Genomic DNA, 72,089 nt, shown 5'->3' on the forward strand with positions numbered 1-72,089 from the left:
CCTTAGGGAAAGAGTAATATAAAATTTATGTGAACAGTTAGGAATACAAACATAGAAAATGCATGGCAATTACATGGTTATTTCATTCCTTCTTTTTTTTTTAAATTTAATACGCAAGGTAAACATGGTAGATTTGATTTCAAAGTGTATTAGTAACATGATTTTTAAAAATCAGCATTATTTTGTGTAACTCATGAGTTGTCTAAAAGGATAAAAAGAAATTCAAATCTCTTCAAAGGGAACTCTGAGAACAAAAAGAGAGACAGTATCAAATATCACAGGTACAATCCTGAGAAAAATGATATAGAATAGTAATTAAGAGGGGGATATATAAAAATACCTGCCTTTAAGTTTTTGTTCAGAATTTTTTCCAGCTCTTCATTTATGTGGGCCAGTGTGCTGGATTTCTTCTCTTTATTTCTCCAGGACCATTCTATACTCTACCCTGGAGGAATCACACGTATGTACTGCACTGGTAGCATCCTTTGCACCTTGGCATCTGGTTGGGTTCAGAAAATAGAAAGCAGCAGCAAGAGAGTGAGTGGGAAGGGAGGAAGGTCAGGGTATTTATTCTGGTTTGCACATCCTCTCTCCTTGCAAGGTGACCTGAAGGTCATCATGGGCTGGGCAAGTCCCTCAAAATAAATCCCAACTCCTGCCAGGTAGATTTCTACACAATGTCTCTGAGTCTCAAGGTTCCAGGAACCACTTTTCTTCAGGCCAAGGAGTTGTAAATATTTGTCATGTCTGCTATACCTGCTGTTTCTTGTGGTTTTCCTACGCTGTGCCTATAGTTTGCCATAGAATAAGGGCTCCGGCTTGAGTTTGTAAATATTTTTTTCCAGAACTCTGATTAACACAACCAATAAGCTAGCTGCCTTATTTTTCACTGCAGACTTATCTATTTAAACTTACTTTTACTTTATGTAATAAAATACCATGCATAATATATAATATATGCATATATATATTTTATGGGTCTTACTTTTAACATAAGCAGTTTTATCTTTGAGCTCCAATTTCTCAAAGGCTTTTGAAATACACTCTAATATTGTATCAAAGTAACTAAGTTTGTAGTTACTGGAAAAGACTAATACACACTTCACAAATGAAGGTTTAAAAATGGCCAATAAGTGCTGAAAGTACAATTAATGTTTCTAGTCATCAGGGAAATGAAAACCAAATCTACAATAAGATACTGATTCTCACTAGAGTAGCTAAAATTCAGAAGACAGTACCCCTCCCCAATAATGGTGAGAATGTGGAATGCTTGGGACTCTCATACTTGTTGATAGGAATGTAAAATCATGAAACCACTTTGGAAGGCTGTTGATAATTTTTTCCGAAATTTCCAGGTTAGCATCTGAAAACTGGAAGTTTCTGAAAGCACCTGGAATTTTCCAAGTTTTTTTCCCTTAGGCCAGGATAATATCAACACTCTGACTAAATATTATGAATTATGGATAGATAAACCAAATGAGTGGATCACCATTGGAACAGATTTGAGGAAATACTGTATCGGGATTAAATGTTGTGAAAGTCTTCTTCTTTAAGTCAGACTGAGTTTTGTCTGCTCCAATATGCTGGTGAATAATACAAAATTTGATAGAAACAGCACTGATATTTGCTGAGCTAGACTGGTTTCTGTACTCTGTAAAGTACTCTGGGATGCATAAATGGTTCCCCTAGAGAAGGAGTATCTGGGAAAGTAAGAGAGGCTTATGGGAAATGGCATTGTTTTGGAACATTTAATCCAATAGAATATAATTAAATCTGGAGTTACCTTATTTTTCTCGTCACCATTTCCTCAATTATTTTTATGTTTTGTATTTTTTTCCTCTTATCATATCATATACGCTTGCTATTAAGCCTGTGTATAAATGTACTTAATATTCAGACACTAGCAAATTCATGCCATATATGACACAAACACAAGAATGTGTGCTCAGATACACTAGCTTTGTGCACAAATCAATAGTAAAACTGCGCACATATTATTCCCATAACATTGGGATCTTGCTCCAGGTCCAGGGCAGTATTACTTTGACACAGATCACAAGAAGGAAATGGGAAGTTAGAAATCGGGCACACCGAGGCTGAATGTACAAATGTATGCAGGACCTGCCCTATCTCTGTATGTGGTGCCCCAGGCAGATATTTTTTCTGGGGTCTCTCAATATACAAACAATTTGACTAAAAATGTATTACAAAATTCATGGACCTATGTGATATATAGTAATTTGTCAATGAAGATTTAACTGAGAGGAGAATTAATTATATTTTTGGTTAGTATGCAGTCAGTACTCATAAAGATTCTTTGTAGTTTCCAGGTACTTTCTTTTTTCTGTTCAGTTCGATGAACTATCTACTCATCTTTTTAACTTGTGAAAACAGGTGGGATGACCACTCTGGGTAGCAGTGCTAAGGTGACGAAGGAAATAAGGTATCTGTCACTCCCACTGCCCGCTTTGGGTGCTGTAGCTAGGAGGCAGCATGAGAGTTTGAACATAAATGGCTGAGAGTCAGTGAACAGCTCTAACACATAGCTCAAGCCCAAAGTTCAGTAGGGGACCATTAGTAAACCAGAACCCTAAGTTCACCCTTTTTCTGAGATGAGTAATGCGTAAGAGTCACCTCCAGTCAGCATGTCAGTGTGCTTCTGGTGGTTTCACTGCATCTGATTTCTTGGAAGAAAATCTATGCTATCTAGAAAGTCTTATCTGCTTATCAAACTGCTTTGTTGAAATGAGGTCCCAGCCATGAGATCCTTAAGACAACCCTATAGACATGGGTCACAGAGCTCCTTAGGGCAAATGGCTGGCTCCACAAGGTAGTGGGTATTGGAAAAAGAGAAATCTTAGAGTCCTCTGAAGAGGAGAATTGAGGATTGGGCCCACATGTCTTTGTTCCAGGTTCAGGGCAACCTGCACAGTGTTGTTTTCCCCATCTGACCGCAAGCACCAGAAATGGACTTAGAAAGTTTTGATATGTGCCAAAGGCCATTTCATATCATTGACAGTAGAAAACATTGTCTTTATTTAGTCTGCTTATATATGGTGCAGATGGGGATGACCAGGGAGTTGGTCACTTCTCACCACTAGGAATTTATGGATCATAGTGAGGAATAGATACCATTTTAGTCACTCTTTGCTACTATTCTGCTTGCACCTGCAGTCAGGGTTTCTGTAGTCGTCTTTTTCTCCTTACCAACACCAATTCTACTTGTTCTGTCTCCCGCTTTCCTAGCTATCTCTACGTGGAGCTAATGGTGGCTCTTCACTTATACACATAAAATATTTTCTATCCAAAAAGAATTAAGAGTTTGTGGTTAAAAGGATTTATCTGAGTGATTTCTTGTTACAGCGAAATGATGCTAAATACAGGTACATTTTATGCACACAAATTCCTGCCTTTCTTTGAATCTTGTTTTTTTTTTTTTAATTTGTAAAATGCAGGGGGTAAGTTAGATCTTTCCATCTTTAAAAGTCTAGGTTCCCATAAAATTTTAAGGGCATGAGACAGAGGTCTAAAAAAACAAAACCAAAAACAATTTATAACTCTTGCAGACAGGCTTAAGGAAGTTCTGTAAGTTGTTACAGGATGCGAGAATTGTGCTTAGCCAGTGTTAAATTTTAGAGCAAGAGTTGCCAGATTTATAGAAATTGCAACAGATTTTGTTGCTTTCCTTGCCTTATTGGCTGTATCTCTCCTGATTTCCTGATACCTTACTCTGGTATGTTTGGAGCACTTTGTTTACTGTCATCCTACCTAGAGAGGGTTTCTAAAACATAGGATATGATGGAGACTTCTCCAGATTTCTACTCAAGAGTGCCCTGGTCAGTCACAAATTTCAATTCAGTGCTCCTTTCACCTAGTTTAACTAAACCGCATTTTCCAGCTATATCTAGAGTTTGGAAATGAGACTATATATGTGAAATCTACCAGACTGATAAATTATAGTGAGATTATTCTGAGCTTGATATCAAGACTGGTCTTATTCTTAAACCATAGAATGATCATGATTCTTTTTCTAAGTTTTCTGAAGTCCATATATTTGAAAGTAAATGGTGTAGCAAACAAGGAATATTTTAAATAGATCTCAATTAGAATTAGACACAGGACACACAATTATTCAAATCTAAAATGACTTTGCTTCAAAGGGGAAAACGATATCATGTATTCTTAATGCTCACAGTGTAGATTCTCATATTCTTCATTTCACAAAAGCTTGGTTTATTGGAGAAAGAGCAAGAAAGAGAGAAAAGAAAAGAATCATAAAGACAAAAAGAAACAAAGTGACAAGACTGACAGATCATTAAAATGAAAAATGAGTTCGTGATTCTAGAGAAGGGAGACAAAATTTGAGGATGACTATAAGGAATATAGTTATACGGAACAGGATATTCTAATTCAGACATCTCTACTAACCCATGGCTTGAACTTTATTTTCTTGATTTCTAAAATGAGGTCAGTGTTACAAAGGTTCTAAACTTACCTAAAGAGAAGACATGGAGAAATGGGGGAGTTCTTGCCCTTTTCCCCCAACCATTCCACTCCAAAACCACTGCTGCCTCCAGTATACCTTTATTTTCTTTTAGTCCTTTTCCTTTGTCCAGTTACATGGGGTAGGTGAGCAGAGTGGGCAGAAATAATAGCTTTGCTTAATCTGTTAATCCTAACCCATTTCAAACAAAAATGAAAAATCTGACAAGTACTATCTACACAACAAAAGACTTGAGAGTTCAGATTATTAAAATTTGAGTAGTATGTGGATATGTTCCCAGTCATTTCACAGAATTATTATTTTTGTACAAATATCTTTATAACCTGCTCTCGTATTTGCTTGGTCCTGACTCCACAGATGACTGGGTTAAGGGCAGGTGGGACAACCATGTATAGATTAGCGAAAAGAATGTGGATATATCGGGGAATGTTAACGACCAAAGCGGTGTGTCATGAAAGAAAAAAGGGCTGGTGTGTAAAAGCACAGCATGACACAGACATGAGAACCACAAGTACTGAGAGCCTTCAGTCAGGCATCCTGAGAGGGAAGACAGAAAACAGCTTGGAGGATCAGCACGAAAGAAGAGGCAATTAGAATCACATCTACAATGATATTAGATATCACCATGAGCCCATAGATAACGTTGACCTTGATGGGTGCACAGGCCAAGTGGGCAAGACTCATGTGCTTACAGTATGTATGAGGAATGATGTAATGCCCACAGAAGGGCAGGCTCAGAATGAGAAACACAAATGGAGTCACAAGAATTAAATTTCTTCCAACAACAGAGGCTAAAATGCTGATGGTTTTATTGGTGAGGATCATGGTGTACTGGAGAGGGTTGCAGATGGCAACAAAGCAGTCATAAGCCATGGCCACCAGTAGAACAGTCTCCATGCCTGTAAACATGTGGGTAAAGAACATCTGAGCCAAGCAGCCCCCAAAGCTGATCTCTTGGAGGTTGAACCAGAAGATGCCTAGCATTTTGGGGATGGTGGAGGTGGACAGGCCCAGATCAATCATAGACAACATGACCAGGAAGTAGAACATGGGCTGGTGGAGACGATGTTCAGTCCTGATCACGTAGAGAATGTTGATGTTCCCCACCAGGGCAACCAGATACACAATACAGAATGGAAAAGCAATCCAGATATGCACAGTTTCCAGTACTGTATTCCTAGCAGGTGAAAGAAGGGTGGATGGAACTGGGTGTCATTGATAGACATTCTCCTGGAGGTGTCATTGAATTCCTATTAAGAAGTAGGATCTTAACTCTTTCTTATCAGAGTCCTAGAAATCAGTACACTGGAGGTAATGGTAGTAGTTAATTTAGAAATATTAGAGAGTCTCCTCTTTCCAGAAAGTAATTGAGCAACTTTCTCAACACAAGTTATTGTTCTGAGATTCATCACAAGCAATACTGTTTGTGGCTTTTATTTTGTGTAATGTGAGATCTTTGAAGAACTGTCAATTTTCACAAAGGAGTATATACTTAACATTTTATCTCATTCCCTTCCATCCCTTTTCCAAGTGGCTCTTTAGTTAATTTTTTTTTTTTTTTTTGAAATTTACAATGCCCAATGGTTCTCAAAGTGTGCTCTGGTTTTAAAGAGTCCTAAGTCAAAATGAGAACTGCTGATTTATACCACTGTTTGTGTTTTGATATAAATGTAGGGATTTGCCTCATGGATCTGGTGCAGTCACTAGGTAAAAGGGAACTTAAACAGATAGTCTCAGAATTTTCCTTATTCTATTTATACTAAAACACCATTGCTATTTTTGAGGCTTGCTAATCTTATGGAAAGGCATGGTTTCCAATCCCATACCTCCAGGCTCCTGTGTATTCTGTGATTCCCCTGAAGTTCTTACAGTAAATTGCCTTTTGCTTATCAGCTAAATCATGTTCATCATCCTTACAACTTATAAAATTACTAATTAACATGCAAAATTACACCCCTATCCTGAAATGATGCCTAGCTTCAGGTAGAAATAGATCAAATATCTAGCAATTTTAAGTGGCGCTAAAATTAAAGTGTAGTAAATGAATCTTCCCTGATCCCTTAAAGTAATAAAGAAGAAAAATTTTTTTCTGTTAGCTTTTGGTGTCCTCTAGGACATTGTACAGTTTTGCAGCATCTAATATAACATGCCTTTATTTATCTATCTATTCTCTACCAACAGAAATGCTGCTACTGGGGGTAAAGAACCAGGGGATATGCCTTTTAATATCCTTAACATTGCCATATGAAGATATGGTTCCCAGTTTTTAAGAATTTAGCTGTTGAACAGAGCCATAATTTGTATATGTGAATGTTTTAAGTATTTTCATGTGTGTGTGAGAGTGTGTGTGAGAGTGTGTGTGTGTGTGTGTGTGTGTGAGAGAGAGAGAGAGAGAGAAAGAAATTCTGCATGTCACTCATTGACATATCACTGTTTTCTCACCTGCAGTTGTCTGCTCCAATCCCATATCCTCTGTTGTGTTCTTTTGTGGATAGAATGGAGAATAGTACTTTGGATAACTTTTCAGTAAAGTGGAGGCTACTTACCCCTTCTCTCCTCATTTACCTCTTTTCCTCCTCTCTGTAGTATTTCATTTCCTCTGTCTGTGTATCCTTACCTTTCTAATATTTTCTCTCCCAGTCCTAACTTTGAACAATATCACAGTATAAGCCTTTTTGCTAAAGATGGTGATTGGAGCCCCTTCAAGCCCCTGGGACACAAGTCTGTTCTGTCACATGGAAGAAAACTTTATAGTGAGTGAGGGCTTTTCTAAGTCTAGGCATATCCCAGAATCCCTGAGCTTAGCCTTCAAAATCCTCTGGGCATAAACATGGGGTCATGGGTCATTAAATCCATCTAACTCTGTTCTTCTCTACTACATCTGCAGAGAAACATCACCACATCAAATATACCTCCTTAGCTCAAGGGAGAGGATGTCTCATGAGCCACTAGGAAGGAAAATATTAAAGAGTGAGAGGAGTCTTTAATATATAGGAGATAATATTGACTTTGCTCCCTTCAGAAGGCTTGAAAGTATTTAGGTTTATTTTAGACCATTAAGTCTTCAAAGTGTGACTTCTTAACTATCCTTAGCAACTCTTCTACTGTTTTTAATATAAATATGTGCATCCTGATGCAGTATGGCATTGTTACAAATGTGGCTTCTAAAGATGAAGAAGATCCTTGAAACAGACACATTATAATCTGTGGCACCAACTCTGTTTTTTGGCAGTGTTCATACCTGTAGATAATAGTATCAAGTTTCTTCCAACCCAGTAAGACTCTCCTTCCCAGATCATAACTAGTGGTAAACAGATAAATATTTGGAGAGGGGTTTTCCTGTGTTTCAGCTCTTTGGGAAGAGGGTGAAAGAAACTCCACAATCTCCCTCCTGAGAAAACAGAATCCAATTAGACCTCAAAGTCTAATTTTTCATAGTCTTCTCTCCTGCATGATTATGGAGTTGACCTGAGAGTACCAGGACATGTCATAGGACGTGGCTTTCCTGAGTGCAAAGAGAAAAATACTGAGGGAAAATTGAATACATTAGACAATAAGTTTTTATTTTTTATCTTCTAAGTTCAGAAAATTTTGAGTTATTATGATAGTGGTGATAATGTTGTCTGTGGTCCAAAAGAGATTCTGGTTATATCTACTATGTTCTTGTTTTCATTACTTCTCTTTTTGATCAGCAAGAAGCTTACACCCTATTCTCCCATCACTTTCTCATGGTATCCATCCTTACCACTGTATCAACATTTACCTTCCCAAATCAAGTCTGACTCTGTCCAATCTCTTGTTAAATAAAATTCCTTCCTCTGACTTCCATTTCTTCATTGTATTCTATAGACTTTATATAATAAAGCACAAACACCCATTGTTGCCAAGTCCTTCAGTCAATAACTAATCAATACTTTAAATTTTAATTCTACTCCATGACCCTTCACATTGCACTGTTTTTGGTGATCCAGAGTCCTTCTTATGAAACCATTCATTTCTACTTTTTTCAGCTCTTCCCCATTTACCATGTCTTCTATGATAGTTTTCTTTACAAAACAAATGTGATCTCTCTGTCTCCTATATCAGTTTGTGCTGCTAGTATAACATGTACATTTTTTTCCCCTTTGGCTTAGTGTCTCCTACCTTTCCCATTTTTCCTAATATTTTATTGTGATAGAATACATGTTACATAAAATTTACTGTCTTAACCATTTTTAAGTACAGTTCAGTAGTACTAAGTACATTCATGTTGTTGAACAACCATAAACACTATCCATATCCAGAAAATTTTCACTTTGGTAAAACAAACTCTGTACCCATTAAACAATAACTCCCAGTGACCCACTACCCCCATTTCCTGACAACTACCATTCACTTTTTATTTTTTTAGAGCCCCTTTTCTCCTATGCCCCAGCATGTGGTAACCATCGCTCTACTCTCTATTACTGTAAGTTTGGCTTTAAAAAGAAAAAAAGATCTCACATAAAACCAAAATCATGCAATATTTGTCTATGTGATTGGCTTATTTCATTTAGCATAATGTCTTCAGTTCTATCCATGTTGTTGCAATGGCAGAATTTCCTTCTTTTTTAAGGCTGCATAATATTCCATTGTACATATAAACCACATTTAAAAAATTTCTTGAATTTTTCACTTCAGTCATTATATTCTTCAGCTCCAGTACTTCTGTTTAGTTCATTTCTTATAGTATCTATTTCTTTGTTAGACTTTTCATTTTGCTTATGTATTGTTTTCCTGATTGCATGAGGGTGTATGATTTCTCTTGTAGTGTATTGAGCTTCTTTATGATCATTATTTTGATTTTTTTTTTGTTAAACAGTTCGTAGATCTCAGTTTCTTTAGGAACAGTTATTGGAGTTTTATTATTTGCCTTTGTTGGTGTTGTGTCTGATTCTTTGTGATTTATGTAGCCTTGAGTTGGTATGTGCATTTCAAAGAACAGACATACCTTCCAAGGTTTAGACTGGTTTTGGCAGGTAGCATTCTTGTTCTGCCAGGACCATGGACTCATGGGACTACCCCTGAGATCATGGTTGAGTAGAACTGGAGCTGGGTCTTATGGCTATTATCTGGTCAATAGTCAGGTCTGCAGTTGACAGGACTGTTACCAGGGTTGCAAATGGATATGACTTCCACTGGGTCCCTGAAAGTCCTCCCATTGGGTCACTGGGCTGGTGTCTATTTGGGCAGAACCGCATCTGATCTTTGGTAGAGTGGGACTAAAATCAGGTCATGGGACCGCTTCAGGGTCATGATTAAGTATGAGGCTGGCTTGTCTATTACAGAGAGCATAGATGGGTTTGGCTCTTCCTGGGACCCTTAGCAGAAGTAGCTAGTGTTAGAACTGTTTCTCTCTTCTCCTTCTGCAAAAGTTATTCTTCTTAATGTTGTCCCTAGGTCCTTTAACGTATCCTCACTTTTTAAAAAGGAGATAAGTAATTGACCAGAAAAAAGAGTTCAAAATAAGGCTCATAAACATGCTTACTGAACTTGGGAGCTAAATGAATAAATACAGTGAGATCTTTAACAAAGATATGGAAAACATAAGACAATACCAGATAAAAGTCACATAGCAGAATACAATAACTAGACTAGGAAATACACTAGTGAGGTTCAACTGCAGACTAGATGAAACAGAAGAACAGATCGAGAGCAGGAAGATGAAACACTGGAACTCACTTAGAGCAGCAAAAAGGAAAAGTAATTTTTAAAAAATGAAGATACCTTAAGGGACTTAAGAGTCTTTTTGTCTTGTTTTTTCATCTGGAACATATTCCTCTGTATCCTCATTTTACCCCTTTGTGTTTGTTTCTATGTGTTAGGTGAAACAGCTACCTCTCCCAGTCTTGACACAGTGGCCTTGGGACCCAAAAGTGCAACCTGGCTTGGCCATCAGAGCCAGACATTCACGGGATGTTCCCTGTGTGACTACATGTGTGGGTCACAGCAATAGCAAAGGGGGCAGGGTGCTTCCTGTGTTTTGGTGTAGCTGTGGTTTAGTGGGGCAGGGCCCTCCCCCAGCTGGCTTGTTGAATGGCTGCTGTGCAGGGTCTGGGGCAGGCACACTGGCTGATACTATGAAGTTAGAGGGACACTTCCATAATGGCACCCACCAGTGCTGGTACTAGCAAGATAGATGAGATTGCAAAAATGGTGCGCACCATCACCCCTGACCCCAGAGACATTCCCAGCAGATTCCTGCCTCTCTGGCAGATGCTTTAAGATTAGTAAGTGGGTCTTCTTCACACATGGTCTAGGTGCTTTTCAGACTGCTACTTTTGGTCCAGGTACTGAGGTAAATCTGTGTGCAAGCCCTTTAAGAGCAGGTGTTTTGTTTCCTACAGTTCTGTGGTTCTCCTGGACATAATATCGATTTGTTTTCAAAGCCAGATATCTTGAGGACTCATCTCTACAGTGCTGAACTCAAGGGTTGGGGTGCTTAATGTGGGCACAGACCCCTTGTTCCTCAGGGAAAAGGTTTTTTTTTTTTTGTCTTTCATTATCTTATACTGATTCCTGAAATTCTTCATCTTCTCATGCTATTTGTTTTGTATAATAATTATAGTTATTTTCCAATCCAACTATCTGACTCTCTTTTGAAAACTTTTTTTGTTTGCTTCTTTGTTTTGTTAAATTTTGCTTATTTTATATGTGGTTATTTATTTATTTTTCTTGAAGGCTGGGCTTTATGAAGGACACCTTGTCAGGGTGCTTTTAGGCCATCAATATTATTAGCCTCACCATGAAGAGTTTCACTTTAGTTCTGATAGGTGGTTAAAGTAAGAATACCTTACCTCATTTTAATTAGAAATTGAGCTAATTCTAAGACAGACCACATACTTTATGATGACTGGTTTATTTCTGATTTACCTTTACTCTCGGCATTCCTTTGGTGGTCTGTTTCTGCTATTCCTTGGTAAACTCTGAGCTCCAATGCTCAATCCTACCCAATGCCATAAATACTGCTAAAGCTCTCTTCATATTACTAGCCTTTCTGGGAGCTTTTCTAAATTAAAAAAATGCAAAAAACATGCTGAGGAAAAAAGCCACCAAAGGCAAGCTTTATCTCTTTTAGCTTTTTCAGATTTTCTGAAATCCTGACCCATTTATCTTTGCTAATTTGTTAGTAATCCAATGCCTTAAAACATATGTTTTAAATATTTTGTCCATTTTTCCTAGTTTTTTTCCCCCTTGGAAAAAGCATTAATTGGAAACACCTACCTTATCATTACTGAAAGTAAAAATCCACCAAATATTGTCTTAAAATTTATGTTATCATAATCAAGTTATCAATAATTATTTGACTAAACTATAGCTTTTGTTGATTTCCTTTGCACACTAATTATGGTTTTATACCACAAAATACTATTTTTTAATGTTTCCTTTAAAAATTGCTGCAGTATATTTTTTAAAAGTTTCCCCTTTGAAAAAAGTTTCAATTAAAATCTTAGTTATGTTTTTGAAAATGTCTTTATTTTGCCCTTGAATATGTATAATGGGTTAAATGAGCACTGACTTCTAAGTGCAAAATTATTTTCCATCAGGACATTAAGATTTTTTCTTAGTATCCACGTTTGCATTTGAGATTCTACATCAATCAGGTGATGTTTTTCTTTTATTTGTGTTATTTTTTTCTACTTGTTTCAGTTGAACTTTCCTTCTCTTTTTCTTGTCATTTTTTCCCCCTGGGGAATGTTTTAAGATTTTCTCTTTATCCATTGTGTTTACAGCTTTCACCAAATAGTATCTAAGTCTCCCTTGGCCCTAATAGAAACTCTCTTAAGTCTTGAATAATTTTTCAGCTCTGAAAACTTTATTATTTCCCCTTCTTTATTTTTATTTCACTTTCTAAAACTATTATATAGATATTGGATTTTCTGGATTAATTGTCTATGTCCGTTTACTTTTATGTTCTAGTGTCTGCTTCTGTCTTTTTATAGTATTTTGGTTACAACTGTTTTGTTTATATCTCACAGATAAAATCACTTCCAAACAAAGTCCATTATATTACTGTTATTTTATTGTTTTAAAATATGGTGGTATATTTTCAGAACTCTTTACTGATCTGGAATGGCAATTTTTGCCGGTAAACTACTTGCATTTCAATAATTTAATATGTTTCTATGTAAATCACACCATGACTCTCCCAGGAGTGAGAGGGCAGTCTGTTATTGCTGCTGTGTGTACCAGGATTTTCAGCAAGCAACCATTGCCTTAGCATGTGCAAAAATTTGGGAATACTATGATATTTTGGGAACTCCAAATTCCAAAATGAAGGAAGCATTATTTGTAAAGGAGGATACTTTAATTTAATATATAGGGACACCTGGGAGATATTGGGGATTTGGATCCAGACCATCACAATAAAATGAATATTGCAATAAAACGAGTCACACAAACTTTTTGATTTCTGAGGGCATATAAAAATTATTTTTACACTATACTATTTAGTGTGCAATAGCATCATATCTAAAATATTAATGTACATACCTTAATTAAAAAGTGATTTGTAAAAAAAAAAAAAGAATATGAAAAAAAAAAGTGATTTGTAGCTAAAAAATGCCAAAGCAATTATAGTAGTAACATCACAGATCACTGATCCCAGATAACCATAAAAAATATAATAATAATATGTTTGAAATATTGCAGGAATTACCAAAATGTGACACATAGACATGAAGTGAGCAAATGCTGTTGGAAAAATGGCACTTATAGACTTGCTTTGTGCAGAATTGCCACAAATCTTCAATTAAAAAAATGCAGTATCTGCAAAGCACGATAAAGCAAAGAGCAATAAAATAAAATATGTCTGTACTCTGGGAGAGGAGTCTCTTTAATTTTCTTCCTTTTGTTATGGATTCTAATTTGTTATTCATTATGACTTTACCAGTCTTGTCAATGTACTCCCCTTAAATAGTGATTGGCACAAAATAATACTTGTATTTTGAGTGAATGAATGAATTTCTAAACCTTCTTTTTGGTTGATCTTCTTGCTTGTACCTAATTAGTGTGCATATTGAAAAGTAAGTGTTTCTAGAGGAAGACAAATATGGTTTCAAGATGTCTGGAATCTCAAAAAAATTTAAAATAAATTGAAGATATTTAGAATTGGAAAGATTATATGGAATAGCTGCAAGTAATTGTCTTTTGTATACATTTACCCACACTAAGTACATAATATATGGTGAAAGGAAAAGTTATAGAAAATTAGATTTGGGGTCAAATAATGTATTTATTCATGCATATAGAAATCTTTAGTAACATAATAGGATAATTGTCATTAGATGTATTCAAGCAAAGGGAGAATGACGTGTGTCATAAATGCTGCTGTCTGGAAATTGGGCTACATGGTCACTGAATTCCTTCCAACTCTTCTTTTAAATGAAATATAGTTCTTTTACTATTTTATATTATATTAGTTTCAGGTGTATAGCATAGTCATTCAGTATTTTTGTAGAATATACTGCATTAAATGTGTTACAAGATGATGGCTATAATTCCTTCTGCTATACAATATATACATTGGTAGAAGTCTTACTATTTCCTGAGGAAGACTCCTACATCACTTAGAACAGAAAAGTTTTTCTACTATTGTACAGAGGTGTGCTTGCCTGTAATATTATCTTTGGTCCTTGTCATGTCAGCATCATGCAGTCTTCTTCCTCTATTGCCTAAATTACATTTATTTTTTCCCCCGCTGCCCTTCTTCCTTTTCATGACAGTTTGCAAATCTCTTTGGTTTCAGAAGTCTAAAGAGTGAGATAATTCAATCTTCCTTATTCAACCACCCTCCTATCGTGTAGCATCTGTGCATTTTATATATATATATTTTTTCTGAATCACCCAAACTCACTCTGATGCTCAATGTTTTAAAATCTCTATCCATAACTGATCTTGCTCAGAATTACTGTACTGCATTGGTTAGTGAATTCTTTGGGGATTTTCCAAGCAAAGGAGAAAATTTCTTTGGGGCTTTCCAGATAGATACCCCAAAGGTCTCTGATGAGAGAAGAGGTAAATTTAGCTTTGTTGAAACTAGATCTATATTTAGAATATATTTGAGAAGGGGGAGAAAACCTTAATAATTATCTTCGAATTTTAACAACTTTTCTCTACTGGGACATAGGAACTGTGTCTGGTATTCATTGAAGTATAGACCTCCATTTATATCTGACTTCCCGGAGTGCTTCAATTCCAGCCTCATAACTTTTGTCATAGCTTTAACTACATGCCATGTAAGGGGCCCAAAGCTTTCTCAAAAACATTGAGTGAACAATTTCAGGATCTTCTGCGCCAGAGGCTCATTAAAATACATTTTATGTACTAAGGAAGGTTGTATGTTTATTTGAAATATTGCACTCTTAAGTGCATTGCTTTTCATTCCTGTTCCCCTCTACCTCACTAGAAGTACAGCATTCTTCAAAGTTGTAATTCCATTTAGTAGATCTTGATCAAATCTAAGGAAACCTAGAAGACTGGATGAAATATCATCCCTGGGGTTTGTAGAAGTGAGTGCAGACTAATGGAGGTTGAAAACAGCAAGAAGTGATCTGGTATAATGGTTCATCTTTCTTCCAGAATAGGCAGTGACAAGGGGCAGACACCCAGCAAATCAAGACTTTTCATTGGCAATGGATGAACCCCATTTCCAAAGCACATAAAACAAAATAAAACAAAACAAACTCCAATCAGAAATCTTCTGCCCCAGAGTGAGAGTTTTCAATTATTAGAAATCTGGTGAAGTACATCTTCATTCCTGAGCAGAGAGCTACATTAAATGAAAAGCCTAGAGGCAAAACTTCCTCTTGAAATATGCTGAGTTACATTATTGATAGCATTAGGTAAAATGATTTCAATAAAATAAATAGTAAACTAGCAGATGGTAGATGTGCTTCAAGTCCTAGGCTCTGCTGAATCGTTCCTCAAGGTAGAAAATCTTTGAATGTCAATATACCTACTTAAAGTCTTTTTTTTTTTTTTTGGCTTTTTGTCTGTTTTACTAGTTAAAGACTATATCAAGGAAGTATATGTGGTTATAAATATAATGAATATATTAATTTCTTATATTCTTATGATGTAAATGATGCATAGTATGAAACTTTAAGCAAAGTCTGTTTATCCACATATGATTTATAATATGTACATTAGCAGGAAGGATTTGACAGTATGTACCAAGATGTCTAGTAAAGATGATTCTTCTATGTTTAAGAGTGGATTTAGAAGGAAAGAAATGGATAGGAGTTCCAATTGATAAGAGGAAACCAGAAAATTCTTTGTTTTTTTCTCATCATATAACTGAACACAGGTTTAATATTAGGTAAATGAGATGAAATTCCTAGAAGAAAACATAGGGAAAATGCACCTTGACATTACTTGCCAGTAATACTTTGAATATGGCATCAAAAACTCGTTCACGTTCTAAATGTATATGAAATCACCGAATTATATGCTTTAAAATGTACACTTTTATTTGTCAATTATACATCAATAAATCTGGAAAAAATAAACAGTAAAATAAATAACTGATAATATAATTTACTTTGAAATACAACAGAGCACCAAAAGCCTGCACAATACTTTTAGAGCAGTAAAAGCAAATGAACAAATGGCTGCAGAGCACACAACTGTAGGAAGAACACCATAATTTAGTCATTCTCTTGTTGATGAAACAGTATGTGCTTTGTATTTTTGTAGTTTTGGTTTTTTGAGTGTGTAAATTTTCATGTTGCTTTTTGAAGAGGGAGAATATAAGTTGATTACTTTATCTACAGAATATCAAGGTACATAGTAAAATTATAGCAATAAAGACTGTGTAGACCTGAAACAAAATAAACCCTCTGAATGGGAAGGAGTGTCTAGAAACTAATCCACACGTGTGATTCATATTACACAACCAAAATAAACTGTATTGTAATTTGTAATTAGAATGATGAAACAATATTTTTAGGAGATAGCATATATTGGTAAGTTAGAAACCTTTAGACCCTAAAACTTTTCTTAAAAATGACACAAAAGGTGAAAATATCTAATTTAAAAGATTGTTTCCTTGTTTTTACATTAACAAATTGGTATGATTTTTTGAAAAACATTTTGTAATCTTGAATACACGCGCTACTTTTCCTACAAATTCTTCTGTCTCTGTAGTGTACAGGAATACTTGTTTTAAGTTCACCAGAAATGTTTATAGGAATGTCTCTATAGAAATTTTTTTGTATAATCAAAAAAGTAACAAAAACATAAAATACAATAAAGTTAAGAAATTTTGTTCATCAAAATACAACATTTTAAGTTAAGAAAAGTGGAAACCACAGATTAGAGGAAAATACATACCAATATATGTAACTGACAAAAGGATTCCAAAATGTATAAAGGAATCCTATATACCAATAATAAAAATAAAATTCTAAGGAGATATTGGCAAAAGTCTTTAGCTGTTACCCATTGCCTCAAAAACAAGGTATTCAATAGCCAAGAACTTACGAAAATGTTTTCCATCTTTTTCATCATTGGGAAAATGCAAATTAAAATCCTGATGAGATACCACAAGTCTGACACTACCATGTGTTGGGAAGAATGTGGAATAGCTACAATTCTCACACTGTTGGTAAGAGTTTAAGCTGGTGCAACCACCTTGGAATACAACTGATACCATATACCAAAAGTGAAGCTAAAAATACTGTATGATCTAGAAATAGCATTCTTGGTTATTAAACCAAAAAATGTGCAAATATTTGCTCCAAAAGACATATACAAGAATGTTTATAGCAGTATTATTCACAGGAGTTTACCAAACAAGTCTTCAAGAGTACAATCAATAATTAATTGTTGTCTATTCACAAATCAGAATATTATACAGGAATGAAAATGATCCAAGTAATGCTTCATACATCAACATGGATAATTTTAAAAATAATCATTGCCATTTTTAAAGCTCAGAACAAAGCACACTCTTCTGAAATTTGGCATTGCAGCATATAAATCTACATTTCTTTTTTATTTTACCTTCTCCCATTTCCTTCCCTTCCCCTCCTTTCTCTTCTCTGGCCTCTCCTCTTGTTTCTTTCTTTCTTTTTCTTTCTTTCTTTTTTTTTTTTTTTTTACCATTCTTATCTTCTCTTTTATTTTCTTTACATGTAACCTGCTATTTCCTGTTTATACCTGAACTGAATTTGCATTTTGATCATTATTGTAATTCAAATATTTTAAAACTGCTTATTGTCACGAGTCTCTTGAAGTGTTTTTTTCTCTGTGTGTGGCATGCTCTTTAAACTTGCGTACATGCATCAATATTAACTTTAGATAGATTATTTTCTATATGGCTTTCAGTATTTTTGTGTTCCAGTCATTCCAATCTCTGCTTTTATTATCACCAGGGATATTTATTTTGCTTCTTCACTCTCTGTCTTTTATCTTCTCTCAAAATTGTCTCCTCATCTTACTTGTCCACTGTATTCTATAACAGCTTGCATTATTTACTAATTACTAATTTATAATAATTGCTAATTGAAAAACATAAATTATTTTATTTGCTCCTTAATCATAGCCTTTGATTTTTACTGTTTTTCTTTTCCTAATTAAACTTTCTTTTACTCATTTATTGTTGTTTGATACTACCCTGTTACTTTATTATTTCATTCTCTAATGTGGCCATGCATGGTATCTCTGTCCTATGATTTTCTTCCTCCCTTTTCATAGATTATATGAAATTATGCCCATTTGAAACCTTTTTAAAAATAGTCTTTTTAATGTAACAGAGAATATTTTATATTCCTGCAATAATCTTTTCATTTTCCTGTGTGTTATTTCTTCTCTCTTCTTTATCGGGATATTATTATAGGTTCCATATAATTATTATTGTTTGTGGTAATATTGCTTTTCCTTTGTCTTCACCTCTGACCAGAGTTACATCTGTCTCTTCTGAGTGTTTTTCAGCAAACATGGAACATTCATATATGTGTTTTTTTTCACTCTCATCCCTGCCATACTTAGACATGGAGGGCAGAAAAATATGTAGGTTCCTACACCAATGTCAGTTTCTTAGCAAAGTTTGATCAGTGTCCCTCTTCTCCTTGAGGGATTGTTCTTCTCCCAACATGGCTGTTAGTGTACAATGTATAATTCCGAGAAGTTTCTTAAATCAAAGTTTATCCTACCCATACCCCCACCTATGGTAATTATTAGTAAAGACTTATGGACTAAATGTATTAATATACACTTATATATTTCTTTCTCCCTTTCAGTGCCTACTTCTTGTCTAATTGTTTTCTATATTTGCAATCTTCCCCAGTATGATGAAAGCAGGAGTATATGTTTATCTGTGTAGGGTAGGGAATTAAGAGAAATGCATAAAATGTCAAGATAGGCACTTCTACTACTATGTAAAGAAAATAACTGAATGTATATAGAGAGATAACTGCCAGAAAATGTCTTTGTATGTTTCTATCTTCGTGGATCCATCTATAGTGATATGTATTGCACTAGTGTTTCCTTGAATTATCATAGTAATAACCTTTTTTCTGTGTCTTTGGGCTGGTGGTCACAGATATCTTAGTTCTCAAAGACAGTATGGTGATTCCAGATTCTAGGCTGCATGCTTGTCCCTCCTTTACACATAGGCAATAGGTCTCCAACCCTGCAGAATTAATTTGAATAAAGATTTTGTGTAGGCTGCAAATTCGCATCTCCTGCTTGCCTCTGTGATCTCCCTTTTATGTTTTTTATTTTTATATTTTTTTGTAATCTCCCTATTAATTTCTGAAATCTTTATTTTTTTCTTTTAGTTTTACTCTCTATAATTTCAGGCATATATTTATTTAATCTAGTATTTTTGCCTGTGTTTGGAGTGTTGAGGAAATTGTATGCTTCTGTTTATATTTATGCCACACCCTTGCTAGAAACTCTCAAAATATCAACTAAGTCTGATCTAATAATACCTATACTAGCATTTTTAGTGCAGTATAAGTTCATAAATCTCTATATCACATGTCATACTATTCAAAATTTCTAGCAGAGATATAGTGTACTTGTCTAATTACTTTCAATGATGCAATTCAATATTAATAAAATGTGCATTAAAATGCACATTTCACAAATACCAGTAGTGATATAAGGTTTGGATTGACAATAAAATTTATAAGTCTCAGAAAGCTTTCATCCAGAACTAGATTTCCCTAGTGTACAGAAGTGTATAGGGAATAGAAATTAGTATACAGTGTATCCTCAGGCTTGTTAATTGCCCAGCAATGACCCAAGTGTACATTCCTAGCTTTCCATATTTTACTGCATGGGAACAGGGCCTGATTACAGGAGACAAAGGCAATCAATGTTTGGGAATGACTTAGTCATTATGTAAACTTTCTTTGAGTGATCAACTTCACTTTGGAGTCAAATTCTAGAAGAAGATTTTCAACTGTGGAGACTGAGCTTAAGAAAAAAATTTTTTTTTTCTATGAATCCAGCCAAAGCCAGATGTTCATAGATCTTGCTAGTGAATCTCTTCTATTTTCTATTAGTTTACGATTATTTCAAATACTTGCTCCATGTCTTGTCCTTAGGAAATTGTTCTAAGTTTTTATGGCTCTATTCCCTTGCTTATCTTCCCATTTTTCATTTAGATCATATTGATACAAACATATGAATATTATTCTCCTTAATAGTGGAAATTCAATACTACTTGGATAGATGTGATATAGTTTACATAACTGCACCAAGTTGTACAAAATCATGCGGTGAAAGGAACAGTGGGGGCAAATGAAGTCACTAAAACATACGAAGGACCTCATGAAACAGAGCCTGAGATTTCTTTTTCTATGAATTTCTCCCAAGAAGAGGTGAATCTCCAACAAAGGATCAGGAAATCTTTTTTTTTTTAAAATAGTGTGCACCCCATGTGAGATTTGTTCAACGTACAAAACACACTAGAACTTTAAGCAACACAGTTATTTAAAACAGCTTTGAAATTACTGTGGAACTCCTTTTAAGAAAAGAATCCTCAAATTCAGGAGGCATGTTTCTTATTTATTTAATGAATTTCTGTCATTGATGAGTCCTACAAAATAGTCAGCTAATATTATAGCAGATATTTAATGAATATTGCTTTCTGCAATGAAACCAGTTGGTTTAAAATTTACACTCAAGAGTCTCACCTAAAACATTCCTTGGTTTTCCTTGCTTTTAAATATTAATGCATTAATCTGTTTCATAGCAAAGACATCTTTTTCTTTAAAAAATAACTTGATGACTCCTTCCCAGATCTGCTTAGTCTTGACTCCATAAACAATTGGATTCAGGGTAGGAGGTAACATCAAATAGAGGTTAGCAATAATGATATGGACATGGTCGGGAATGTTTTTTTCCCTAAAACGGTGAGTAAAAATGGTGAATAAGGCTGGAACATACGTGATAACAATAGCACATATGTGAGAAGTACAGGTGCTGAAGGCTTTGTGACGAGCATCTGCAGATGACAGGCTCACCACTGCCCGCAGGATCATAGTATAAGACACAGAAATACAAAAGATATCAAAGCCTCCAATCAGGAGGGCTGCCAAGAGACCATAGATAGCATTGACCTTGAAATTGCCACAGGACACTTTGGCCACAGACATGTGGTCACAGTAGGTGTGGGGAATGAGGTTGCCTCGACAGTAGGGCAGACGCTTGGTAAGGAACGTGAATGGGATGATGAGTATCGCACCCCTCAGGAAAGTGGCAAGACCAGCTTTGGCAATGACAGGGCTGGTGAGGATGGTGGCATAGCGTAAGGGGTAGCAGATGGCCACGTAGCGGTCCAGGACCATGAGCATGAGCACCCCTGACTCCATCCCAGTCAACATGTGGACAAAAAACATCTGAGCCAGGCAGGCATTGAAGTCAATCTCCTTGAGGCTGAACCAGAATATGCACAGCATATTGGGTACAGTGGTGGTGCACAGGGTGACATCTGTGAAGGAGAGCAGGGCCAGAAAGTAGTACATGGGCCGGTGCAGGGCCTCCTCCTGGCTGATAAGGTAGATGAGCCCACAGTTCCCCACAATAACAATGATGTACGTGAAGGAGAATGGCAGGGAGATCCAGATGTGTGCAGCTTCCAGCCCAGGAACACCATTCAAGATAAAGAATTCTGGGTTCAGGCTGGAGATATTGGCCCCGGACATGATGGCTGACAAGAAGAGGGCATTTTACATTCTTTGTCAGCAATTGCTTTCTGCAGAGGAGAGAAAGAGGTGGGGTTAGAGACCAAATAAAAGAGACTGGTTTGGACAATGATACCCACAAAAGTTACAACCATTCATCTTTTTAGGATAATGAGGATAGTTTTTTGTTCTTTTGTTTTTTCCCCTCAGCTTTAGCAAAAGAATCTTTGATCTACATTATCTAAAAAGAATTAAACAGGGCAGTTTTACTTTACTCCATGTCCCATGGCATACTTTCTAAGTAACTATCCTTACTTTCTACACCTTTTCCAGCACACCTTTTGCACTCTACCACATTTGGATAAAAAGCTGTAAACTGGGCTATAATGGTTTTCTTCCTTCAATAAGCCGTGTCTTCTCTCTTTACTCAGATTCTTCACATGCTAGTTGTACCTGAGTCTTGCCATTAAAATCACGTTGATATATTTAGAGGATTGCTGTAATTTGATGAGTTCTTTTCAGCAGGACTTTTGTCCTGCCTTGAAGATTATGAAGAAAGGTAGTAATCCATGTAAAATTTTCCAATAATGTTCCATATATATTGCTTAAGATTATACATTGTAGTTACTTAATAAAAGATATGTAAATAAGTAAGTGTTTGAATTAGAAAGGATTCAATATGGCTGGCATTCAAACTGTTTGATGTCAATATCACACTTTTCCACACTTTGAAATTTCAAAGGGAGTTCTTGAGAAGAAAAAAAAAAGTACTTACATTTCTAAATCTTTAGCAAGTTTTATAGAATTTTAGTAAAAATTTTAATTCATTCTGATACAAGCATCTTTTCTTTCTTAACTTCTCTACTTTCTACTTAAAAAAATAGTTCCCTATTTATTTCAATAGAAATGTACACTCCGGACGCCCTTGCAGTTCTAAGGATTACTGATTGTCCACTGCATCAATTTAAACAATATTTCTTTTTGTTTTAACTAGACAAGTATAATCAGTACAAAAGAAAACCATATCTTTGGATTGCTATTTCTTGTAGGGCAGTAGAAAGGATTCAATAATATTTGAAGAAATTTATAGGCTCAGAGATATTTGAGTCAAGTTGAAGTTTCCAAATGGTTAAATTTGAAAAAACTAAAATGGTGCTTAAGCTCTGGCATAAACCTGAGCCTTCAGGCAGCAAAGTCAGTGTTAAACACCCCCACCATTTAGCAGAACAATAGATATGAGCAGTGTGAGGGCATGAATTACATGGCTGCAAAGCCACAAGATGTAGATTCCTGTCACCTAAATATCCTAGAAATCACTGTTGTGTCTACTCTTACTGGTCAGAGTACGTAGAAGCCACCATGGACAAAAGAAATACAAATGAATACAAGTTTCAGAGACACATGGTCTCTGATCCCAAAGCTGACTGCATCTCACGTAAACAATCTCTTCCTATGAAAGAGTTCTCCCAAATCTCCCCAGAAATGTCATCACGTGGAGAAACTATCATCTCACAGTCCTAGACCATGGAAGTTTAAAATAAAAATCCCCAGTGTCCACCATCTTTTATATGTACACTGTGATGAAATGAATGAAGTAGAAAATGAGACTAAGTCTAGAGGAAGCCACCCAGAAAGAAAAAGAGCCATTAACTTTTAAGACGTGAAAGGGAAAGAGAAATCCATTGCCTCTTGCTAATTCAATCTTTTATTATTTGTGCCCATATTCTAGGCCATCGTTTCCTCAGCTAGCAATGTCCCTGCTTTTTTCAAAATGGCTATTTTTGAAAATTGTCTGAACTCACCTCAGCGTTAGGCACAAGCAAATCCCTGTTCATGGCTGAGAATCTTCAGGAGTTCTTCAACATCTGGGCTGGCATCTTCTTACATAGGTTTTGTGGTTTCCCTGGAGAATCTTCAGCAAGATGCCCCAGGCTGATTGACTCTCCACAATTAGATCTCTCAGAGAAATCTGTTTAAAAGGGAATAAACTTTGGGTCTGGTGGTAATAGATCGGCATTTAGAAGCTTTTAAGTAGAAAAAGAAACAACAAAGACAAAAACACATTAAGTTTAATGCTTTTCCCAAGTGAGAAATATGACCACCAAGCTTGGTGGAGATGAACATCATTTAAAATTTATTACAAAATAAATACATTTTTAATATAGAAAATCTAAAACTATAGTATAATAAAAACTTGGAAAAATCACCAGTAATTGCAATGAAGCTCTCTAAAAAGTTTTCTCTATTGGTCCTATCATTTTATAATTATTATGTATAATATTCTGTTTTTATATAAACTTCAGACTATATTAAGTTTTGCACACTGTTTTCCCTACTTAACACTATTTTATGTACATTTTCTCGTGTTCTATATGCCCTGAAATTGAAATTTTCAAGAGTTAAACTTTCTTTCCACCCAATAGCTGCAACAAAATTAATCAAGCATTTCGTTGTCCTTGAATATTTAAATTGTTTCTAATTTTTACTATCAAAGACAATTCTGCTATGGATATCCTAATCAACTCTACTCGTACTACGAATTTTTCCTCTCTTAAGATAATTAGAAATAGAATTGAAGTTTGTGGGATCAAAAGGCATGAACAACTCAATTATGTTGATAAATGTTGGAAAAAATCATCTCCATAAAACTTGTACTGACTTTCCCTGCCACACACATTTAGTGGACTGTCCCCCTATGAGTACTAGTTAGTGTATGTTTACTCTCTTTTCCCCAGCTGAACTGGTGAGAATACTATCTCTTTGGTATGTTAGCCTGACTTAAAACTAACTTCACTGTAGTGATTTTGAACATTTTAAAAGTGCTTTTAGTTAGTTGTTTTTCTCATACTGTGATTATTCATTCACCTTTTAATCCATCTCTGTGGAAGTGTTAGCTTTAGCTTGACTGTTTGTAGGCATTTTCAGTACTAAAATACAAACACATTTTCTGTCAAAGTGTGCAGTCTTTTTCAAAGGTAGTCTTGTCACTGAACTGAACTGGGATCTTCTTGCCGATGTGCAGCAAAGCCAATCTACTGACACTTCACCACAAGGTGAAGAAGAGTACAGCATTTACTGCAGGTCCAAGGAATGTGGGGAGCTCATGCTCAAAGACCTGAACTTCCCAGTGACCCATCGACCACTTTCCAAATGATGGACTGTATTTTAACAATACTGATTCTCCTACCTCCTCATATAATTTCCCTTCTTCCAAGAAGCCCTACCAGATGTGTCCACTGGATTATAGTCGATTAAATTAAATTATGTGAGATAATAAATGCTGTTGAGGCTGTGGAGAAAAGTGAACCCTGGTGCACCGGTATTGGTAGGAATGTAAATTGATACAGCCAGTATGGAAGATGATATAGATGTTTCTCAAAAAATTAAAAATATAATATCGTATGATCTAGCAATCTTAAGTTTGGGTACATATCAAAAGACGATGAAATCACCTCTTGAAGAGATGTATTTGCTACCATGTTCATTGCAGCATTTTTCACAATAGGCCATGACATGGAAACAACTAAAGATGTCCATAGATGGATTAATAGATAAAGAAAAAAAAAAAAATATATATATATATATATATATATATATACAATGAAATATTATTCATCTTTATAAAAGAAGGAAATCTTACAATTTGTGACAACACTGATGGCCCTTGAGGTCATTAGGCTAATGAAATAAGTCAAAGAGAAAAAAACAAATACTGTGTGATTTCACTTATATGTGGCATCAAAAACATCAAACTCATAGAAATGGGGAGTAGAGTGGTGTTTTCCAGGGTCAGAATGGTGGGGAAAATTGCGAGATGTTGGTTAAATGGTACAAACTTATAATTATAAGATGAATAAATTCTTGGGCCTCTAATGTACAGCATGGTGACTATAGTTAATGCTGCATTGTGTACTCAAAGGTTGCTATGAGAGTAGAGCTATAAAGTCCTCACTGTAGAAACAACAAAATGGTAATTATGTGGAGTGAAAGATGCATTAACTAACTTATTGTGATACCCATTTTGCAGTATATACATCAAACCATCCCACTGAACACATTAAACTTACATAGTGTTATATGTCAATTAGATCTTAAGAGAGCTGGAAAAAAGCATCTGTAAAAATCTAGAGCCAATATCTTACACAGTAGTGAGTTATTTGATGCTAACCCAGGATTATTTTCTCAGCAGTGAATTACACTTTCCTGAACATCTCAAACCATCATTTCAGGGTGTACCTCCTGTTAAACATTGGGCAGGAGGGATATTCTAGCCAAGACAATGAGAATAAAAAAAAAAGGCAAAGGAAGAAGCAAAAAATTCTTCATTTACAATGAGATGGCATATATTTAGATAATCCAAAACAATCTATACAAAAATTACTTAATAAGTAAATTTATTATGAACACTAAATACAAGGTCACATATAAAAGTTAATTGTTTGCATACCAACATTATTTAATTTTTCTTCAAAAAATTTTTTTCAGTTTCAATTTTGTGCATGACATTGCACTAAGTTTTGAAAAAGGTAGAAGACAGGTCTGTCTCCCCAAGGGATTTAATTCTGAAAGTTCAAAAGTTTTGAGAGCTACGTAGTCTTTATTTTATCTATAAAAAATCACACTGTCAGGAGTCCTAGACTGTGATTTGGGATAAAATAATTCCTAGAGCAATTCCCAATTGCTGAGCCAGGTTCCTTAGGACCCAGATATACCAGATGCCCAAGTCTTCTTTTTTTCACAATATAAATGCACGTACATGGAAAATCACTTTTCCTCTGAGACTATGGTAGGAAGAGATAGTTAACAACTGAGTATTCCCAGCTCTCCAGTTTTAGAAAATATCATACACACACGCACCACACACAGAATAGAAATGTTCCCCCCTCCATCTGCCTCCTTGTGGTCTCAATATTGGACTTACATTTCTCCTGCTGGGCCGAGGCCATCGCATAGATGTGAATATGACTTAATACGTGGGTACGCCTTTAGTTTCTTGAAGAACTCCGGTAACTTTCAGATTAAGCAGATTTCTAAATTAGGGGTGCATTTTTTTTTATTATAAAAGGAGTCGGTTCTGATTATGATAGCTGAGAGGGGAAGAGAAAGGAGACTTGTCAAATAGGGTTATTCTCTTAACTTTTGAAAAGGCACAATGTACCCTATTATAAGGCTGCTTTTACGTACTGGCTTGTATACCCCATTTTCACTTTGGAGAAAACATCCATGTTTCAACTCTTGAAACCTGATCCTCGTGGGGAGTATTCTGAAGAGAGATAATACATCCCCCTGGCTGTGAAAGCTAGAAATAGCATTTCTGAGAGAGAACAGTTTACACCATGGTGGGAGAAGAGAAAAGAGCAATGAAAGCCTTATTCTGTATTTTTCCTGTTCCTCATCAACTTTTCCTTTCAGGAAATTACCTCTATTTCATATCATAGTTATGATATTTGAATTGTTTCTCAACTCAAAGGGGCCCTAGATTTCATCTACGCAGACTTCATGTTTTAAAAACTAAGGATGCAAAATTTAAAAAAAAGACACATATAAAGAAAGGAGAACCGGTTTTTCACAGCCTTAAATTTTCAGTGGAAACACCTTTGAGGTGACAGATGGGTTACCTCTCATGTGTTCAGGAAGTGCTATAAATTTCATTATTGATATTTTTATATTCAGAGAGATTATTTTTTTAATCCAACAACTCCCTCTACTGGATTGTCCCCCACATCACACTACATATACATTTTCCCCCCTAAATCAGCACATTCCAGCCCAGTGTAGCCTACTTCCTCAGACCTGTGCATCCAATTTGCGTACATCCTATGGTCAAAACTTTTTTCTTATTTCCTCACAATATACTATCACACTAAATATTCTCCTCCTTACTACTTGTAAGTATTTTGTCAGTCCTTGTTCTCCCACAGCTTCTTTCTCTATGGACTTTAAAAATGTATTGAGCATCTCCTTTATGCTACAAGAACTTAGCTTTGGAGATAACATAGCTTGAGAGATATTTGATTCTATGCTTCTCTGAAGTTGTGATCTGGATAGAAAATAAAGTACTGTGTCCTAAAGGAAATATCAATCATTTTCGTTTGAAATGATGAGTATCCTCTTCTCATTGGATTAAACTCTAGAGTCCATTATAAGAAACTTTAATCTTAGAAAAATATCAATTTCTGATAAGTTGTTCTATTTCCGGTGATTCTTCACCATCTGTTTACTTTGGTAGTGATTGAGGGAACCAAAGGTGGCCTTCTGATGAGATTAGGAAGGGGATTTTTATTATTTTTTACCTTTAGGATCATCCTGTGATTTTGCTTAAAGAAAGCTTTTGGCATAAGTGGCTGATTTATAGTTTTCTATATTTAAGTTTCTTGCAAAAAAAAAATGGAGGATTTGGGCTAAAACCAGGTTGAAATCATTGTCAGTATGTCCACTAGATAAAGCATAGAACCATTGAGGATTGCTAACATTTCAGAATGGAATAGGCATCTCTGATTATGATGGTGACCACCTAGAATACAGCAAATATTTAATCAATCCTTGATCATCCAATTGGTCAGTTGCTGATCAACTTCAGTCTTAAGAATGGACTATATGATTTTAAAGAAGACATCCAGATCCAGCAAGTCTACTAGACTCAGTCAGTTCATCTTGTCAATGTCTAATGCTCACAGCATGGACCCAGATAGAGGGTAACGTCACATATTCCACATAAAAGACCACATACGGTGATTGATCTAAAAGAAAGACAAATGATCAGTTATGGGAAAGAAAAGCCTACTTGTCAGTTACTCTCTGAACTTACTTTTTTTCTGCCTGTAGAAACCTTTTTTCTATAACTGCTGGATCATGAACTTCCAACAGTTGCTATGTCATTTCTGAATGGCACTAGCCTAACTCCGGCCACGTTCATCCTCAATGGCATCCCTGGGCTGGAAGAAGTGCATATGTGGATCTCCTTCCCTCTGTGCACTATGTACAGCATTGCCATCACAGGGAACTTTGGCCTTATGTACCTCATCTACTCTGAAGAGGCCTTGCACAGACCAATGTACATCTTCCTAGCCCTTCTTTCCTTCACAGACGTGCTCATGTGCACCAGCACTCTCCCCAGCACCCTCTGCATTTTGTGGTTCAACCTCAAGGAGATTGATTTTAAGGCCTGCCTGGCCCAGATGTTCTTTGTGCACGCTTTCACAGGGATGGAGTCTGGGGTGCTCATGCTCATGGCCATCTGCTGCCCTCTGCGCTATGCTGCTCTCCTCACCAATTCAGTCATTGCCAAGGCCGGGCTCCTCACGTTTCTTAGAGGTGTAGTGCTTGTTATCCCTTTCACTTTCCTTACCAGGCGCCTGCCATACTGCAGGGGCAATGTCATACAGCACACCTACTGTGACCACATGTCTGTCGCCAAGATACCTTGTGGCAATGTTAAGGTCAACGCTGTTTATGGTCTAATGGTTGCCCTCCTGATTGGGGGTTTTGACATCTTGTGCATCACAGTCTCTTACACCATGATTCTTCGAGCGGTTGTGAGTCTGTCATCAGTGGATGCTCGGCAGAAGGCCTTCAGCACCTGCACTGCCCACATCTGTGCCATTGTCATCACCTATGTTCCAGCCTTCTTCACCTTCTTTACACACCGTTTTGGGGGACACTCCATTCCTCCACACATACACATTATTATGGCTAATCTCTATCTACTTATGCCTCCCACCATGAATCCTATTGTGTATGGGGTAAAAACCAAGCAGATACAAGAAAGTGTCACTAGGTTCTTGCTTAAGGGAAAGGACAGTTCTTCTCAAACATTTACATAGAGTCTTCTGAGAAGTTATTCTCTTAGCCAGCCTGAGATCATCAAATCAACAGGGGTCCCTCCAAATGAAAGTAGATATCTGGCCATAGGAAACATTTGCTTGTGGCCTTAATTTTTCTACCTCTTTTGAAAGGATATCACTATATGCATGTAGGTAGAGACCCTGTCTTCTGAAATTCCAAAGAGATTCTCTAAAGCCTCTTTACTCGTAGGGGACTGCAAAGTTCAATGCATTTAATCTTTATAGACAGATCTCTCTCAAAGAAGAAGAAGAACAATCCACAAAATTTTGAGGCACAGTGGTCAGAACTCTAGGACCGGAATTGAACTTTGAAGATTTTTAAATCTTTCACAAAATGATGAGCTGTGTTCATCATTGTCTGTGCTAATTATTTATCTCAGCATTCTCCTGCCAAAACTATTTGGCATTCATTCTTATTTCACAAGTTCTTGACTGCTGTTTTCTTTCCCAAGTTTGCCAACTGTGTATCCAGCAATGTACATATGTGCTCACCAGAAAACTTGTCAAGGTGTAAGGTGCAGCATACTCATAAGACCCAGAAGCTATGTCCATCAACATGAAGCCGAATAAACAAATACCTGTGGTCAATTCAAATATGTCAGATGAAAGATACCAAGTAATACATATTGTATGATTTTATTTTTATGAAGCTCACAAGCAGACATAATTAATTCATGGTGTTAGAAATCTTTAAGAATGAGAGTTCAGTTAATGATTAGACAGGATATGAGGGATGCTTCTGAGGTGCTGCCAATGATTTAGTTCTTGACCCGAATGACAATTACGAGGTATATCTACTTGGTGACGTTTCATGAACCTGTAAATTTATGATGTATGCTCTTTTTTTGCGTGCATATTATAATTCAATAAAATATTTATTTAAAATAACATGTCTTGGCTTAGTAAACAATCTTATGGTTACGGGGGAAAGGGGATGGGAGGGGATAAACTTGGGAGTTTGAGATTTACAAATATTAGCTACTATATATAAAAATAGGTTAAAAAAGTTTCTTTTGTATAGCATGGGTAACTGTGATCAATATCTTGTAATAGCCTTTAATGGAAAAAACTTGGAAATGAATATATATATATAGTGTATATGCAAGACTGGGATGTTGTGCTGTACTCCAGAGATTGACACATTGTAATTGACTGTAATTCAATTAAAAAAAAATAGTGTATAATAATATGTCTTGGGCACACTCTCTGACCTCCCTAAACTGTGAAACATTTTCTTCCTTGCCTCCTATGCAATCTGTCTTTGGCTTACAAAATACGTATGCTTTCTTTTCTTTCAGAAGTATGCTGAGTTTAGTGCAAATAATATGTGCTTTTATAAAAATTATAATCAAACAACATAGACAAGATAATCATAAGAGAAAATTCAAAACCTTCGTCTTGAAAATCTCTTCCATCTCATTCTTTTGCAGAGGTAGATTTTAAAATATTGTATGTGTGCATGGATGCTACTGTTGTTCTTTGTTTGGTGGTCACTTCTTTTATTCCAAACTATGTATGAACTTTAGTTTGATTACCAGCTACTCTGTTATAGACAATGAAAATTTTAACTCAATTCCAATATGTCATCTGTGTGTGACTTATATGTGTGTGTCTGTGTGTATGTGTATACATTTATGCATATATACACAAGTGTTATACATGTATACACATGTGTACACACATATATGTAAATCACACACAAATATACATATATATATGTATGTGTATTCTTCTTTCCAGTCTACTTCCAACCTCAATGTTAGTTATGTCTTTAGTTATCTGTTCTTAAGATCATTACCATTTGCTATGATTCTGACAGTCTTCCCAGATGTGTGTATTATTTGATTATAATAGTTGAAAACTAATAAGCAGTATTTGAATTACTGTAATTATATGAATATTCACATGAATATTGGGTATAAATGTATATAATAAAATCATATACCTGTTGGCCATTTGTATATCTTCTCTAGGGAACTATATATTCATAGCTCTTTTTTAAAAACTGGGTTATTAACGTTTTTTGTAATTGAGTTGTTGTAAGAGTTCCTTGTATATTTTGGATATTAATCTTTTATTAGACGTATAATTTCAAAACATTTTCCCCCATTCCATAGATCGCCTTTCACTCTGTTGATTGCATTCTCATAAAAGAAACGCCATCTCATATTATTTCTTCCAAGAATTTGTTGAAGTCTTTTTCATTCATTGCTAATCACTTCCCTTACTACTTTTATTAACTATATTTTGCTATCTGTCTCCATGCAGTTTGGTACTTTTTAATGCTAGGAGAAACACAGCACTCTCCTCTATTTTAACTCGTAACTGCGTATTTATTTTCATTTTCTTGACAAGGATAACCTTTTATAAATAATTTTAAAAAGTGATTTGAATAAGGAACTTATTTGAATTAGTGTATAGTGTATAGTATAATAATAAACTGATAATTTATTCATCCTTTTTAAAAATTTTATTTTTATGCGATATAATTGACATATAACATGGTATGAGTTTAAGGTGTACAACATGTGTTATTTGATACATTTGCATATTGCTGTATGATTACCACCATAGCTAATGCCCCTATTATGCCATGCAGTTATCATTTCCTTTTTGTGGTGAGAACAATTAAGATCTAATCTCTTAGCAACTTTGAAGTTTATCGTATAATGTTGTCGTCTTTAGTCACTATGCTGCTTATTATAACCTCCAGGATTTATTTATCGAATGATTCCAAATTTGTACCCTTAAACAACATTTACCCAATTTCCCACCCCCAGCCTCTTTGTAACCACCATTCTACTCTCTGTTTTTATGAATTGGCTTTTTCAGATGCTACATATAAATGATATCATACAGTATTTGTCTTTCTTTATCTGACTTATCTCACATATCATGAATTGTTCAAGATTCATCCATGTTATCACAAATGGTGGGATTTTTTCTTTCTTATGGCTGAATAATATTTCATTGCATATATAAATTGGAGCAATCAGTGAGAAATACCTTGTGACCCTGATTTCTTAAAATTATGTATGCATGGAAATAAAGAGACACAAAATCCTAATAGCATGTATTTCTTACTGTTGAAAATGTGTTCTTTAAAAATGTTTTTATTGCTGTATTTTTCTCTTTTTTAATTAGTGAATATAATATTTTAGAATTCATAATGAAAGAACAACTAAATACATCACACAATCACACACACAGATATTTTGCTTTATTTGTAATTGCCCTAGATAAGAGTTTCCAACTTGTAATCCTAATGGTGGGATATCTGTACCATGGGAATCACTTTCTGGACTTCTCTTATTTGGAGACCTGTTATGGTTGGGGGTTTTAATTTTTCCCAAGTATCTAAAGCTTTGTATCATGCTTTCCCTTAGGGATCCATGGTCTCTGGGAGCTCTTAAGCCCTGTTTCACACTGAAGCTTGGGATTCCTGAGGATATGAAATTATGTCTGCTTCCTGGGGGGAAGCCTTCTAGACTAAATGCTTGAGATGTAAGGACTATAAGGTGGTACCAGGGCGCTACCCTCGTGTACATTCTCTCTCTCTGGGATGAGCACCTTTCATATTCCTTCTTGTCTGGAGATACGTGTGGATAAGGAAATGACTTCTAGGCATTTGATTCTGGGCTTATTTTATGACAAAACCTAGCCTTGTGCCAGTCTGCCTGTGTCATTACAAGGATCAAGAGCATTGCCGTACAGAGGATGTTGCTTGGTGAATTCTTAGCCTGGGAAAATTTAGGAAGAACATGATTATATCATCTTCAAAGTGGAGATAGTACTAGTAAGGGATGTGTGCTCTTTTGTGGGCAAGAAAGAAGCTAGATATTCCCAGAATCTCCTTTAGAGTATAAGAGAGTTCTTCTCTTTCTATTATTCATTTTTATAACTATGTGACATTATGAAAGACACAGAGAATTAGACAATAATAACTCTAAGATGCCTTAAATCAGGAAAAGATGAATAGGTACTTTCTTTTCCCTTGAAGTCACTAGCCCACCCTTTCCCACTGCCTTTTCTTTCTTCAGTTCAGTTATACAATGTGCAGTCAGCCAATCTAATTCCAATTTACTTCTTTTTTTTAATCCAGATACTATCTTCATTCGTGGGATAAAACAGGTAGCAGATTTGGCTTATGTACCAAAATAGCTCACAAGTCGGTAGAGGGATGTGATAAATACACAAATAGTTCTGGTATAGGTCTCCAGGTTATTATCATCATTATGAAAAAGTGGGGAAAACATGAGGGTAGCAGAGTGGGAGAAAGGTAACTTTCAAGTAGAGAAACTGATTTGGATTAAGAAAGAAGGGGATATGTTTCATTAGTATCTAGTGTAGAGAGCACAAAATTCTTTATTTTTTGGCAAGCTATTGAACATGTTGCATTTTGGTTAGATAAAATAAGTATGATAATATTAAACTGGTATACTCATTATAGGGATTTAATTAAGTTCATAAATTAATTAAATAATAAATAAGTAAATATTTAAATAGTTAAACAAGCAAAGAGTACTGCTACTGTTTTTTTTCTGTAGACATGTGGGTAAATATTTAAGTTGTATGCAAGTTGGCTGTTTATACACAAGGTAAACCTAGAAGAACCAAAGTGGAGGCGCAGAAAAGCCTTATGCTAAATGCCAAAGGGTACATTGTCTGGCACTTGGTGGATGCTTCGTGGAATTTAAAAAAAAATTAACAAATGAAACTGTTTAATTTAGAGTCCATACACTTGAAATATTCAGTCTTAGTGATAGCACCATGTGAAACTAAAATTGAATTTAACATTTCAGGAAAAAAATTTTAGAACAACAATAATAAAAGATGAAACAAGTCTCAGAGAATCTAGAGCTCTCTTTTCTGAATCCAGCTTTTTTTCTGATAGTCCTCTCCAGAGGACCATGGACAGGATTCTTCAGATGCCTGATAGGATCTGATTCCTGTGTCCCAGAGCCTAAATTCCTCTTTAAAAATGCTGACCTAGGCCATCTTTAGAGAAGCACAACATGAAAGTGAAAAGAAAGTGAAAAAGCAAGCTTTGTTGGCCTTCCTGGGTCCTAAGCAGTTACCTGATTCATCCTGATTTTTCTGAGGGCTGTGATCAAGTGATATTCTAAAGAAGCCTATTTTCTCTTTAAGAGCCAGAGTCAACAATGGGCACAGCACAAGCTTTACATCAAATGGCTGCCCAACATGGGATGAGGAAACAGCAGAAGCCGCAGTGATATCCTGCAGGTTTAGACACCTGGATCAGGTAATAGAACCTACTGTTTTGAAGGAGGGAAGAGAAATTGTGACTGATATGAGGTGGTAAGGTGAAGCACATCTCCATGTGGTATGTGTTTTGTAGTACAGTGTATTGTTTTGTCTCTTTCATTGAAAAAGGCTCAATGCAAGACTGAAAAAAGACCTGGAGGTGGACTTCTCTTCCTGTGCCTTTGTCGTTGTACTCCCAACACTTCTCTATATTCTGTCTCCTTTTTACTTCTCCAGAACCACAGGCAAAAATCAAGAAGTAAGAGAGGTTCAGGGTAAGTCTGAATGGTACTTGTAACCAGATTACCTTCCCCTTTGAAATAGAAAGTATCAGTCACCCCACACAATCCTCTTATTCTTTACTTGGAAGATGGCTGGAGTACTGGGCAAGGAGAAGTCATAAGAAGTGGGAGATTTAGATGTCCCAGATTATAAAGATTCCTCAGAGAAAACAAGCAAGCAAAGAAACACAAAAACAAACAAGTGAGAAATCACTGACCAATTGCTTGTTCACCTTTATCAAGGATTTGGTTCTGTGAAGCAGATGTAAAGTCTAAGCTAGACAGACCTAGATTTTATTCTGAATTGGTCACTAATAGCTTTGGGCAAGCAAATTTAAACATCCTGTACTTGGGCCAAGGAATTAGTGACAGTAGCTTATCCTGGACTCTGAAATGCACCCTCCTCTTTAAAGGAAGTGACATTTTATCTCTCAGTGGCAAAGGTGTTTTCAAATAAGAGAAATAAATTGAGCAAAACAACATAGGCTTGAAGTTATATGTAGTATTTTGGGATTTGCAAGTAGTCAGCAAAGTTTAAGCATGAAATGCTAGGATACAATGACCATGTAATTCATCATCCAGACCAGGACACTTTTGGGTGCTTAGGGAATGGAAAGAAATGACATGGGAAAGAGAAACTAAAAACTAAATTTTACTTTATTTAATGCCATGCCAAGAAATCTGAGCTCTACACTCAAATTGATGAGAAGACATTAAAGTAATAGATTAAAATGCCTTCAAAATTATGCCAAAGGACAAATTCAATTTGAAAAATACAAGAGGCAAAACAAAGGAATAGTGCATGTAGGTGGGTGGTCTTTAAAATACAGTGAGTAGTAATAGAAAGGAAGGGCTGATATTAAAAATACTTCTGGATTGAAAATTTATTCCTTTCCTTGTCTGAGAGGTTGGAGCACAGGTAATACACATGATGAGGTGACCTGGACAGAGTAAGAACTCAGGTGCCCTGAGAAAATATACCCAAGATGAGGTAGAGGTGCACCTGAGAAGGTCACAGAGACATTGGTAGATCATGTGGTAGGTGATGACACCATTATCTGAAAGACAGAGCTCAGAAATGGAGCTTATTTTGACATGGGATAGAGGTTGAAGTACTGATTTAGTCTTGGACATGATGGATTTAAACTGTCTGTGGACATTTAAGATGGCAATATCCAGTATGCATTTAGAAGGGAGACTGAACAATTGTGACATAGCTTTCTTATAAAATTAATTATCTGAAAATTATCTTCATGTTGGCTATGCTTGAGGTCATGAGAGTGGAAATGTTTCCAAGAGAGACGATAAAGGGAGAGTCCAAAGAATATGCTTCTCAGGAATTATGTGAAAACAGAAGACATAGAAAGGAAATAGATTACCTTAATGATCTTGAAGGATTATAGGGTATTTGAGAAAGGGAGATTTTTTCTTTTTCTTTTTCATGGAACAATCAAGTTAGATTGACCCTCGTGGCCACTATCCTTATATCTCATATCCATTTAACATCCACACTTGCATTTTGAATTAGTGTATTCAATCCGCCAGATACTAGTCGAGGAGTAAAATACATTTCTGATTATTTTTTCAGAACTCCTTGAGGTAGGTGTCACTAACCTTGCATTATAGATGGACACTGAAAGTTGAAGAGTGAAGTCATACAATTGGTATAGAAAGAGCTGAAATTTGAATAAGATCTTATTTTGTGTAAATAACCATACTTTTGCATTATATTTTGCCACACAAAATTAATGTAATAAATAAATTCTGTGCTATTTCTTTCATACAATTGTAACTTGCTGTCATAAGCTATGTACTCTGTCAAACCAGGATGCAGAGTAAAGACATTGCATGAATTTTAGAGTCATATATGATTATCATTCCTGTCTCTGAATCTAGCTTTGTGACATTCAACATTATTCAGTCTTCCTGTGCCTCAGTTTCTTCTTCTATTTGATGACAAAACAAAAACTACAACTTTGTAATTATGGCTTTAAAATTATATTTAGATTGTTTATAAAATTTAAAAAAAATTACCTATAATATACTATTATTCAATAAGCTGTGCATTTTCCTAGTCTCTATTATTAACAATTGTTGGTTCTATTATAAATATAATTTTATTCCAGATTTAAGCCTGCATTCTCAAGGATGATCTGAATTAAATTTCTATTTTTTTAGTTTCTTCTCAGGATAGAGACTTATGGAGAAATAGTTTCTCTGTTGAACTAGTTATGCTGGTTTCCAACAATTCATATATGACCCCCAAATCTTTTATTCTTAATGGAATTCCTGGTCTGGAAAGAGCACATATATGGATCTTTCTCCCACTCTGCACAATGTACATCATCTCCCTCGTGGGAAACCTTGGCCTTGTGTACCTCATTCATCATGAGGAGTCCTTACATCGTCCAATGTACTTTTTTCTGGCAATACTTTCCCTCATTGACCTCTTTACCTGCACCACTACTCTACTCAATGCCCTCTGCATCTTCTGGTTCAATCTCAAGGAAATTAATTTCAATGCTTGCTTAGCCCAGATGTTCTTTGTCGATGGGTTCACAGGTGTGGAGTCTGGTGTGCTCATGCTTATGGCCCTGGACCGCTATGTGGCCATTTGCTATCCATTACGTTATGCTACCATACTCACTAACCCTATCATTGCCAAAGCTGGGCTTGCCACTTTCCTGAGGGGTGTGTTGCTGATGATTCCTTCTCCATTTTTGGTCAAGCGTTTGCCCTTCTGCCAAAGCAATATTGTCTCCCATACATATTGTGACCACATGTCAGTGGTGAAGTTATCTTGTGCCAGTATCAAGGTCAATGTCATCTATGGTCTGATGGTTGCCCTCCTGATTGGAGTGTTTGACATCTGCTGTATATCTGTGTCTTACACTATGATCCTCCGGGCAGTGGTTAGCCTCTCATCAGCAGATGCTCGGCAGAAGGCCTTCAGCACCTGCACTGCCCATATATCTGCCATCATTATCACCTATGTTCCAGCATTCTTTACTTTCTTTTCACATCGTTTCGGAGGACACACCATTCCCACTTCTCTTCACATCATTGTGGCTAATCTTTATCTGCTTCTTCCCCCAACTCTGAATCCCATTGTTTATGGAGTAAAGACAAAACAGATTCGAGACAATGTCATAAAGCTCTTCCAGGGTGAGAAAGGTGCAAGTATTCAGGACAACTGAAATTAGATAACAGAAAGATGAATGAAAAACAACAAAGAAGAAACTTATGTATGATATCACACAATCACTCACATGTGATATCATACCTTTTCCACAATTTATTTATGTTTTTTGCAACTATAGTGGGAAAATGTAGAGAGAATTCTGGATTTATATTCCAGTGCTTTCTGTTATTTTTACTCCATGACCAGTTTTAACCAAGTCATTGATATTGACTTGCTACAGATTTCCTCTAATATATCCATGTAAGATATTTTCTTAACCTTTTGAGAGTTCTTAAGAGTCTTGCCTATGTAATCTTTCCCATAGATGAGAAATGAAATGGCTTTTCAGGATATTTCCCAGGCTTGGCAGTCTTTGATGCCAAAATTCAGTTTATGAACTATGATGATAATATACAGATAAAAATGGAAGTCATGGATTTTAAAAGAATACCACTCAGTAAACATCGTATTATAAAAAGCGATGCAGACCAATTTACTCAAGAAGTAAAGAATATGTGTAATGTATAGGTTAGCCCTCAAAAAATAACAAATGCAATAGATGAGTCAAAGCACCTGTGCTGTTTCTGAATATTGATTTATTATTCCTCAGTTATTTACTGATATCAGAGATTTTTCACTATTGCATAAAACTACTTATTTAGAATACTCACGGACACCGTGTAAATAATGCTCACAACTACCAGATGTGTGAAAACATTTTGGATATAGTTTTTCCCTTGTAATCTCTCAGTTCAATAATACCTTCTTCCTGGTTCACTGGTCATCAGTCATCTATCTTGTTCCCTCCACTTTTACCTCTGGAACCTCAAATGCGACACATGTTGAAGTGTTTGTTATACATGGATCCCTGAGAACTTCAAGACTATTTGGGAGAGTCCATGAAGTCCCAACAATTTTCAGAGTAATATTAAGGCGTTATTTGCCTTTTTCAGTTTCATACTCTTACTAATATACCAAGGGATTTTCTAGAGTCCATATGGTGTGTGATTACTATTGTAAAAATAAACTATGTCAACATTTGAAAGATCTGCATAACTCAGTGAGCCAATATTTCCAATTGACAAATGTTGGATGTTACAGAATGATGCATATGTGAAGATTAATTTCAATGCAAGATAGACCAATGGATTTTAATGCAACAGATTATCAACAGTTTTAATGCAACAGATTATCATGTGGTTTCAGGTTTTACATTGCAATTAATCTCTAAGAGACTATATGCTGTCAATTTTGGTTGCAGTATCAAAGAAGAATATCCACAATTAACCAAAAAATTATGAAAGACTCAACTCCCCCTTCTTCCAACTATATATCTATGTGGGGTCATATTTTCTTCATAAATATTAAATGAAACAACATAGTTCAACAGCTTGCATGCAGAAGCAGATAGAATCTAGGTGTTTTCTATTAACTCAGACATTAAAATACTCGCAAAATTTAAAATAATGTTACTTCTGACTTTTTTTTGTTTGCTTATGAAAAGTTATTTTTCATAAAAATGTGTATGTATGTAAAATAGACATTATAATTTTAAATTAACTAATACTTAAAAATTTTTATTTTAATTTTGAACACAGTCAATATTTGTAGATATGCATCACATAAACAAAAGCTCTTTAAGATTTAAGTAAATTTAATAGAGTAAATTGGATAGTAAGTCTAACAATTTTGAGAAACATTGATCTAATATATTGGGAAAAAATTCTGCAATAATATCAACCATTTCCATGAGATCTTTCTTCTACTCCTCTTCTTTAAATTGAGTTATATCTTACAGAGCATACAGTACACAGAGAGTACAGCGCACAAATTTTAAGTATACCTGTGTTACCAACACCTAGACCCAAGTTCAGAATATCTCCATCCACCGAGAGGCTTTCACATGGCCCCCAAAGATAACCACAATTTTTACCTCAGCACCATAGATTTCCTTGTGTCTTTTTAAAAACTTTATTTAATAGAAATTAACACAGGATGCACTTTTATATCTAGCTTCTCTCATTCAGTAGTAAGTTTGTAAGATTCATATATTGCCTTGTATAGAAGCACTTTATTCTTTTTAATTCCTGTGTAGTATTATGATACTTTATATATGTTTAATAACTATAACATAATAAATATACAAATATTATATAATACATATATTTAATTTTATATGATATATATAAAAAATTTATTTATTTATATATAAAGGTCCTAACTATCTACCTACCTATCTATAATATATATACATTTTTTCATCCTGCCATTGATGGGCCTTGTTTTCAATTTGGGGACATTTTTGGCACTATCTTGAACATTTATATATATATCATTTGGTAGATATAAATACTCATATCTTTGGGGAATATTTCTAGAAGTGTAATTTGTGAGTCATAGAATAGTGTATATTTATCTTTAATAAGTACTGCAAAACAGTTTTCCAAAATTTTTGTGTCAATTTACACCCTCACCAACAATATATGAAAGTTTTAGTTGCTTTACATCATGCTAAAAATTGATATTGTCAGTTCTTTTAATTTTAAATATTCAGTGTATTTAGTGTTGTCTGCTGGTTTTAATTTGCATTTCCCTATTGACTGATACTATGCAACATTTCATGTGACTGTTTGCTATTTATTCTCTTTTGTGAAGTGTGTAAGTCTTCTGTCAATTTTTCTATTTTTTCTAATTTTTTGGAGTTTGTATTTCATTTGTTAAATGCAGTCACTGAAATTATCTTGCTGTGTCTCTCTTCTCTGTTTCTCTCTCTCTCTTGTTCAGTACAATGTCAAATTTATAGACTTAAAAATTCATGTAAAGTTTTTAACTGATACACAGTTTTTATACAAATCCTTTCAATCTTCCCCTTAATACTCTACATGGTAAATTTTTGTTTCCCAAGCCAAGATTATAAATTATTCTCAACTACCACTTCTAGTCTTTTAAAACTGAATTGAACTGAATTTCTTCTAATTTTATAAAACTGATATTTTTGAAGTTTTTTTTATAGAATTGCGCTCAGATTTGTCTGAATATTATTTATGATTAGATTTAGATTGTACACTTTTCAAATATGTATTACCTATTTTGTCATTCTCAGTGCATCACACTAAAGGCATATGCTATTAGTTTATTATGTTAACATTGATATTTGGTTAAGATTGTCTATGCCTTCCAGGAAAACACTAGAAACACACTTGCAGTCCAATTAAATTGAATTTAGTACTCGCTGCAAAACTCTGCAAACCATGTAAAACTCTGAGACATCCCAGTAAAAGGGTTTTAAAAGGTGTTTTATTAATGTCTTAAAAATGCAACTAAGGCACTAACTCACAAATGATATTCTGTAGGCGTTGCGGGGCTGTCCTGCAGTATGGGGTAGGTATCTGAAGTACAGTAATCACACGTTTAGTAATCACAGTGTTTATTTATTGACACTATGTACTAATACTTACAGTTTGGATAAAAGGTAACATTATTATCCACATTTTAGTGAAGAATGTCAGAGTTTGACTAATTGCTTTAGTCATACAGACAATAGGAGGCCAAGTTAGGATGACACTTGGTCTGTTTATCCCAGAGCCAAAGTCTTCAACTGGTACAATATATTTCTTTATCTTAAACAACTACTGGTTGTGAAGGAAAAAAATGAACATAAAAATTTATATCGTTCAAATAATAGTTGGAAAATTTTGATTTAATCATCGACTTTCCTCCAAAATACTCCTAAGAAAAAAATAGAAAATATAGAACTATGAAACATATGAGAATCACATAGGACTTCTAGGAATTATGGATAACAGCATTCATTGCAGTAGGAATTAACATAAAATATAACATATAATATAATATAAATAACATATAATTCCTGCTTGATTAATAACAAGATGATATTTATATAAAGTTCAAAAGCAGGAAAAACTAATTGATGTTGATAGAATTCAAGTGAGTGGTTACTGACTGGGAAGGGGTATGAGTGGAGCAATTCAGCTGGGGAACACATTTCTGTCCTGGTTTGTGTTCTTTTCATGATAAATAATTCATCAAGCTGTGTAGTCATGAATTGTGTTTTCTTCTGTGTGTTTGTTATACCTCAGTTAAAATATTAATTAAAACAAAGTAGCAATGTTTGATTTTTAAGGTAATATAATATTTGTGGCTCAAAAATTTTAGCTGATTGCAGTAATGAGGCAGGCAATGAACTAATTGTGGCATAAATTTACAGTGAAAACTTATTCTTTTATTTGTTCATCTATTTTTATTGAATTATAGTTGATTTTCAATGTTGTGCTAGTTTCAGGTGTACAGCAAAGTGATTCAATTATTCATATTACAGATATATTTTTTCAGACTCTTTTCCAACATAAGCTATTACAAGATATTGAATATAGTTCCCTGTGCTATATAGTAGGTCCTTGACTCTATTAATCAAAAATACAATACATTGAAAAGGTGCTTGGCATTACAGAATGTGCTGACTTTACATCTCTGAATATTTTACAGTTTCTATCAAGGAAAGGTTCAAATCTAGAGGTGAAGGGAGTCATGTAAATATGCTTATCATACAGTTTTTAAAGGTCATTTTAGAGACATATCTTAGTTTTTTCATCAATGCAGATGAAGGCTTTATTTCTATTTAATCCAAGTAAGATATATAATTCATCCTTACTATCACAAGAAATACGGATGAATTTTCAATAAGAATGAAGATCTATTGACCCCTAACTTGTTGCTACTGAATGAATTCAAACCTTTAACAAGAGTTCAAATAAAATGAATACTATTAATGACAAACTTGCCTGAAGAGAATAGCTGAGTTTTATTTTATTCTTGAATTAGAAAATGAAACACATTGTAACAGACATACACTACTTTAAGCTTCAGAAATTGATTTTATTGAGTTATATTTTAAATCCTCCTCTTGACTTCTATTGAGACATCCAGTGTAAGAAATATATGTGTGTATATATATATATATATATATATTTTTTTTTTGTATCCACTACCCTAAGATCCATAGCATGTTAAAACACAGTAAATTGCTAATAGCAGCCTATGGTTTTGACTTATGGATACAGGCCCTAGCTCATTGTAGTTCCTCTCTCTGAAGTTATACATGATTCTACAGCTTTATATGAATCAGATGAGATCTAGAAGTAGACTTGAAACTTCTCCAGATGGTCATGTGAGATTCAGTGGATCTCTTAAATATACTCTTGTACGTCTCAAAATTCTTCCACAGTTCTTGTATCCTCTGGAGAAGCTACATGTCTAAAAACCTCACAATGAGCTAGGTACTATGTTAATTGTGATATAAATTATAAATTAATGACTGCAATATTTAAAGTGAAGAAAATCTATTAGCTAAATTAAAAGTATTCATTTAGAACTTATAGTACCTACCTGGCATTATGCTAAAATACTATTGGTAGAGACATGAATAAGTTATTAACATTTTCATGGGATATTTGGTCCGGAGGGGCAGACAGATGGATAACAGGCACATACGCTAAGAGATGAACTGCTGTATTGTGAGAATTAGGAAGGTTCTCTGATGATGCAAGTGAGAGATCTTCTGGCTTTTATTAGGTCAAGCCTATATCTATCATTTAATTAGTTGATTAACAAAAACCATAAACTATCACTTGATTAACAACATATTATACTAGCTGTACTCATAATTCCTACTAGTATTGATAACTTTGAATACATTTTAAAAAGTCCAGATAGTTGTAATATTAATGAAGGGTTAACTGAAGGAAATCCAATCCTTGCATGCATCTGTGTATTTGCAACTTTACAACTAAAAATTAGGAAGAATGATAGAGAACTTTAGACCAGGACCACAAAGATGTCAATGTTGTATCCTTACAAAGCTGTTTTTACTGAATCTTCATTTCTTACTATTTCCTTGGTCTTATGAAGTACACAAAAGAAACAACTAGAAACGTCAATTATTTTCGTTATGGAAGATGCTGTTGGGAATGCCATAAATTATAACGATGTGTTATATTGATTAAGACTTTTGTAAAATAACACTTCTCCCAGCTCAGTTTCAGGGGCCTTTTCAGAACAACTGGTTTTGATTCAGCTTTTTATAAAATTTATAATTTTTGAATTCTTCTTTTTTCGTCACCAAAGTGGTTGAAGGAAAACTTGAATCCCAGTTGTAGCAATTTCAAGAAGCATGGTATGAATTTCTGTTTCTGAGTTTTGTAATTAGATGATATTTTCTTGTTCATATTTAGCTTGGCCCTATTTCCACCAATTTCTATTTTTTTTTCCTATTTTATCACCTGCATTTCTGCAATCTATGTCAATTCAGTGGTTAAGTGAATGACAGGGTAAATAAATAAACAATAGATAGTAAATTAAGAAATATTTGTGTTGGCTCTAAGATGACTTAGAGAAGTCCCCAGATAAAGTCTGACTGAAGAGAGAGGATGACTTTAAGTAGATGAAGCTTGCTTGAAAAACGCGAGCAGTCTGGGATGGAAGAATAAAAGGCTTAAAAATGACCAAAAATTATCTTGAACATGACATAGTCTTTTGGTTATAATCCTTGAAAAACGTTTTAAGAATTGTGTAACTATGATATTGGCAATATGAAAAAAGCCCTGGCACATTTCATTCATAATGCTGGCTATATATTTTTATACACATTGAAAATTATGAGAGTGTATCCCCACACCAATATACATTACATTGAATGTTTTATTTGTTTCATTCATTATTGCCAGTAATATTCCTCCTCTTTCTGGAAACTGCCCTTTCATCCTTTCCCAATTTATCAAAATGGAACCTGAGGGAGTCACCTTACAAAGTACACAAGCCCCAAAGTAGCTTAATAATCCTAGAAGCCCTGAGTTCAAAATAAGAAAATATGAAGATGTTCTAATCATATTTAACTTCTAAGGTTTTACAAAGATTAAAGATATCTCTTTCTGTTAATATTCAAGTTTTCTCCTAGACATTTCAAATTGCAATGTTTTGATGGTCCCTTAAAAATGTACTATTCTCATGACTTTTAATTATTGTTTTGCTGATATCCAAGGACATTATTTCTGCCCTTTATTGAGTGATGCATGGAGGATAAGGTTCTTGGATAATGGTTAATTATTCCAGAAAGGATTTCCCAAACCAAACCCAGAAAATGAGAATGCTTGCTGAGCATTTGTAACAGAGGAAAACATTATTCCAATTGATTCAGAAATGTTTTGAACTAATATATATAATTGATTTTCACAATCAGTATTTTCTTTCTTGTAAACTAAAAAGTAGATAAATTAAGTAAAAAGAATGCAAGGAGACATATGAAAGATAAGTGAAACAAAAAGAGAGGTCTGAGGAAATCCAGGTAGCATATGGCACTTACTTTTCCCTTGTATCCCATGACACAATAAACATCATAATGTTACTCTTCTTGATGAGGATTCTTGCTTGAAACCAATGATTTCAAATATGCCTGTTACCTGCTTTGCTTTTTTCTTTTTAAGTTTCAGTTGTTGCCACTGACTCATTATAATAACTGAAAAGATGTACAGTGCCCCCTTTCCTTAATTCTTCTCCCATTAAGCACTCGTTGGATGTTGCACTGGGTAGCTATCTGGAGAAATTAGAGAAGTGAGCATCCTCTATGCATTGTTGTCCTTGATATTTAGCTTAAGAACCTTATAGAAGCCCTGTCTGAGCTCCTTGTTCTTGAGGGCATAGACCATGGGGTTGAGAGCAGGAGGAATGACATTATGCAGTACATTGAGTAGAACTGGAACAAGTGGAACAGTCATTGCTGCAGCGTGGGTGATGGAAATGACAATGATGACTGTGTAGAAGAAAAGGATTAGGATGAGGTGGGAAGTGCAGGTACTTAGAGCTTTTGATGCAGCTTCTGCTGAGTTCAGCTTCAGCACAGAGTGAAGTATCAAAGCATATGATAAAACGATGACACCCAAGTCACTTCCCATGAGTGTCCAGGCCAGAACTAGCTGGTAGATGCTGTTAATTGTCCGATCATCACAGGATAGGCTAGTGACTCCAAGATTAGAGCACAGACAGTGCTCAATTTGGTTCTGGGAGCAGTAGTGTCTCTGAGCAGCCAGCACAGGCACCAGGGTGGTAGACAAGCTGTTTCTGAGTGCCATGAACACAGTTGATTTGACCACAAAAGATTCAGTGATTATTGATGGATAATGTAGTGGTCGACAAATGGCTACATATCTATCTATAGCCATGCAGACAAAGATGCCTGACTCCATGCCCACAAAACAATGTATGACATACATCTGCACAAAGCACTCAGGGAGACTGATGGCCTTAGCACTGAACCATAAGATGGCTAGTATCTTGGGCATGATGGTTGTAGTGAGGCCCATGTCTACCACAGCTAGGATGCCTAGGAAATGGTACATAGGCTGGTGCAGTGTTGCCTCCTGATAGATGATGATCAGGATAAGGATGTTGGCGCTGAGAGCTAAAAGGTAGAGCAGAGCCAGGGGCAGGGAGAGCCAGTGTTGCCAGCTGTGAATGCCTGGGAACCCCATCAAGATAAACTCAGAGACTTGAAACTTTGAGCTGTTGGAATCTCTGAGATCCTGGAGCATCCTTCACTAAGAGGAAAAATATTCAAGGTTACTATTCTTAATAAACTCACTGACAGTGGTGGAAAAGGAGTATCCAGATTAATGATATTGAAAGTAGGGGAAACCATCATCTTTATTACTCTCATCGCAGCACTAACATTTGTTGGACATTTCTAATGAAATAGGAACTGTGATAACACTTCTGTTTGTTAACTCAGTTAATCATCTCAAGAACTCCATAAGGTGGTCATATTAAAGGAGAAGGACATGAGAGAAAATTAAGGCCTTGATCATTATCTTCCATCTTGTAAGTCATGGAACTGGACAAGAAGAGAGCTATTTGATATCACAGCCTGGTTCTTAAGTTTGAGTTTGCTAATGGGTTGTTTTCTTTAGAGACCAAATGTATAGACTCAGAGTAGTGGTTTTTAGGCATGCAGTCATTTTAGGTAATAGATTATAGAATATATTTTTCTATATATATATAAAGTCCTATTCAAGGACTTTAGAATTCATGAAGTACTCCAAAATATCATTTAATTTGTATTAAAATATCTGAGGTCAGATAGTATATCCATTTTATAGTCCAGAAAGTGATGTGTGAAATGGTAGTGTTTGTGTAAAGCCAAGAAATAAATTTAATCCTGACTTCTAAAATTATTAAGCTGTCATAGTAACCTAGAAGGATACTGTATAAAACAAAAGCTGTGGTGTCTATGGGTTTGCATTTTAACACCCAAACCTGACCAGGAGAATGTTCTTGAACATGATGTATTGGGTACTGATAGTGAGATTACTTTATCAACTTAGCAATGAAATAGCTTCAACCTTACAAAAAAGTGCAATTAGAAATATTGCTTCTAACTGTCCAAGGAAGGAACAAAGATATATACCAATGCCTAAATCATTGTCAATATACGTATCTCCCACAGAAACCAAGCATGTTATATTTTCCATTTATGCCACCAGTTTATCCTGAGAACTTGATACTTAATAGGCACTCAGTATATATATATTTAAATGAGCAAACATTGAAGGAGGATTAAGCAGTTTACATGTCCATGATTTTTGTATTATTCATGAGGAGCTTAGAGCTACTGACAGACAAGTATGTTAAAAATGTAAAAGAATGATGGTGGGAGTGGGGGCAGAAATAATCATTTCAAAAAATAAAGAGAAGAAATAAAGAATATTTTATTAAAGTCAAAATCAAGTAAATAAAATCACGAGTATCCGAAAACATGAAAAAGACAATTCATACATATCTGTAAACACAATAATTATATTGTTGATTAAAATAGGAATTCTCAGAATAAATTTTTAAAAACTATTTAGTATCTATTTTAAAAACACTTAATATATAAAATTTGAAAAAAATGAATAGAATAAATCAGATATTCCTACTGAGGCAAAACAATTTAATAATATCAATATCAAATATTTATAAAGCATCAATTCAATTAGAAAAGATAATTATACAATGATGAAAGGAACCATTAATAGGATAATAAAATATCTGTGACTTACCTGAACCTTAACACAAACTTTTACCCTGAAAGAAATTCAAGTAGAGAATTACAAATTCAAAGTTGTGGTAAAAATGTTTAAAATATATTTCTTGAAATATATTTCTTGAACATATAAACAAAAATTATATAGTAATTACATATATTATATATAGTATAATTATAAAAATAATATAATAATTATATAGATTTGACAGCACTATTAACAATTTTGTACCAAATAATTTATATTTAAACCCATATGCAAAAAATAAGATTACAGAACATTTTAAGCATACAGGTATGTATATCAGGCAAGTTCTAATCAGAAGTGAGAAGAAAAAATAAATATAATAGATATCATAAAGCAAAATAAAAAACAACATTAATAACCATAAAAGAAAAAAAGAAATGCATATATTTGGATTTAGTAATTAATTCAAAATGATGACTGGATCAAATATAAAATAATAACAAAAATCACAAAAGGTAAAGAATAGAAAACAACAAGAAACTTAAAAGTTTAGGGATATGGTTAAGTGATATTTAATAAATCTATAACATTAAATGCATATATTGCGAACAAAAACATGTTTATGGATTAGTATACTAATCACTTGATGCAAGAATTATAATAACTACCTTCAGGTTGAACGAAGAAAACAGAATAAAAAATAAGACAATAATGTAATGGAAAACATATTAGGAATTCTCTGAAAATGAAACTTTATTTAAAGGGAGTCTTAAAATAGACAAAACCTAAGAAAGTATTCAACGGAAAACAGAAATAAAAAAATTGAGACTTGGCATGTAAAAAAGTTATTTAAAAATACTGAAGAGTATAATGAGTTATTTTAGGATTCAAAATTGAACATTTAGAGACGATATAGTATTTTAAAGTGTGTACAAAGCAGACTAATAAATTTAAACAGAAGTTGGAAATATACACACTACCAGAAAAGTTTGCCAGAGAATTTAAGATATAACTTTCAAATTATACCTTAAAGGGTAATCTACTTCTTGAGAGCTGTAATTACTCTCCTGTGTATGTTATTTAAGAAATCACAAAAAAGAGGAAAACTTTCCATCTACCAAACTAAGATAATTTCAAACTGAAAAATGTATTTCAAAAATAAATATTTTAGGACTGTTTTGATTTTAAATTTAAAATATTAGCAAATCTAATTATCAAGCTTATAAAAATCAATATATCATGCATGACCATGTATGATTTAGCATTAGAAAAATATTCGTTGTAATTAGCTACATTTAAAAAATAAGGTAAAATGCAAATATGGGACTAGGAGGTATATGGGATATCTTGGACCCTTTCACTCATTTTTCATGTGTATAGTAAAACAGACATAACAAAATTTATTATCTTAACAATTTTTAAGAGTACAGTTCAATGACATTAGATACACTCACATTGTACAACTATCACCACCATCCATCCCCATTACTCTTTTTATCTTGTAAAACTGTAACTGTATACTGTTAAACAGGAATTCTCCATTCTTTCCTCCCTCAATCCCCTGGCAATCACCATAACACTCTGTCTTTACAGTTTTGATCACTCTAATCTCATATGAATGGAATCATAAAGTATTTGTTTTTTTGTGACCAGCTCATTTCACTTAGTGTAATGTCCTCAAGTTTCATCCTTGCTGTAGCACATAGCAGAATTCCCTCCCTTTTTAAGGCCAAATAATATTCCTGTGTGTATGTGTATGTGTGTGTGCATGCCACATTTTTCTTATCCAGTCATTGATGGATGGACACTTGGGTTGCTTCCATGTTTTATTTACTGCAAATAATGTTGCTATAAACGTGGGTGTAGAAATATGTCTTCCAGACTGTTTTCAGTCCTTTCTGGTATACACTCAGAAGTGGAATTGCTGCATTACATGGTAATTCTATTTTTAACTTGTTGAGGAATTGCCTTCTGTTCAATTTTGCTGTGATTCTCAGTTGCTCTAAAATATAGAGTGTATTAAAGTATTTTTAAAAATAAAAAGGAAAAGAATATAGTTAAGATAAATCAAAGAAGCATTTGATTTTATCTATTTATAGTTAAAAATAAATTTAAACCAGGCAAAAAGGAAACTTTTGTAATAAGTATTATAAAATAAAATTCAAAAAGTACTTATTTAATGACCAAGACAGGGGTGACCACCATCTCAATTTCTGTTCAATGTAATGGAGATCCAAAAGTTAATGGATTAGTAAGGAAATAAAAAAATAAGACTCACAGGTTAGCTAATGTAATGACCTAGATGGAAATATCAGAAAACTTCAAGACAGACATTTTATAACATGAAATTTCTTGGAAGAAAACTGTGCTGTATTCTTTCAGGACTGTGTTTATTTATCCACTGATTTGTGCTAAATATTACTACATATTATCGGATGTTTAAGAAAATGTATCTTCTCAATTACTGTAAGTTTCCCATTGAAACCACACACTTGAATGTGTTATTCTTAGAGTTCAGCAAAAACTCAAATATTTTGGATGAAAACACAGCTCTCTGTGGCCCCATGAACTTGAAAAACTACCTTAGCCTCTAGGATTCTCTGTTCTATAAAATAAGATGATTTGTTTCTAGCTCCTGGGGTTGGATTACGAATTCAATTCTATTAAAATGCTTAGTTAAAATCCTTGCAATATAGGAGGAGAATTAATATTTATTTGGTCAGTTTGAATAAGGTTCTAGATGTCTGTTTCCTCAGTCAGGACAGTAGCCACTCAGGCCTGATACCGTGAGATTGCTTTGGAGTGAGAAAGCTAAGAAAAATACGTGCACAAACATCTATAGAAACTAAGTGGGGCTGGAAAATGATGACTTCTGACACAGCCAGCTAAAACTAGGGCTTGGAAGATTTTGTGGAGAATTATAAATATACAAAGTATCTAATAAAATTAACAAAACAATGAATATGATTCTAAAGAATACTGGTACTAATATACTTTACTTTTAATATATATTAGAGCATAGTGATTATGGAAAATTCTAATATTGTGACATATCAAAGTCAATACATTTTCCAATATTTAGGTTAATTTCACACAAAGTGCACTTCATGATTTCTATGGAGACATTGGGAAATTATTATGCAGTCCATCTCTTCTACCAGGCAACCCCAAATCTCTGCAGAAGATTAAAAGATTAGCTCTGGCCCCAATTATGTACTTACTGTGGGGGTACTGTACTCAATTCGTCTTAAGTAGGAGGTACTGTACTCAACTTGTCTTGAGTATAGTTGAATTTCAGTATACTCAGAGCTGGCTTACAGCTGTTGCAGATGAATTCTAAGATCTTATGACCAGTGGAGATAATCTCAGGGGCCTGCTGTGGTGGGAAAAAAGCCAGTTCCTTAAAGTTTTAAAACCCATGTCAGCCTGACATAATCAAACCCAGGAGGATGTTGTAGTTAGGGACAAGTATTAACATCTTGTCATTTAGCTAACATTCTAATTTGAGTTCCATAGAGCTAACTTACTTTTATTAAAACAGGCATAAATGTGCTTAAAGTCTATGTTTTAGAATAGTTTTCTTTTTAAAGAATGCTTTTTGCTTTTTTTTTTTGAAGGAAAAGCAGAATATAAAATCTCTTTCTCCTTATATGTATATTTTAAAGTTTTGTATATACAGAAATTGCAGAGGGATTTCCTCTCAATTTGTGTCTCTAGGAGTTGTCCAATTTTGAAAAAGGAAGGGCCTCCAAAAATAATTGGTTTGGTGAGCTCTAGATATCAAATAATATTAAAGTGAATTATAAACCACCTGAAAATAGACTTGGAATTCCTGCATCATGTTGTACTTGGCCTGGGTCGTCTGAACTCTGTCACTCAAAGCGAGGGAAGACTATGTGCTTGGCTCTCTGATAGGCCGCCGAGTAGCTGATTCTCTCTGCGTAACCCTAGGAAGAGTTTTTAGGGTGAGTTCACTCAGTCAGCTCAGTCCTACCCTTAACCCACTTAGACAGACATACACAATTCAGAGAAGCACACTTTTTTATATATGTCTTTTTCATACGGTTCTATATCTATTACAGTAAAAACAATTTAAAAAAGGAAAAGGAAAAAAAACCTGACTTAATAAAAGATATATACAGAAAAGCCCGCCTTGTATCATATTCAACAGGGAGTGTCAGACCCGATCCTATTCACATCAAGAACAAGTCAAAGATACCCAATGTCAGCCCATTACACTGTTGATTGTGGAAAGTGGGGAAAACATGAAATTTTAATGCTTCTACAGTCAAAAAAATGTATTTCAAGAGAGCAGGGATAAATGAATTACATTAAATATTTCTGAGAGGTGATGTTGGATGAGAATGGAGAGTAACCTATTCAATTTAAGGTGGAAGGCAATGATGAAGTTACTAAAAGTAATTCCAGTTGATGGTGTGAATGAAAAAACTGCAAACCTATCAGTAAACAAAGAAAGCTGAAACCATCAAGTCCTCAGGCGCTGCTGCCACCCCCCAGTGAAGACAAGCCTGCAGCCTGGCCTCTGAAACTGCTCACAATGGTGCACTCTGAGAGGACTCAGAATAATAAAGGACAAGATACTGGCCCTAGATAGCTGGGTGCTTGTCAAAGGAATGAATTCAATGAGCCCAAATGTTTGCTTCCTCCCATACATAGAAAAGCGCTAAATTCTTTAACTTGAGATGCCGGGTTTTCCTTAGACAACAAGTAATCTTTTATTGTTCCAACTACCTGGTCTTTGTTGTAAAGCTCTTACGTGTCCTAGCTCCTCCCCTACCTCTTCGGAGCAGTCCCTCAGAGCCAACTGAGAGGCTGTCATCCCAGGCTCAAAGGGGTTCAAGTCCTCAGATATGTCCACCAAATAAAACATAACTCTCGACTTTTAGGCTGTGCATTTATTTCAGTCGACAATGGGTAGGAAAGATGAGCTACAGGGAGAGTGGTTTTGTTTCCAGAGAGAGGGAAAGTGAATGTTGACAATTTGTTGTGGAAGACTTGCTCTTAAAGTGAGAAGAGAAAAGTTGATAATTAATTTCACAGATATTAATCATAATTTGAGGGAAGGGGTGGTTTTCTTGGTATGACTTAAAAATGGGAGTAGAAGAGGGAAATGGCATAATTACGTAAAACTTAGTGAGTACACGTAAATTGAATTGGGGGAAGAAATGTGTATTCTTATTAGTTGTATAGGGAGGTATTAGAGTAAATATTTGAATTTCTCTATATTCAATTTAATTTGTATTATTTCTGTAGTATTAATGTGAAATTACTATTTTCTTTGGTCTATTCCCTAATTATTAATTTGTAAAAACCTTAAAATTTAGGAGAATGTAGATTTCATTTCTTGAGTTTCATTCTCAAGTGGAAAGAAGACAAAAATAATATTTATCATATGTTTCTTAATTTGGTTAACAGATTTTTCTGTCCTAAAAGGTTATGTCATTTCAAGGTCATCTTGAAAAGAACTGCATATCCTACTTGTCTGTAGGGAAGCAGTTTTATTTGAGACACAGGGAGAGATGTGGTCAGGTGAGTAACTTATTTCCAAATTAAAAATCCAGAGACTGTGACCTCATTAAACTAAGGGCTTTATGGATATTTCATAGTTTTTCCATAAGGAAGACAACATTGAGGAAATAGAGGAATTTAGGTAATGATGAGAAAAATATAGCATTTATTTTGCAAAGGAATGTGACAATATCTTTTACACTGGAAATTCCAGTCGCTAGTTGGACATAGGTCACACTGGAATCTGGTTGTAGATTATCTCCTTCCATTAGGCATTCATTGCAGCTGATTTTATTTCCCTCAATTATATTGGCACCCTATTATGTTTTTATTCATGGAAACATTGGTTAATAATGAAACCAGACCTTCACAAGGTGAGGAGATGAAAAACTCTTATAAAGGGTTGTGAACGTGACACTTATGTTGAGATTCTGAAGACACTTACTGGGATTGCAGCATTCAACACCAACCCATGTCAAGGCCAAAATAGTGCTCTCAGAAAGGCATTATTTGACTCTGACTACACCTCCAATAGAAATATCCCTTTCCTTCTATTTCCTCCCCTGGCATCCCTTCATGCTCCTTGTTCCTTCTCTTTCTTCTTCACGTCTCTTCCCTTCTCTGACAAATATCCTTTTCATATACTATGGGATTTAGTATCCTTAGAACCTGAAAAGATCTTTATGACACAATCTTGTATCTGCTTGGTTTTCACCCCATGGACAATGGGGTTCATAGTGGGAGGCAGGAGCAGATAAATATTGGCCACAATGATGTGGCAAGATGGAGGAATCAAGTGACCCCCAAAGCGGTGGGAAAAGAAACAGAAGAAGGCTGGGCTATAGGAGAAAACTATGGCACAAATGTGGGCAGTGCAGGTGCTGAAGGCCTTCCGCCAAGCTTCTGCTGAGAAGAGGCTGACCACTGCCCAGAGGATCATGGTGTAGGAGATTGTGATGCACAAGATGTCAAAGCCCCCAACCAGAAGGGCAACCATCAGACCATAGATAACATTGATCTTGATATTTCCACAGGACAACTTGGCTACAGACAAATGGTCGCAGTAGATATGGTGTATTATATTGCCTCTACAATAAGGTAGTTGCTTAATAATGAAAGTCAAGGGAATGACAAGCAACACACCTCTCAAGAAAGTGGCAAGCCCAGCCTTTGCAATGACAGGATTGGTGAGGATAGTTGAGTAGCGCAGAGGATAACAGATAGCCACATAGCGGTCCAAGGCCATAAGCATGAGTACTCCAGATTCCATGCCTGTGAAGGTATAGATGAAGAACATCTGGAACAGGCATTCTTCAAAGCTGATTTCCTTGAGGTGAAACCAGAAGATGCAGAGAGCTTTAGGGATTGTACTAGAGCACATGACAAGGTCAGTGAGAGAAAGCATGGCCAAGAAGTAGTACCTGGACCTGTGCAAGGAATCCTCATAGCGAATGAGGTAGAGGAGTCCACAGTTCCCTACCACAGCCACAGCATACATGGAGCAGAATGGGAGGGACATCCACATGTGCATGTCCTCCAGCCCTGGGATCCCATTAAGAATGAATGAAGCTGGTGTCAGGTCTGTTTGGTTCAGCATCATTATGACCAGGCTGGTATAATCATTGAGCAACTTATAGGACTTTTGTGAGTTTTTGTTTTCTGGTTCTCCAGGACTAGAGAAAAAAAAAAGAAAAATTTTAGTTGTGCTCTCTCTCACACTCTCTGTTTTTCTCTCTCTGTCAAATAGGCACTTTAATATCAAATAACCAAACGTATTTGACAGGATGCTTACTTAAAAAGTTAAAACCGAGTATGTATTTTTTGTTAGTTCATTAATGTATGAATTCATTCAAAAAACTCACATTTAGCACTTACTATGTCCCAAGTTCTATAATGTATGTTGTTTCCTCATCATTTTGAAACAAAATGACATACATTAAACTCTCATAACTTTATAATAAAAGGTAATTATATTGTGATCTTCTTAATGAGATTTTTGTTTGAATGTTTTATTTAAATGTTAATTGCTATACACATCTCCCTTTGAGTGTTTTCTTAAGACAAAGTTTGTAGATCACCTCTCCAATGACTTAACAAACAAGATAAGGATGTTTTATAGTTGTTATTACCTTTAATGGGTCATATTTCTGCTATACTAAATACTGTTCTATGAATTTTACAAATACTAACTCATTAATCCTCACTACAAGCTCCAGAAGTATTTTTCATTAACCTGCACTTTAATAATTGAGTAAATGGAGGCACTGTGTAGAGGAGGCTTCTTCATGTCTGGGTTGCTGTGCATTCAATACCAAAACTGAGCCTTTTCTGTCCACTTCTTTGTAATTTATTTTTTCTAAATTTTGACAGAGAACTGTGTGTTAGAAAGAAATAGTACCATTGGATAATGATGCAAATAAAAAATATCCAGCTCCATCATTTTGACTGTTGAAGTTCACCTTTCATATTTCAGCTCTCCACTAACATTGATTGACCTTTGAATTTCTAAATAATTTGTCTGCTTGCTTTTTCTTCCTTTTCCCTTTAAAGTTGTTTCTGAATGACTGATTAGTGTTTAATTTATGTTATCTTACTGCTTGCTAAGTCACATGATATGACAATTATATTTTCTTCCTCATTTAATATTTTTCCTTTTGATGATAATTTCCTTAGTATTGATGTAGATATGTCAAAAAATTTTAACCAATTTTTAGAATTGAAAAACATTTTTATTGTTATTTCTTCACAGTTAAACACAATCTATTAATGCTAGTCCTTCCCACACCATCTGTCAGTTTCTGGGAAGTCTCTGAAACACAACTGTTTTCTAGGTTTGATACATAATTCTCATCCAGAAATTCCTCTTCATCTACCGTTTGTGTTACAACACTATTTGTGGATCTAATATTTCTTCTTTCTATATTTCTGACTGCATGGAAAATATGTTTCTGAGAGTATCAATGTCTGAATATGGTTTATTCTTTTTATCATTTTGCAGGATCAAAAATTCTAGGTTAACTCTTACTTTCCCTCAGAACTTTTAAGGCATTTCTCTATTATCTCCTAGATTCCAGTGTTGATATTAAGAGGACCATTCTGATTCTTGATCCTTTGTATATGAGCTATTTTCCCTTTGCATTTCTTCGTTGTATGTTTTTTGGCTCTGAACTATTTAAGAATATTTAAGAATTTTTCTGCTTTGCAATTTAATGGTCATACTAAATGTGTATGTGTGCCTGTGTATGTCATTGTGAATACAGTAAGCTTTTTGAGACTGGAAATCTATAATCTTTGCTTTTGGGACATTTTAAAATCAACTTTTGATAATTTCTTTCAAAGTTTTTTCTTGTTATTTTTCTACAACTCCTTTTACTCAGATATTGGTTCTTCCAAATGTATTCTGTTTTTTTGCCCCTTAAAAATTTTTTTAAGCAAAGAATGCTGAAGTGATCCTAAAATCTTATAGCAAAACTTGAGGGAGAAGTAGTATTTCCTTTGAGAGTTTAAAAAACCTTCAAAAATAGCTATATTGATGATCTTAATGTACTAAGAAAAACAGGGGTAAATCACCTAAGGCAGTATTTTCTGAGTTTAACTACAGAGCTACAAACTCGAGAATATTTTCAAACCATGGTATTTAGTAATCAAAGAGTGCAGTTTTGTTAGGTATTTGTCAACTAAATGATGGGTAAATCAACTTAAAACATATTTGAGACTCAAAAAGTATTTTTAATTTTAAGACCCAAAGAAAATAAATAATATACTTTAATTTATTAAGAAGCAGGAAAAAACCTTCTTTTTTAAGTTGCATCTATTTAACTGATCCACTTTCTAGAAAAGTTCTTCAATTATGTCTTTCTAATATCTAGTATTTTTGTTTTCTAATATTATAAATTTTGAAGATTTTATTTTCTCTCATTTATTGTGAATATACTATACATTTATAAATGCATTTATATACATAATATTTTGTTTCCTGAATATTATTTTCTTAACTTCTAAATTTTAACAATTTATTTTTATAGCTTGCTTTACTTTTTATCTTTTATTTTGGAAGTGTCTCTCAACCATCTGGTAACTTTTGAATATTATTTCACAATTAATAGAGTCTTTAGAAAGGAAACTTGAATCTGCTGGTGATGAGCGAGTCTCATTGACTGATAGCATTTACTTTGAGGGCTCTTGGAGTAGCCTCTTTGCTTCACTGTAGATGTCCTTAGTTATCAGTTTTATAAGTGTTTTCTGGGGGACTTCCAATTTTTCCAGAAAAGGATCTACCAGTTTACAAACCAGAGGAAATTATGGCTGGTTGCTAGTGTTCTTAGAGGTGAGAAATGTGGGGCTCTCACACTTAAATATGAATATTTGATTCAACCCTTACATACTTAACAATACTTTATCCATGGCCTTGGTTACACTTGATATATACACATTCATAGGACTTGCTAAAGTTTCTTCCAACTATAAAATTCTAGTCATCATACAAGGATAAATCATATTGCTTAGAAGAGTGGATAAATCAGAGAAAGCAAACTGATTCTTATTCAGTTTTCTACCTGCATATCTGTTTTTATCTCTGTGTATTTGCACTAAAGGATAACAAGTTAAAATTATTTTTACAGACATTATTAAAAGCAACAGAACTGTAACAGTTCACATATATATGTACATATGCATATACATGTATAAAAACACATGCATACACCATATATATGTTACTGTGGAAAAATTAGACTTTGAAATGTATTTTCAATAAATATTTGGCCAGTATATATCAAATTGTCACAAGTTGTTGAAAAATAAGATCACTACTCATTTATTCCTCTCAATACATTTAAACAATCAACTCAATTCTATGTATCCAGGCAATAGAAGCAAATAGAGAAAAAAAGGAAAAGCATAGATGCCCATAAATTGAGAATAAGAAATACTCTGAAATTACTTGTGCTCTATTCTTGAGAATATAATTCTTAAATATGAGATAAATATCCCATTTATGTCCTTTGTGTTTCCGTTTTATAATTCTAGTCTCGATTAATGAAACAGTCTTTATTGTTACATGAGAAGTTAAGGTTCTATTTTCAATAAATTTGCAAAACTCTTAAAGATTCAAGCTTGCACTAAATAATAAAGTATTAACCACAAATTAAATTAGACTTTTTCCAAATTATATTTAAATTAATTTTGATACTTAAAATTTCTGCAAAAAAAAATTGATTCATTTTATGCTGTGAGTGGGCAGGTATATCAATATACATGAATTGATAAATGGTAACATCAATACATGAATATCGTCACATATCAGTTACAATTTTAAATAGTCTGCCATCTATTCTCATTCCCAAGCTCCACAAATACTAAGTTTGCTTCCTTACTATGCTGTCCTCAACTTTATAACTCTTATTCTCAACATGACAATGGGTTTCTCCAAGTAGGTGTTGCTCTCTAAAATGGATGAAATACAGTCACAAATAGGTACCTCTAGAGCTGAAGCAAGTAAATTAGATTCTCATTTTGAGAAGAACAGGAGGACAGGTAAGAAACAAGAGTACTGTGACCAGGATGAAGAACTGTTCTCCAGCTGGCTGGCCCTCATTTCTTCTTGTCATGGGGGTGACTTCTACCTGACTTACACTCCAACAGAACCAAAGATTTCTACTGGCTTAGTAAAATAACTAGATATTCATAGTCATAATGGAAAGTTACACTGAACTGCAATCTGAGAAGTGGTGAAATACACATTTTTAGGAAAACTAAATTTTTTACATTTCTGCCTTCAAATGGGTAGGTGGAATCAAACCTCAAGTTGTGAGAATCTAATACTCTGCATATACATCCAAAACTCTCCACAGTTTTTACTGCTTACAGAGTAAAAACAATTCCTGTGTGTACTCCACTTTTGTATGTCCTTTAATACCTGGGTTTCTGGTGAGGAAAGCAGTAAGCTGAATGCAATCCGCTCCAAGTGTTCAGGATTTTGGTCAAAAAAAATCACAATTCTACAATACATGTACATGCAGTCCTCAACTTCTTAATCCTTTGTGATCTGTACTATGGAATTGAACATTTAAAGACACAAATATGTGTTATATATCTCAAGGGGATGTTTCAGAATATTAGATACACAGATGCTCTTGTGGGAATTAATCTCACCCCTCTGGGAAGGTGAAAACCAGTGGAAGCTTTCTGTTCTTACTACCTATATGATGCCACATAAATAAGTGAATAATTCCGTATGTGTGCGTCTATATGTTTGTGTGTGAGAGAGCATGCATAAATGGGAAAGGGATGAGAATAAATACAAACTTTTTAAGTAAAAAAGAATGACTTTGCAGAGTATTGTTTCTAAGGAAGGCCTTGTGGGACACAAATTGAAAACACTTAAGTAGAGTGTTCCACTCATTCACACATCCATATATTTTTTTCTTTCATTTGTTTATTTTTTGTCATTCTAAATAACATCACTGAAGAACTACTACTCCCCAAATCATGCTGGGAATTATGCAAAATCAGATAATGTGGGTACTGGGTTTCGAAAAGTTTACTTTCAACCGAAGTGGATAATTAATATTATGGCATTTTAGAAAGACAGCAAAAGTTCAAGTTTGTTATGCATGCACAGTAAGTTAAGGATAATTAGATGCCTAAAGCTTGATATAATAACGATGATGGTGATATTAACAATAATAAAACACAATAATGGTTCTAACTTTATATTCCTTCAAATAATAAAAGCTATGCCTATTTCGACTAATTTAAAAAACAAGTTTGTAAAGAGATAGCATTCTTAAATTGTATAATGTAGAAGTAACTTATGATACATTTCATATATCTATATCTATATATATGTTTTGACAAAACTCTTAATCATATTAACATAAACTTGGCTTTATATAATCAGCTCATTCTAACAAGGATTATTCAGTATTATTATGATTGAATAAAAGTTCATCATATGTATTTAACAATTTGTTCACCATTTTCCTGTTTTTATGTGAAGTTTATTTTAAAGGGAATGAAACAATAAATATGCATGTAACAAATATTTTAGCCTAATTTTTGAAAATCATTGTCTTTTTAAAAAAAATTGAAGTTAAATTCACGTGACATAAAATTAACCATTTTAACCATTTAAAAATGTACAATTGAGTAGCTTTTTGTACATTCACAATGCAGTGCAAACATTATTCCTACATAATTCTAGAACATTTCCACTACCTCAAAAAGAAATCCCCTAAACATTAAACAGTCACTTATGATTGCCCCATTCCTCAGCCCCCTGCAATCACTAATTTGCTTTATATTTCTATGAATTTACCTATTCTAGAGATTTCATATAAATGGAATTATATAATATATATACTTTGTGTCTAGATTTTTTCCTTAGCATAATGTTTTCAAAATACATGTATGTTGCAGCATGTACCAGTACTTCATTCTTTTTCATGACTGACTAATAATCCATCTTATGGATATACTTCATTTTGTTCATTTATTCAGCAGCTGATGGACATATAGGTTCTTCCTATATTTTGGCAAATCATTCTACTAATGTTATTAAGCTTTAAAACAAGAAAGAAATCCTGTCATATGTCACAACGTGGATGAACCTTGAGGAAATTATGCTGTGTGAAATAAACCAGTAACAAAAAGACACATTGCATAATTCCATTTATATGAGAAATCTAAAATAGTCAAACTCATAGAAACAAAAAGTAGAATTCTAGTTTGGTAATGAGAGGAGGGGGGAATAGAGAATTTTTGTTCACTGGGTATAGTTCCATCTTTTTAAGATGAATGAGTTCTAGATTTTTGTTGTACAACAATGTAAATACATTCAACTGTACTGAAATGTACTCTTAAAATGGTTAATATGATAAATTTTATGTTGTGTGTATTTACCACACTTAAAAATTTTTAAGTAGTCAAACTCTTAGAAACAGAAAGTAGAATGGTGGTTGCTAGGGATGGGAAGGAAGAAGAAAGAGGGAGCGGTTCAATGGACATATAGTGTTGGTGTTGCAAGATAAAAGTTATAGGGATCTGCTAGGCATCAATGTACATATAGTTAATACTACTGTCCTGTAAATTTAAAAATTATTTAAATGATAATTTTTTGTTGCCTTTTTCACCACAGTAATAAAAAAGAATAGTTTGAATTTTGTCAAATCCTTTTTCCTTATCAATTGATATAATAGCCTGGTGATTATTATTTAGCCTGTTAATATAGTTGATTACTGAATACTGAAGCAGCCTTGTACCCTGAGAATAAAACCCACTTGACTAATGATTTAATAATGGTATGTAATTTTTATATATTTTTGAATTTTGTTATATTTTTATAGGAATTTTTGAATCTATATTCAGAGAAATGTTGTTTTGTAGATTTTTGTTGTTGCTGTTGTTCTGTCTTTATCTAGTTTTGGTATCAGAATAGCACTAATTTTACAAAAAGAATTGTGAAGTGTTCCATTCTGTCCTATTTTTCTTGCAGACATTGCATAGGATTGGTGTTAATTTTTCTTTAAATGTTTGGTAGAATTCTCCAATGAAAATATCAGGCTATGGAGAATACTTTTTAAAAGTAAAAATTCAATTTCCTTACTAGTAACAGGGCTTTTCAAATTACATCTTTCATATTGAGTAACCAGTGGTATTTTGTTTTTGGAGGAATTGGTTCATTTCATCTAAGTTGCCAAATTTATTTGTTTAAGGTTGTTTGTAGTATTCCTTTATTACCCTTTTATGTTTTCAGAGTCCAATATGATACCCTTTTCATTATTGGCATTGCCAATGTGTTTCTTCTCTTTTTTTCCTTGTCAATATTTCTATATGTTTGCCAATTTTAATGCTCTTTTCAAATAACAAGATCTATGCTTAATTGATTTCCTCTTCATTTTTCTGTTTTCAGTGTCATTGATTATACTCTAATTTTTATCATTTTCTTTCTTCCCCTTGCCTTGGAGTCATAGTGTCTTTCTTTTTCTAGATTCTTCAGTTAGGAGATTAGGTTATTGCTTGGAGATTTTTCCTCTTTTGTCATGTATGTATTGAGGGCTTTAAATTATTCTTTCAACGATGCTTTAATGTGCTCCCAGAAATTTTGATACATTGAATTTTATTTTTACTTAGTCAGTGTATTTTTTAATTTCCCTTAAGACTTTTTCTTTGACTAATGGATTATTTAGAAGTGTCTTGCTGAGTTTCCAAGTGTTTGTAAATTTTCCTTTTTAAAAAAATTATTTTTGATTTTTCGTCTGATTCTGTTGTAGTTGGAAAATACACAGTATATGCTTTAAATTCTTTTGAAATGTTTAGGTTTCTTTTATGGCTCAGGATAGGTCTTGTTACAGGTGTATGTTCCATGTACACTTGAAAAAGAATGTATGTCCTGGTATTGTGAAAATTGTTTTATAAATGGGGATTAGATTCTGTCTATTGAAGTGTCATTGGGTTTATCTATATTCTTGCAGGTTTCCTGTATAGTGGGCTATCAATGTTGAGAGAGTTATGTTGACGTTTTCAACTGAAAATCTCAAATACTATTTGAAAACAAGACAAGCTGGTATCTGGCAGCAGATATCTCTTTCTTAATTATTCATTTCTCTTGATAATTACGCAGCTTTCCATTATGTTTTGTTCACAGGAAATTGGGTTAATGATGAGATGAGTCCTCCACAGAGGTGAGGAGGTGGACAATTCATAGTGCATGTCTGTGACAAGTGGAGGATGGCATGTCAGTGATCTGGGCATTCTGAAGACATTTAATGACCCACTCAGCACTTTCCCTTGTCATGACCAAACTGGTACTCTTAAAAAGACACCTTTAGACTCTGACCAAAGAGCCAATAGAAATATCACTTTATTTTTTTCCCCTTCTGTTTCATTACTTCCCTGAAAATATCGCTTTCAAGTGCTGTGGAATTTTGTATCCTTAGAACCTGAAAGGATCCTTATGACACAATCTCGTATCTGCTTGGTTTTCACCCCATAGACAATGGGGTTCATAGTGGGAGGCAGGAGCAGGTAAATATTGGCCACAATGATGTGGCAAGAGGGAGGGATTGTGTGGCTCCCAAAGCGGTGGGAAAAGAAGGAGAAGAAAGCTGGACTGTAGGAAAAAACAATAGCACAGATGTGGGCAGTGCAGGTGCTGAAGGCCTTCTGCCGAGCCTCTGCTGAAGAGAGGCTGACCACTGCCCGGAGGATCATGGTGTAGGAGATCGTGATGCACAGGATGTCAAAGCCCCCAATCAGAAGGGCAACCATCAGACCATAAATGGCATTGACCTTGATATTTCCACAGGACAACTTGGCTACAGACATGTGGTCGCAGTAGGTGTGGGGAATTACATTGCCTCTGCAGTAGGGCAGACGCTTGGTAAGGAAAGTGAAGGGAGTGATGAGCAGCACCCCTCTGAGAAAGGTGGAGAGACCAGCCTTTGCAATGACAGGATTGATGAGGATAGTTGAGTAGCACAGAGGGTAGCAGATGGCCACATAGCGGTCCAGGGCCATCAGCATGAGCACCCCAGACTCCATCCCTGTGAAGGTGTGAATGAAGAACATCTGAACCAGGCATTCTACAAAGCTGATTTCCTTGAGGTGAAACCAGAAGATGCAGAGAGCTTTAGGGATTGTACTAGAGCACATGACAAGGTCAGTGAGAGAAAGCATGGCCAAGAAGTAGTACCTGGACCTGTGCAAGGAATCCTCATAGCGAATGAGGCAGAGGAGTCCACAGTTCCCTACCACAGCCACAGCATACATGGAGCAGAATGGGAGGGAAATCCAGACATGTATGTCTTCCAGTCCTGGAACTCCATTCAGAATAAATGAGGGTGGGTCCAGGTCTGTTTTACTCAGCATTAGCATAATCAATTAGGCTTAAACGTTATGTGATTTTTCCTAGAGTAAGACAAAGAGAAAATAAAATATAGTTTATGGTTACTTTTTCTCCTTTTTGTGTTTTAAAATTCTGGAGGGCATTTTAATGATCAAATAACCAACTTTTCTGAGTGACAGGGAGTAGATCTTTTGTTTATTTGTTGTTTATTAATTGATTAATTCATCTATCGCTTCAACAAATTTTTACTGAACAATTCAAATTGTCATCACAGACACTGATTCAAAAAAAATTTTTAAACCAATTTCCCACCCTCATAAATTTATAATCAAACATAATTCTATTTCATCTAGTCTAAGGATATTTTTGTTAGATACCTCATTTGTTAATAAATATATACATCTCCCTATGGATGAGATCTTAGAGTCTTTTGATGACCATACCAATGACCCAAAAGGTAAAAGGACTTTCAAAATTCTTATTCTTGGTTAATAGCTGATCGTTATAATTTGGTACTAAGGCACTGTTCTAAGAATTTTAGAAATATTAAATCATTTCTCCCTCAATGGAGATTGGGGGGGGGTCTCACAAAACAGTACAATTTTTGATTTGGTCTTCTCACTTTTTAATTGCCTTATTTTCTCTTTTTTAAATAATGGTTTATATGCATTTATCAAAATTCTTTTAAAATTTCTACTCAGAATAAACTTCCAGTAATAATTGGAAAGCAGGTAACTTTGCTTAGGATGGTAAATCCATGAATGATAATGAATCATTTATTTTATTCTTTTACCAATTTTTCTGTCTTACATTTAAACATTGTCCTCTGAGATTATCTGCTGTCTGTAGCAAAAAATAAAACAAATAACAAAACAAACAAACCAGTTTCACACTATTATATCAAACTAAAGGCCCTGATAGACTTTGACTTAGTTTTGCTAGTTTTTCCAGTAATATTTATCATTCAATAATACGTTGACATCGCCAATGTTTATTGTTTTCTCATCTGTTCTTGCTGACATTTTGGTTTACATTTTTGTATATATTTCACAATGGAATCCATGTCAGTTGAGTTCTTGTGGAAACCAATACAAGTGCAAATTTATACTTGATATTTCTCACCACATGTCAAATTTATTTCTCACCCAAGAGCAAAATTAATTAATCCCCAATTCTGTGCTTATGTCTAAGCCTCATTTTCAGTTTGACTGAATATTTGGGATGAATAAATGGTATCTCATTCTTTCATTAATCTCTTACTTTCTTATATATATGTATCAAGCATCCATAATGTGGAGAAGACAGTTTTGCTCATTTAAGGATTTCAGAGTTTAATGGACAGAGAAGATGCATACAAATAATCATGATAAACATAAAACAAGAACTAAAATAGAAGTACATGCAAGATCCCAAATTAGCACTTGACTGTTAATGTGGGTGTGCATTGTTGTTGGTGGGTATTGAGAGGAAGAATTGGTGATTATAAGGAAACACTATGTTGGAGAGAAGGTGTTTGATATCTATTTTGAAAGAAGTCAAGTTGTAAAGGAGACACATTTGTAAAAGGAATTCCAGAGAGAGGAATCAACAAGTAAAAGTGTAAAAATCAAAACAATCAACTCTAAAAAATTTGCTGGTGTGGAAGGGGCAAGTAATAAGCTAGATATTTGGCCAGGAGCTAGATCATAAAGAATCTTGTCATTATCAGGTAATGGGTACTTCACTGATGTTGAAGGAACCCAGAGAGATATGAGTTAACTCTGTGGTGCTTGGGAAACAATAGGCAGTGAAAAAGTCAGATTCCTTTTCCTACCCCTCCCTTAAGGACATATTTTCTGTCCTCTCCAGGAGAGGGGTTGGAAGAAGGAAGGAAAAAACTTTGAGATATTGTAGTCTTTGCTCAACAGGTAAGTAAAGTAAGAATTCTTAGGAGATTGCAACAACAGATAAGCATTTAGCTAGTAGGCTCCAAAGCACCAAAAATTTATGTAAGTTTTCTACTTAGTAGAATGAAAATAATCTGTGACCAAGTTTCCCAAGTTAAAAAAATTGGTTTCCATTAAACACCTTCCTAATAACCCTGAATTACTAGGAATACCAAAAGGTGTATCTGATTTTTCATAGAAACATTGTCAACTATTGTGGCGGAAATTCCACCAATTTGTAAGACAGAAACTAGATTATAGAACTGATTTTTGTTAATTCACATACTCTCTTTGAGGCTTTTTTGATCAGAAAATCATATTGAAGAGAAAATTGAAGGAGATAGCATGTTAAAACATACTACCACATTTTATGTGCTCAATACCCAGACTGACAGCGATTTTGGTGTGCTTACAAAAATTAATGCCGTAGAAAGCCATTGAGTGCCACTAAGTGAATTTTCTCCTGTGTTCCATTAGAGGAAATATTCATTCTACCTTCCATTAATAAATTTGGTGATTTTTAGGTCATCGTCTGTAGGAAATATTGTCACATGGAAATTCTGCATCATAAAGTGACACCAAGTGAGGACAGATTAGATTTGTCAAAACGTTTGTTTTGAAAGAAGTAGGGAAACACAGATTGCACGTGCTAACAAGAATCTTTTCAAGGACCTGTCCTTATGTCATTACAAAATCTTAGAGTTATACTCGTTGTCATAGGAGCACCTGTGTCTCTAATCTAGTCTCAGGAGAAATCTAAGAGGAAAAGACAGGGCTCCTAGACCTGAAGCATGATTAGGATTCTGACAGATCAAGACGGGAGGGACAGTGTTCTCTCCTGCTGCTATTTGCTGTTTCCTACTCACAGCACACCGATATTCCTGACTCTGTGAAAAATGGTCCTCTGTGCTTTTGGCGCTTTCCCTCCAGCCCCACTCAAACATAGCTAATTCATACTTGCTCTTCAAGGAAAACCTTCCTCAGAAAGATTCAAAGTTCGAATGTGGTGGTGGAGACATATCTAAACCATCTTAAAATAATGTAGTTACAAACTGCTATAATTAGATGTAAAGAATTTATTTATTCAAATAAAAATTCTTTTAAATTATATTTACCTCATGATACTACAAAAATCAATTCATATATGGGACTCCTCCACAATTAAATAAAACTATTGACATTAAGGACAGTTTGTATTTATATTAACTCCCACCAATCCAGTATGTAGCAAACCACCTTGAACATATCAGGTACTAAGATTTTATTAAATAAATGAATAGATGGATGAAATAAATAAATAGATAAATAAATAAATAAATAAAATTTTTATTTGACTTTGAGAATTACTAAATTATAATCTAAATATTATTACTTGGATTGCATAAAATAAACTAATAGAAAAAATGGAAAACATCTTCCTCTAGATTACTACAAAGATAAATAAATAAAACATTCCCTTTATAAAGTAGGGAAACAAAGAAAATACAAAGAAAGTGGAAAGAATAAGATGATAAAAGCAGAACAAATACTGGTTTAAGCAATAAAGATAACTTATTTAAACTATCCATCAATTTTAATATAATTCTAATTAATTTTAAATAAGATTCCTATTCTTTTCTCCTTCTGTCTACTTTAAATTATTTAACAGTCTCTCTTAACTGTGATGTTCAGGACCTGCTTTGATCTATATATTGTAAATAGCAGTGCACAAAGCAACATTGCAGCTTCTCTTGGAGTTAAAATTTCTCTCGACAAGAATAAACAACGTAAGTTCAGCACCTTAATGATTTCTTCCCAGAAGGAACAACTATCTGGAATGGAGGAAAAGATTTTATGTTTTTTATCCCAGTATATTTCCTTAATTCTATTGCATTTTAGAAACAAATTTAAAATAATTTTGATACACAAAAGTTAATTTCTTCTGCAAGGAAATGAGACACATACTATGCTGCGGTGTAGACAGGGTTACTAAAATATAATATAAACACATAACTATCACCACTTGTAAAATACAGCTTTGATATATCTGTTGTCTATCTTTATTCTTAAACCTTACAGGTAATAAATTTTTTTTTTTGTTAGATTGTCTTCAGTCCTTTAGAGCCTTTTTTTTTTTAAATGAGGGTTGTTTTCTCCGTGTAAGTTTTGCCATCCAAAATCAATGAAACAAAAGTCATAGCTCAGTCTCTGTAGAAAATAAAAAAGGGAATTTAGACTATGATTTTGCAGAATAAGGGAAGAACAGGTAAGAACCAAGAGGATTCTGACCATTGGCCTAATGACCTAGAGCTATTTTCCTATTCTATTTGTCATGGAAATAATTTACCTCTGATTCCCATTTTGACAGAAAAATAACACAGATAATCGTAACCAGAATGATGTTACACTGAATTTTAATGTTATGGTTGAGAAAACACACATTGTTCAAGAATATCCAATTTCATACAACATCTCTGTATTCAAATTACTTGAATAGAGTCAAAGATTTATTTCTGGAAAAAATGATAAGCAATTGTTATATATCCAAAGTCCCTCTTCACTTTATCTTACTGCCTACAAAAAAGAAAAGAAAAGAAATTGTCATTATCCCCCTTTTTGGTATGTCTTAAATACCTTAGTTCCTGGATTGCAGAGCAGTGAGCTGAATGCAATCTGGTCCAGGTGTTCAGGGTCTTGGCTGAAAAAAAAATCTTGAGTCCTAGAATAAATGTGCACGCATAGCCTCCAACCTCTAACTTCCTTGCTCTCTGTACTATTGGACTGAGCCTTTAAAGGAAAATGTGAAGAAAAAAAAAAAAGGAAAAATGTGTGTTATGTGTCTCAAGGGGAAATTTTAGAGTGTCAGAGACAGAGACGTTCTTGTGGAACTTAAACTATCCTCTATGGGAGGAGGAAAAAGAGCAAGAACTTTCATTGTTTAGTGCTGAAATAATGATATATAAATATGTGAATACTCTCACATGTGTGTACTTCTGTGTTAGCATGTATATTTGGTGGGGGGAGAATGAAAATAAACACAGTTATTTTTAATGAAAATTGGGATTAAATATTCATCTCAAATTTATGTTTCCTTTTTATCCATTGCTTTTTGGAAAACATATCAAAAGTAACTGCATATAGAATGTTTCTTTTATTCACACACTGATTCATTTTTAAAATTATTTCTTTTATTCCTGTATTGGTTCATCTCTCCATTTAATTGATGTTTATTGAGAATTTTCTACTCTACAAGTTAGGCTAGAAAATATGACCCTTGGTTTAAAAAGCTCACTTTTAAGTGAGGAAAATGGTCCAGAAAAGAGAGTCATCAAAAGTTTATATTTATTACACTTACATATCAAGTTAAGAAAAACTAGATCAATATACAAATCTTGAAATAGTGATCATGATAACAGCAATAATTAAAAAACTTATTCTATTCTTATCTTTTTAATGAAAGTAATGTAATATAATAAATAATTTGGAAAATATATAATGGTATAATATATAATATAAATAATATAATATATTAATATAATATAATAAATATAAATAATTTGGAAAAACAGGAAGGTATTTTAAAAATAGAAAGCACTCTGTCATGCAACTTAGAGGAAACTTCTTGTGTATTTTTATCCTGAGTAAAAATACATGTATATAAATGTATTGATATGTATATATTTATTACCTACATCTTTATAAAAATGATCATAATATATTACAATATACATTGATATTTTAACACTATATAATTAGTCCATTTTCAAAACAAAATTATGATTGAATAAAAGCTCATAATTTATTTAAACATAACTTATTCTTATAGATCCTCTTTAAAGTGCTAAAATAAATTGACAGATGTATGAAACTTTTATATTTCTGATCTGAATATTCCCTCAAAATAAATCCTTATTGAATGTTTGAGCCCTCTTCTTTCATTCCAATGGTTATGTGCCAATTTGATAAGAGACTGTTATTCCATTGTCATTTAGCTATGCTCTTAGTTACTTTCTAAAAACACATTTTAAATTTTACATTGCTAGTTCTAATGCATTGTCATGAGAGTTGCTTGTATTTCTCTTAATAGGGTTTGTTGATGGTATTGTGTGATCTCCTTTACAAGAATATGATTTGTTAACATTTGTTAATGTTTTGCATGTACTTTAGACGAATGAATATTTCCTGTCATTTGGGGTGTAGGCTCAGTATATATTCATAGGAAATATCTCTTTTATTAGGCTTGTTTGTTGTGTGTACTCTTGACTACTCTTGGACCAAAACTTAAAAAAAATTAGTGTAACTCTTGATTACTCTTGGACCAAAATTTAGAAAAAAACAGTGTATCTAAGTCTTCCACTGTTAATTTTTCTGTTTATTTCTTCTTGCATCTGTGTTGTTAGAAGATAAAATACAATCATAATAAACAATCTATAAGAAGGTTAAAAAAAGGTAGAAAAGGCAACAAAGAACATATATGAGAAATATAGAACAAATAAAAGACGATGAACTAAATCTAACCTTTTCAGTAATCATTTAAAATATCAATGGTCTACACACCCAATTTTAAGACAAAGATTGTTAAATGAGATAAAATAACAAGACCAAACTGTGCTAATTACAAGAGGCACACTTGAAGTAGAAAGACACAATGAAGTTAATAGTAAAGGGATGGAAAAAATTACACAATGCTAACACTAGTCAAATAAAGCTGAAGTGACGATTTTAATGTCAAATACGTTTAGAGGAAATAATTTTACCAGAGATAAAGAAGGTCAATTTCATAATGATGGGAACTAAACTAAGAAAGAGATGATAAAATTCTAAATGTTTATGGCTCTAATAAGAGGAATTTGGAATGCATGGTGTAAAAACATATAGATCTGCAGGAAAAAAATAGAAAAATCCAAAAATACAAGTGGAAATTTCAATTCCCCTTTTCCATAATCAATAGAACAAATACACATAAAATCAGCAAGAGTATAGTAGACTTGTACAATAGCGTCAACCATTCTCTAGCCCTTGAGAAAGCTCTAAATAAGTACACTTGCTTATTCCACTTGAATCTTCACTATTTCTGATCCTCTTTTTTATTAAAATAGTAGAGAATGCAGAAATTTAGAAGGAAAAAGTAAAGTAAAGTGGATCCTTCACTGGACAGTTCTGAAGTTCCCCTGAGTGCAAATCCCTTCTTTCCTGTTGACTGCTTTGTGGGAGGTTTGGGCAATATCACTGCTTTTTACCTTTCAGAAAATATAAACAAATTTGTCAAAACATATCTTCCTATATTTATTCCTGTTACCATCTAGCACGGGTTTTTGCATAATTTGTCTCACTTTATATCCTGGTTTTGACATACTGACTTCCTTGAAAAACTCAAGAAGTTCATATTCACAAATGAAGGCATTGCTATTGAGGTCAACCTTTACAAATGATTCTTAGAGTTCATCAAGTCTGAATGGGAGCCATCTCCTACATTTAAAGATGGTCTATGATATTAAAATGCCAGTAAAGGTGGACA

At 34.3% G+C, this 72,089-nt stretch overlaps 7 protein-coding genes across 7 annotated transcripts; 2 read left to right on the plus strand and 5 right to left on the minus strand.

Annotated features, from left to right (window-relative positions):
• Window positions 1-4,800: 4,800 nt before the first annotated feature.
• On the minus strand, window positions 4,801-5,730 carry LOC105097995 (olfactory receptor 52E4). The gene is given in 3 exon segments (XM_031460179.1): window positions 4,801-4,935; window positions 4,937-5,673; window positions 5,676-5,730. Coding segments are annotated over 3 exon segments (927 nt in total).
• A 14,940-nt stretch (window positions 5,731-20,670) lies between these two features.
• LOC105097996 (olfactory receptor 52N2) lies at window positions 20,671-21,695 on the minus strand. The gene has a single exon (XM_010990625.3). The coding sequence runs from the start codon at window positions 21,679-21,681 to the stop codon at window positions 20,671-20,673; it is 1,011 nt and encodes a 336-aa protein (XP_010988927.2). The 5' UTR covers window positions 21,682-21,695.
• Window positions 21,696-28,368: 6,673 nt separating this feature from the next.
• Window positions 28,369-29,483, plus strand: LOC105097999 (olfactory receptor 52N1). The gene has a single exon (XM_010990626.3). The coding sequence runs from the start codon at window positions 28,533-28,535 to the stop codon at window positions 29,481-29,483; it is 951 nt and encodes a 316-aa protein (XP_010988928.3). The 5' UTR covers window positions 28,369-28,532.
• A 7,706-nt stretch (window positions 29,484-37,189) lies between these two features.
• On the plus strand, window positions 37,190-38,247 carry LOC105098000 (olfactory receptor 52N5). The gene has a single exon (XM_010990627.3). The coding sequence runs from the start codon at window positions 37,282-37,284 to the stop codon at window positions 38,245-38,247; it is 966 nt and encodes a 321-aa protein (XP_010988929.1). The 5' UTR covers window positions 37,190-37,281.
• Window positions 38,248-45,868: 7,621 nt separating this feature from the next.
• Window positions 45,869-46,973, minus strand: LOC105098001 (putative olfactory receptor 56B2). Its single transcript, XM_031459288.2, has 2 exons — window positions 46,966-46,973; window positions 45,869-46,835 (listed from the first exon to the last, which is right to left on the minus strand). Exons 1-2 carry the CDS (start codon window positions 46,971-46,973, stop codon window positions 45,869-45,871), a joined length of 975 nt encoding a protein of 324 aa, XP_031315148.2.
• A 7,485-nt stretch (window positions 46,974-54,458) lies between these two features.
• LOC105097924 (olfactory receptor 52N4) lies at window positions 54,459-55,418 on the minus strand. Its single transcript, XM_064491864.1, has one exon. It carries the CDS (start codon window positions 55,416-55,418, stop codon window positions 54,459-54,461), a length of 960 nt encoding a protein of 319 aa, XP_064347934.1.
• Window positions 55,419-63,730: 8,312 nt separating this feature from the next.
• LOC105097925 (olfactory receptor 52N4) lies at window positions 63,731-64,696 on the minus strand. The gene has a single exon (XM_010990553.2). It carries the CDS (start codon window positions 64,694-64,696, stop codon window positions 63,731-63,733), a length of 966 nt encoding a protein of 321 aa, XP_010988855.2.
• Between the last annotated feature and the right edge of the window lie 7,393 nt (window positions 64,697-72,089).

Source organism: Camelus dromedarius, chromosome 12, assembly GCF_036321535.1.
Source record: "Camelus dromedarius isolate mCamDro1 chromosome 12, mCamDro1.pat, whole genome shotgun sequence".
NCBI classification, from domain to species: Eukaryota; Metazoa; Chordata; class Mammalia; order Artiodactyla; family Camelidae; genus Camelus; species Camelus dromedarius.

Excerpts from the sequence above, each read along its gene's own strand:
- LOC105097925 (XM_010990553.2), bottom strand. The coding sequence starts at position 64,696 with ATGCTAATGCTGAGTAAAACAGACCTGGACCCACCCTCATTTATTCTG.
- LOC105097924 (XM_064491864.1), bottom strand. The coding sequence starts at position 55,418 with ATGCTGAACCAAACAGACCTGACACCAGCTTCATTCATTCTTAATGGG.
- LOC105097999 (XM_010990626.3), top strand. The coding sequence starts at position 28,533 with ATGTCATTTCTGAATGGCACTAGCCTAACTCCGGCCACGTTCATCCTC.
- LOC105098000 (XM_010990627.3), top strand. The coding sequence starts at position 37,282 with ATGCTGGTTTCCAACAATTCATATATGACCCCCAAATCTTTTATTCTT.
- LOC105097996 (XM_010990625.3), bottom strand. The coding sequence starts at position 21,681 with ATGTCCGGGGCCAATATCTCCAGCCTGAACCCAGAATTCTTTATCTTG.